Source organism: Helianthus annuus, chromosome 2 (genome assembly GCF_002127325.2).
Source record: "Helianthus annuus cultivar XRQ/B chromosome 2, HanXRQr2.0-SUNRISE, whole genome shotgun sequence".
Lineage (NCBI taxonomy): Eukaryota > Viridiplantae > Streptophyta > Magnoliopsida > Asterales > Asteraceae > Helianthus > Helianthus annuus.
In genome coordinates this window covers 44,334,707-44,406,795 of record NC_035434.2, presented here as the reverse complement: position 1 = coordinate 44,406,795, position 72,089 = coordinate 44,334,707, and the positions used below count along the sequence as shown (strand labels likewise).

The following is a 72,089-nucleotide window of genomic DNA, read 5'->3' as shown; positions in this document are numbered from 1 at the left end:
AGCAAATGCTTGTGGTGCTGGTGCTTGAGCAGGAGGAACAGTTGATTGGGCTTTTTGAGCTTCTAACAGCTGCTGCACCATATCTTTTATTTTGGCAACAGAAGATTCTAGATTTTCAACTCTGGCCGTCAATTCATTGTATTTTGAATCATCACCTGAATTAACAGGATCATCTGAATCCCCACCAGCAGTGGTTGTATCAATGTGTGACTTAGGAGCTGTAGCCCAAAAGTCATCCATTGATGCCCCTTTTTCTTGGTACTGGGGACTTCTTTCTTCAGCACTCGATAATCCTTTGATGTTACCAGTGGTTAAAGATAACTCACTGGTGGTTACCGATGTTGCCATGGAAGAAATTGCCTTCAAGGGAGTCTTAGTTATGTAACGACTGTCCAACTGAAGATCTGTTGATCCATCAGTTGTAGTTGCTGCTCCACTTGAACTACCACCGAGAGTTACTTGTAACTCAGGGGGTGTAACCTCCTCAGCTGTTGCTGGGTTAGCAGAGGCATGAGCATCAGACCCAGTCACTTGTGGAGGTATGCTCTCAGTAATAGGTGACAGAGAGGAACTGGTTTGTGTCTGTGCCATATCAACTGCATGCAACAGGGGTATTATTGATTGTGGTAATATGATTGGTGAGGGTATGGGTGTTGAAAGAGACATGTCCTTGGGATCAGGACTGTGGAAGATGGATCCGAGTGGATACAGAGCTTCATAATTTGGTGTCCCTGTGCTTACAACCTGATCCTTTTGTGAGGATGCAGGAGGAGTTTTAGGCTGGGGTTGAGATCTTTCTTCCATCTGCTGTGAGGAAGTAGCAGCAGTGGTTTCTTGTGACTTTTGAGTTGTCACTGGCATTGACTCTGGGATCTCATCTTCCAGAGTTGCCTTTGGTGTGGGTTTGGTGGGTTTTCTGGATGTTTTTCTTTTGGTCTTTTTGGTGGCAGGTGTTGGTTTCAAAGCAGTGGGTGTGCTACTTTGATCACCTGGAGCAGTGGGCTCAGCAGTGGTTGCTTGAGGATCAGTAGCAGTTTCTAAAACCTGCTCAGCCTCCTTTGTTTTTAATTTTATGGGTGCCATCATTCTCGAAAAGGTTTCTATTGTTAAACAGTTTATTTTGAATGAGACACCTTGTTTGGGCAATTCTGTATCTTTCTCAACAAATTTTTGTTCAAAATAGTAGCTTAGAAATCTTGGAAAGAGCAGAAATGCTTTATTATCAACGTTCTTTACCAAGTCATCAAATATTACTTGGGAGTAGTTATAGTTTTTATCATTTAAAATTGCATACCCCAAGCATTGGATTTTTGTTGGTATCTCATTAAAAGACGTTGTTTTATTAGAAACACACATGAGCAGTGTGTGGAATAAAAATCTGGGTGCAGAAGGGAAGTAACCCTTTTGTAGGGTATCACTATTTGGTTGTTCTGCATAGCCCCTGTTCATGAAATCCTTTACCAACTCGTCTTTTGTAAATGAGGTTTTTCCATTTAAATCATCGAGTTTAAAGGTTTCAGAGATGGATTTTGGTGAGATGTTTACCTTCTTACCCTGTATCGAGAAGTTGATGGCGGCGATGATGTCTCCTTGTTTTTCAAGGGTGGCATTTTTCCAGAACTTTCTCTGGGTATCAAGGTAAATAGGAGCGTCTGCTATTATCAAATTTTTGTACTTTGATGCAGAAAGGATGTCAAGGATGGAGTCGAAAGTGTGGTTATCGGTAGGTTTTGTGAGTATACGTACATAGTTGTGTGGAGCTTTGTAGCGAATCTCCGGTGTTTCAGCGGCCATTTGAGTGGCATCTGCTGTTGTGGAGGAAGATGATGGTTTTGATTTTGGTTTCGATTTTGGTTTCGTGATTTTGGATGAAGAAGATCGAAGAGGTTTTTGGAGTTATGAGAGGGAAACTGCTATGAGAAGAGAACTTTTGGAATTCAATTCGACAGTAAAACCCTGTTTGGATTTAATCAGGGTTTTATTTAGGGAAAAAATGATTGCTGATGTGGCAGCGGTTATTTTTGATCTGAAGGCTAAAAACAGACCACGTGTCAAACATCTGATGGAATGGTAAATAATGGAGGACAGTTGTTTTGATAACTACTGATGGATCAAGTATCAGTAGTTACAAAGGTAATAAAATGAAACAGTGGATGTAACAAAGATTTTAAACATCAGTGTTTTGGAGAACAGAGGTTGACACTTTAGCAGTGGACAGACTTTAGTGAGCAGATGTTAAGGCATAACAGCACTTTAGAAACAACAGTGGTAGAAGATAAATTGGTTCAAACAACTGATAGTGCACCAGTATCTCAACTTTTGACAAACAATGTTAGCATCTGCTTGTTCAGATGTAGAAAATGATTTGTTCTTGTAAAAGCACAATCTCTTGTCTATCATCTGTTGAGTACCAGAGATGCTATTCTTAACAAAATACATTTTAGATGTATAATATCAAGATTAAATTGTCAGCAGTTATCTTCAGAAATTTTGTTCAAGGTTTTGCTACCTGTCTATTTTCTAGACAGTGGTTTAGCATTCCAGATGATGAAGACATTTCTACATGAGCTGCTCATTTTGTGTCTAATTACATGAACTAGATCATGAGTATCTCAGTAGTCTAAATCAATTTGCAATCAATTTATGATCTGTGAAAATTAAACTTGATCTTAACATGACCTTGATATGTGTGTCATTTCCTTTTGACCAGATTTAAGAATAGTAATTTCACACAAAAATAAGGAAATTACATCCTGACCAGAGATGAACTTTTACTATCAAAAAATGAGTAAAAGTACACAATATATCATATAAAAATGAATTATATCTGGCTTTATTTAGAGAAAACACCTTAAGAAAAATTAAAGAAAGTTTTGAAAATAATCAAAAGGATCTGACGATTTTCCAGTAAATTCATGATCATATTATTCTCAAGTTATTTTGACCATTGTTTTGGGGTCATTTACTTGTCAATTGATTGAAAATTTCTTTTAAGCATAATCACTGGAGATGCCATTGTTACCAGAACAATTTCTGCATTGATGAATGCACACAGTTGCGTGATGATGACCACTGATGATCTAACTTTTAAATCTCAAAAGTGTTTTATGATTATACTCTTTTGCTTTTGATTTCAAAAGTTTTTGAGATAGCTACACTTTGAGATTTGTTCATTTTTCTTTTCCCTTTTTACCTTTTTTATTCATATGTTCAGAAATGCTCATTAGGAGATCATATTTTGAACATACTTTGTCCATAATCACTTTGAAGCAATGTTTTGAGAGATCTGACCATTATTTGATCATGCTTAGATCTCACATTTACCTATGATTAGGACAGTTTTGACACCTTATTTTCTCAATGTGTTTTGGACAAAGTTGATTTGGTCCTTTTGAAGGATACTCAACTTGCCTTTGAGCACATGAGAGATTTTGCCTAAAGTTTTATTTCCCCCTTTTCTATGTCAGCAGTATTCTAGTGTTTCGGATGAACACAAGTTTTGCTAAACAAAGGTACATACTTTAGTGTTTATTGAAAACATCACAAATATCGAAACAACAATTGAAATCAATTTTGAAAACATCGAACAATCCCACAATTTATCAGATATTTTACGGATCTGAAAACTATGAGTGACATATGCATGAAAACACTTGTTGTGTGAGATTTGTGTGTCATATGACATCTTGGTTGATTTACAGAGTTTCTAAATAACCACTTTGACCGTGATTTACTCTTACTCTGTTTTTTTTTTTTAACTGAATGCAACCAACCTTTAGTATCAATAACTTTTGAGCTGAACTGTTATGTCAAATTGATTGTTAGATCGAATTTGATTGTCCAAGCTCTGATACCAATTGTTGGGATCTAGGGGCCATCATGATTGTGTTTGTTTGCATAAAACGAATAAGAGCAGCGGAAATGAGTAGCAAACTTTGTAAACATAATCAAAGGAAAATATAGATTGATAAACAATTGCTATTTCATTGAGTCAAAAGATTTACAATATAAGGCAAATGATTACAGCAAGCTTACAATCTAAACTCCCCCTCAGCCTGATACACCAGAGTTGGTTGCACAAGATGAAAGGATGAATTGAGGAGAAGAACTCACTCAAAACGATCAAGTATAACAGTGCAGAATACTGTCATATTTATAGGCAAACCAAACTACTGATCTACCTCAGCTGACGTCACCATGATAGTGACATCTAACGACCTAACAAACTACAAATACTGTTCTATACAAACTACTGACATGTACCATCTGATAAGTAATAAAATGTAAAGCTAAGGAAACTACTGCTTCACGTTCCACTGTTGTAGCCTTAGCACAGATGTTGAGTCTTCAGTGCTTTCCTCAAAGGTGATCAGTCTTTGGGAGGGCAGTGCTTGAGTCTTCAGCAGTACTTAAGAAACAGCAGTAGATAGAGCAGCAGAGTTTGTCTTCAGCAGTTGTTAAGTAATCATCAGAGTTTGGTTTGTCAGTTGTTGTAGTTGAGCAGCACTTTAAGATCCATCAGCTGTTAGATAACCACTGTCAAGGGGAGAGCATAGGATAAACTGCTGCTTATTGATGGTCCACTGATGAGATCCGGTTTTGGCTTTTCATTATCTGTTCCTCTGTTAGGGTTCAATCCCAACAGAGTCTGAAAAGATTCCTCTTGCTTGGGACCCCAAGCAAAAGGTTTCTCTTTTTGCGTCAACGAAGTGAGAGGAACGATGATCTTAGAAATGTCCGAGACGAATCGACGGTAGTAACCCACCAATCCTAGAAAAGAACGAATCTCAGATGTGGACTTAGGCATACTCCAATTCTTCACAGCTTCGATTTTAGAAGGGCTGACATGAATACCTTGCTTACTAATGACATGACCAAGAAATTTCACTTCATCAATCCAAAATTCACACATAGAAAATTTAGCATACAAGCGTTCACCACGTAAAAGTTCAAGCATCAAGCGTACATGACGAGCATGATCATCTTTTGATTTCGAGTAAATGAGAATATCATCAATAAAGACTATCACAAAACGATCCAAATAGGGTTTACAAACACGATTCATGAGGTCCATGAACACAGTGGGTGTGTTGGTCAATCCAAAAGGCATGACCACGAACTCGTAGTGCCCATAACGAGTATGACAAGCAGTTTTGGGTACATCATCCTCGAGTACACGAAGCTGATGATAGCCAGAACGAAGGTCAATCTTCGAGAAACAGGACGCACCTTATAGTTGGTCGAATAAATCGTCAATACGAGGTAGAGGACAATGATTCTTAACTGTAAGCTTATTAAGTTCACGGTAGTCGATACACATACGAAACGAATCATCCCTCTTCTTGACAAATAGCACGGGAGCACCCCATGGAGAGGTACTTGGACGAATGAATCCCTTGTCGAGTAGTTCTTGAAGCTGACTAGATAACTCTTACATTTCGGAAAGTGCAAGTCGATAAGGAGCCCTGGTGACAGGAGTTGCACCAGGTATGAGATCGATACGAAAATCAATGGATCTAGGAGGAGGAAGACCAGGAAGATCTCCAGGAAAGACATCAGGGAAATCACACACTACTGGAACGTCGCTTATGTCATTCCTCTTGCCCTTTTGTTCCACCACGTGGGCCAAGAAAGCAAAGTTATATTTACGTAAGCATTTGTTCGCCTGAGTGCATGACATCAACTTCAGTCCTTTTAAAGGTCGGTCTCCATAGACATGCAAAATATCACCGAACAGAAGAGGTAGACGAACAAACTTCTCGTGACAAGCAATCTCGGCATGATTCTTACACAACCAATCCATTCCGATAATGACATCAAAACTACCCAATTGCATGGGTATTAGATCAATAGTAAACACGTGGTCGTTAAGAGTCAAGGAACAACCATAGAGAATAGAATCAACTAGAATAGACTTCCCATTGGAAATCTCCACCGAAAACGACTTAGGTAACATAGAGCGTGCACAATTTAACAAAGATTCAAATTCAACGGACACAAAGCTTCTGTCAGCACCAGTATCAAATAGAATCGAAGCATAAAGGTTATTCACAAGAAACGTACCATTTACGACATCATTGTCGTTATGAGTCTGATTAACGTTAAGATTGAACGCTCGTCCACGAGCGGCTGGCTGTTGGTCCTGGTTCAGCTGAGGACACTGATTACGGAGGTGAGTAGTATCTCCACACTTGTAGCATGCACGAACAGCATTGACTAGCCTAGGATTCTGTTGAGGAGCTGGGAGAGCTAGTAGGGCTGTTTGAGCTGGGGTGTAACATTTGTGCTCGAAATCATTACGAACAGTTCAATCAACAATAAAACAATGTTATTTGATCCCAATGTTTGTTTGATTGTGTTTTACATTTTTCATGTTTTGACTTTTGTTCGATTTTAAACTCTACATCGCTTTCTGGAGAATTATACGCAAAATGGTGCGTAAACGTACTTAGTTTAAAGCGACAAATACTCCGGGACATCAACATATACTCAACATACCTTAAATAACATTTACATAACTTAGAAATAAGTTTTGAAGGCTTTGGTATGGCAAAAACAAGTTAATTCGCTTACATGGACTAAACTTGACAAGCTGCGAAAGTATGCCAATTTGAACTGTAACAAACATTCCGGAACATGTCCATAAGTTAAACATACCATAAATATCCTTTACATAGCTTAGAAATAGGCTTTGAGGGGTTTGGTATGCTAAAACAAACTTTTGGATCATTTAGGGGCTAAAAGTGTCAAAAAGTGCACAAGTTTGCACTTTCACGCATAACTTACGTTCTGAATACATCCGGACATCCAAAAATTTATGTAAGCATCCTTATATTATGCCTTAGTGTTTGGCATGAGAAAAATCCATTCGTCACGTCATTTGGATCGTCTTTCGCGCTTATGCGCATTCCGTCATAAATAACCGAACATCGCGCTCGTACGGCCAAACGAACCAACATCCACATATTTTTGGGCATGTTTCATGTCCACAATGTTTAGGCATCATTTTAGGGCCCTAAAGTTGGCTTTACGGGACTTAGAAGTGTCGGAAATGGCTTAAATACGCAACAGGGACTAAAACTGTAATTACTGAAAGTTTGTGCGGATCAGACAGGGCCAGGCGGCCCGCCTGGGTTTTGTGTGCTTTCTAACGTGGGTCGCATCAGAAAACAGACCAGATTCAATGATTCTGATCCACTTGCATTGGCCTTTCGATCACCCAAAGGGCAACGACACGTGTCAAATTCCTATGGTGGGGGCAAAATAAGGCACCACAACTTTGCGACAAGTGTACGGCTTTGATCGTGGCACGATATTCAAGAAACGATCATAACGGTCTTGCTTTTACTATAAATACCCCCCCCCCCCATTGGTTAAAAACCCACAAAATCTGATCTAAAGCTCTAAGTTGAGGCCTTTGCTTCATACCTGAGCTCCTGGATCGAGATTAGCTTTCGGGGACCCTTTGTAAGTGTTTTTTCGTTCTTTTATTCGCTTTTCGAGTCCGAAAGTCAGCGTTTTGTTTGACTTTCTTCGTTAACCAGCCTATGGTCAACGCGAAGTTCGTTGGAACTTCATAACGTGAGCGTGATCACGATAGTTATAGTCCATGGCGACTATACCTACTGATTACCACGTTATCTAGGCTGAGTGACGAGTCGTAGTTTCGGCCAAAATGCGCATTCTTGCGTATTTTGTAACCAAACTACTCGTGAGCATCAAAGCCGTTTGTTTTGATGCCAAACCTGTTTTCTAAGCTTAGTTAAGCATGTTCTAACATGCTTAGCTCGTCACTTTTAGTATAGTGCTTATATAGGGTCGTTAGGTAAGCGATCTAAACCATCGCTTATACTTTCAAACCCGACCCATTTGGTCGATCGTTAGGATCCAACCAAACACATTAGGTGACCATAGCTATAACCTTCCGAGGTTATACCTTATGGCCACGATGTTAGGCGTTCCAAACGCGTTCTACGCGAACGACGCGTTAAGGTAGCATAAGCTACCTAAACGCGTCGTAATGGGTCGTAAGCACTTAGGTTTGGTTTCATTTTAGTATGTAGGCTTTGTTAAACCATATTACACGAGTCTCCATACTCGTTTGGTTTACGAACCCGCATACTATCCGATCCTTCCGACTTTGGTCCGGTATATTAATATAGCTACCTATTAGGTGCCGTTTGATATTCCGTGATCTCTAGCATTATTTGGTTATACAAGAACTGCAAAGCAACCTCAGGTGAGTACATAGAACCCCATCTTTTACTGTTTTCCAAACTGTTTCAGGGTGAAACACATGTGCCTACTTGTTACTTTCATGCTTTCCATGTTTTCACATCATATACCGGCTATGTTCGTTAGTACATTATAGTACATGATTTCATTACATTTCATGCTATGTATGCCCATTGTGTGCGTACTTAGTACATTGTTTTACATTACATTTCTGCTATGTATGTTGACTGAGCATGCTAGTACATTGATTTACATGACTTTTATGCTATGTATGCCCATTGTGTGCGTACTTAGTACATCATTTTACACTACATTTTATGCTATGTATGCCCATTGTGTGCGTACGTAGTATAATTATTCATCACATGCCTACATTTTGGTATGACATTTGGTTTGTTTAACATGGAACAATACATTCATTAACATTAGCTACGCCATTCATTAGTAGGTAGTGGTACCATAGGAATTGACAACTCCCGTTCCTGAAATCCTGGGTTTGATTGGATTGGAAGGAATGACCGAATTCGATATACATAACCTAGATAAACCTTTAATTTGTTTAAGGGTTCATCGCCACAGTCTCAAGGCTTGGATATATGCATTTTCTCAATACCGCATAAATGTTTGTATCAGTATGGCATGCATTGTTCCACAAAACATAACGTTGATTTAAACCATGTTTTACTTCAATACCTTGTTTTGTGCATTTTACATATGGTTTAGTTGATACATCTCACTTACCATACAAGATATAATTTGGGTACACATTACATGATCTACATTGAACATAAACATTTTGACATTGATATACATACTTGGTGGTTTACATTGAACATAGACATTTTGACATGGTTTACACAATAACACTTGACAATTGGTTTATACATGAACAATTTACATGGTGGTTGGTTTGGGTAAATGGTTTGAGTAACGTGGCGTATGTAATATGGTACAAACATGGTGGATATGCCGCTGGTACTTCCTATATATAAATGCTTGTATAATATTACATATCCTAGCGTTATCTAAATCATTTCAGTTTAGACATATTACGTTTTACACAAATAACATATTCTTCACAAGACATTATTTTTACAAACAACTTATCTTATACAAATTCATTTTACTAGGTTATACATTTAACCTTACACTTTATTTATACGTATCATCTGAACTTATCGTTCTTCAAACGATTTACAAAACAAAACAATTTACAAGGTTCATGACTGACTGTTATTAAACGTTTTCTTTAAACTCAAGTCATGAATCCCATTTTCACAAAACCTATGTATCTCACAGGCATATTTATGCTGACGTACCTACTTTCACATGTGTTTTCAGGAGCTATCGTGTAGGATGACAATGGTGACACTAGGGCGGACCTGTGCCTTAGAGACTAAAAATGAAGATAGACTAGTTTAATTATGTCACGAACTCTTTGTTTTCCTGTTTAAGACAATGTATTACGCTTGTTTAATAAATAAAATGTAGCTTTGATTTCCATGGTTATGAAACAATTAATTCTGTCCCAGCACTCCCCGGCGTTTCCGCCGCGGTTGCATGTTGTACGCGGCCGGGGTGTGACAGAAGAGTTGGTATCAGAGCCAATGGTTATAGGGAATTAGGTTATTAGTAGTGCTTTGACCTAGACTATAAATTTCTAGGACCCTAACACAAGTTATCTTGTGTTTAGCTTTTAAAACATGCACTTCACCTATCCTTAGGTGATAACCACAACGGGAACTTCGATTCCGAATCCGCTTTGAAAATTAATCATCTGTTCTAGGATGATTGATTACTAGGTTTTGAACCCTCTGTTATAAGGTTTTGAACCCCTTTGAATTTTCAAAAGTCTCGTCAAAGTTTTGGGTTTTAATAGTGTGAACACGTGCGAACTGGAAGAGTGAATGCCTGTACCCTGAATTTTCTGTCTAAGGCTAGAGTGTTCGTACAAATCCACATAATCGGACCAGTCACTCTTACCTGGGAACTCTTGGGGTGAGTGTTCACATATAGGCGAACATGTCTTCGCGATACATTATTTTTGACCCGTTTACTTTGATTAGACATTGTGTGTCGCTTGTTTGCTTAGCGATGCATAACCACCATCTTTGCTTTTTGTTGATTTTGTTTCATCTTGTTCTCTTCATCCAATCGTCTCACTCGTTTCCTTTCATGTTTTCCTCTTTTAGAATGCCTCCTCGACGCGAAAGCAAGATAGCGACTGCCGAGCTGGCAGAAATAATTGCACAGCAAATGGCTGCTCAATTCCCAAATCTCTTTGCTCAATGGAATCAAGCCAACAACAACAACAATGCTCCATGCAATTTCAAGAATTTTAACTCGGCTAAACCACTCAAGTTTAGTGGTTCTGAGGGAGCAACCGGGCTTCTTCAATGGTTCGAGAGCATTGAGAATACTTTTCGCCACGTTCAGTGTCCGGATAATCGCAAGGTCGAGTTTTCTTCGAGCGTGTTTCAAAAGAGGGCTCTTACATGGTGGAATGGGGTAATGAGAGACCGTGGTGCAGAATTTGCTCTAGCACAGACGTGGGCTGAACTAAGAGCTCTTATGATGAGGGAGTTTTGTCCTCGTCATGAACAACGAGCGTTGGAGAAAGAGTTTGATGATTTGAAACAAGATAGTGGCGAGCACAGGGCATATACTGATAGGTTTGAGGAGTTGAGTCTGCTTTGCCCGACTATGGTCGCCCCACTCGACAAGGCTATCGAAAGGTACATCGACGGCCTGCCTGACTCGGTATAAGACATTATTACTGGTAGCAACCCTACCACACTCCGTCAGGCAATCGAGTTATCAGCGACACTGACTGAGTCGCAGATTCGAAAGAATAAATTACACAGGAAGGGTGACAAGGGCAAGAAACAGTCATCTGACAAGGAAGATAGCAAGAAAGGTCAAAACAAGAATGGAAAGGATTCTGGTTCATCAAAAAGGGCAAAGAAGCGTAAGGCTTCCCAAAACTATGTTGTCACTGCCCAAGCTAACCAGGCAGCTCCCAACCAAACCGCACAGCCTCCAGCAAAGAAGCCCTATTCAGGAAGTGCACCTTTGTGCAATCGATGCAACAGTCACCATCAGCTGCAATATCAGTGTCGTTTCTGTACTAACTGTGGGAAGTCAGGTCATCTTGCCGATGTTTGTCGGTTTGCTCAAAATCGCGCAGTTCAGAACCCTGCTCAACAAGTTGCTCAGCCTCCTGCTCAGCAACAGGGTCAAGCTGCACGACCACAATACCAACCAGGTGCTTGTTATAACTGTGGGGATCTGACCCATTACAGAAACCGGTGCCCAAGACTAGCCAACCAGAACCAGAATGCAAACCAGAATCAGGCTCAGGCTCGAGGGCGAGTCTTCAACATGAATGCTCAAGAGGCACAAGCAGACAATGAAGTGGTGAACGGTACGTTCTTTATTAATAATCAGCCTGCATCTCTTCTTTTTGATTCGGGTGCCGACAAGAGTTTTGTGTCATTGTCTTTTGAGCCAATGCTTCGCGTGTCTAGAACGAAACTAGGTAAACCATTGACAGTAGAGGTTGCCAATGGTGAACCCATTGTTCTTAATTCTGTTCTACGCAACTGCCAGTTGAACCTTAACGACCATATTTTCCTATTGACCTCACGCCAATGCAACTTGGAAGCTTCGACGTTATAGTGAGTATGGATTGGTTATCTAAGCATCGCGCAGAGATAGTTTGTTCTGAGAAGATTGGTCGTGTGCCGCTGTCGACAGGCGAGATCCTACAGGTTCGTGGTGAGAAGCCTGCCGGTGGTCTCAAACTCATGTCTTGTTTTAAAGCACGGAAGTATCTACGGAAGAACTATGTGGCTTTCTTATCACATGTTACAGCAGATAAAGGCAAGGGTAAGTCTATTTCAGATATTCCTGTCGTTCGGGATTATTCTGAAGTTTTCCCTGAAGAGTTACCTGGTCTACCCCCAGCACGCCAAGTCGAGTTCCGTATTGATCTCGTACCTGGTGCAAATCCCATTGCCAGAGCTCCATACCGTCTTGCACCGTCTGAGATGCAAGAATTATCTAAGCAGCTTCAGGAACTTTCTGACAAAGTTTTTATCCGTCCTAGCTTTTCACCTTGGGGTGCTCCCGTTCTTTTTGTCAAGAAGAAGGATGGATCTTTTAGGATGTGTATCGATTATCGTGAGCTTAACAAGCTCACCATCAAGAATCGATATCCCCTACCTCGCATTGATGATCTCTTTGATCAATTGCAAGGCGCTTCTTATTTTTCAAAGATTGATCTGCGATCTGGATATCATCAACTCCGTGTGCATGAAGAAGATATTCCCAAGACAGCGTTCCGCACTCGCTATGGGCATTATGAGTTCACAGTCATGCCATTCGGTTTGACTAATGCTCCTGCTGTTTTCATGGACTCGATGAATAAGGTCTGCAAGCCTTATTTTGATAAGTTCATCATCGTTTTCATTGATGACATCTTGATATATTCTAAGACGCGAGCTGATCATGAGCAACATCTTCGTCTTACTTTGGAACTCCTAAAGAAAGAGCAACTTTTCGCCAAATTCTCCAAATGTGAATTCTGGCTTAAAGAAGTTCAATTCTTAGGACATATTGTCAACAAACAAGGTATTCATGTAGATCCCTCCAAGATCAGTGCGATTAAGGATTGGGATATGCCCACTACTCCTACTGAAGTTCGTTCTTTTCTTGGTCTAGCGGGTTATAACCGCCGCTTCATTGAGAACTTCTCAAAGATTGCAGTTCCTCTAACTGCTCTAAATCAGAAGAACAAGCCATTTGATTGGGGATTCAAGCAAGAGGAAGCGTTTCTGACTTTGAAACAAAAACTTTGCGACGCGCCTGTTCTAACTTTGCCTGAGGGCAATGATGATTTCGTCGTTTATTGCGACGCATCTAAATTAGGTCTTGGTTGTGTCCTGATGCAAGGAAACAAAGTCATAGCATACGCATCGAGACAGTTGAAGATACATGAGAAGAACTACACCACTCATGATCTTGAGTTGGGTGCAGTTGTCTTCGCTCTTAAGATTTGGAGACACTATTTGTACGGTACAAAATGTGTGGTTTTCACAGACCACAAAAGTCTTCAACATATCTTCAATCAGAAGGAACTCAACATGAGGCAACGACATTGGGTGGAGCTTCTAAACGACTATGACTGCGAAATTCGCTACCATCCTGGTAAGGCGAATGTCGTGGCCGATGCATTGAGTCGCAAGGAACGTACTAAGCTTCATTGTGTTCGTGTCCAATCTGTTATTCAAGCTCAATCGGATTGTCACACCCCGACCACGTAGAACATAAAAACGTGGCGGAAACGTCGGGGAGTGTTGTAACAGAATCAATTGTTTCAAATCCATGGCAATTGAAGTTTCGTTTATTGATCAAACATGAAAGTATACATCGTTTAAACAAGAACCAAAGAGTACATAACATGAATTAACTAAATCTTGTCTCGTTTTAAGTCACTAAGGCACAGGTCCGTCTAAGTATGTCTTGATAAGTCCTATGCATCGTCTCCTGAAAACACATGTGAAAATAGGTACGTCAGCATAAAAATGCCTGTGAGATACATTGGTTTTGTGAAAACGGAATTCATGACTTATGTTTGAGAAAATGTTTAGTCATGAACCTTGTAATTTGCTTTGTCTTGTAAATCATTTGAAAAATGATAAGATCAGATGATATCTATAAATAAGAGAACACTGTATGGTTAAACGGATAACCATGTAGAATGTGTTTGTAAAACAATGTCTCATGAAAAGTGTGTTATTTGTATAAAATGTCATATGTCTGAAATTGAAATGATTCAAATAACGCTACGATATGTAATACCATACAAACACTTATAGATAGGAAGTACCAGCGGCGTATCCACCATGCTTGTATCATATTACACACGCCTCGTTACTTAATCACTCACTCAAACCAAACCATCAAGATGAAATGTTTAACAACGGTAGAAATGTTTATGTATAGTCAAATGTCTATTGTCAAATGTAAATCATGTCAACGGATACAACTGGTTCACACGGTTCAATGGTTACAAACGGTTCATATAATCAAACGGGTTTAGACGGTTCACATAGTCAAATGGTCACAACGGTTCAAAATGTAGTATAATGTATTCATATGTTGGATGAGCATATGCAACAGAAATGCAATGTGAAACAATGTACTACATATGCACACAATGGGCGTACGTAGCATGAAATGTATTGTAGAGTACAACGGTTCAAAATGTAGTATAATGTGTTCATATGCCGGATGAGCATATGCAACAGAAACGCAATGTGAAACAATGTACTACGTATGCACACAATGGGTGTACGTAGCATGAAATGTATTGTAAAGTGATGTACTAAGTATGCACACAATGGGCGTACGTAGCATGAAATGTAGTGAAATCATGTACTAATATGTACTAACGAACATAGCAAGTATATGATGTGAAAACCGGAAAGCATGAAAGTAACAGATAGGCACATGTGTTTCACCCCAAAACAGTTTGGAAAACAGTAAAAGAGGGGTTCAATGTACTCACCTGAGATTGCTTTGAGTTCTTGTATAATAATCAAACAATGCTAGATCACGGAATATCAAACGGCACCTAATAGGTAGCTATGTTAATATACAGGACCTAAATTGGAAGGATCGAATAGTATGCGGGTTCGTAAACCAAACGAGTATGGAGACTCGTGTAATATGGTTTAACAAAGCCTACATACTAAAATGAAACTTAACCTAAGTGCTTACGGCCCATCACGACCCGTTTAGGTAGCTTATGCTACCCCAACGCGTCGTTCGCGTAGAACGCGTTTGGAACGCCTAACATCGTGACCACAAGGCATAACCTCGGAAGGTTATTGCTATGGTCACCTAATGTGTTTGGTCGGATCCTAATGATCGACCAAATGGGTCGGGTTCGAAAGTATAAGCGATGGTTTAGATCGCTTACCTTACGACCCTATATAAGCACTAAACTAAAAGTGACGAGCTAAGCATGTTAGAACATGCTTAACTAAGTTTAGAAAACAGGTTTGGCAACAAAGCAAACGGCTTTGATGCTCACGAGTAGTTTGGTTACAAAATATGCAAGAATGCACATTTTGGCCGAAACTACGACTCGTCACTGAGCCTAGATAACGTGGTAATCAGTAGGTATAGTCACTACGGACTATAACCATCGTGATCACGCTCACGTAATGAAGTTCCATGAACTTCGTGTTGACCATAGGCTGGTCAATGCAGAAAGTCAACAAAACATTGACTTTTGGACTCGAAAAGCGAATAAAAGAGCGAAAGAATACTTACGGAGGGTCCCCGAATGCTAATCTAGAGCAAAATGGCTCAGGTATGAAACAAAGGTTCCAACTTAGAGCTCTTGATCAGATTATGTGGGTTTTTGGCAACAAGGGGGGGGGGTATTTATAGGAATAGCATAACCGTTAGGATCGTTTATCGAATATCGTGCCACGATCTTGTGCGTACACTTGTCAAAATATTGTGGTAAGTCAAAACTTGGCCCTTGGCTCTTGATTGGGTGAAAGGGCATTGCCCCTTGAACGAACGAAAGGCCAACTGCAAGTGGATTCAATGAATCTGCTGTACTGGGGACTCCTTACGGACCGTATGGGTTTTGGCTTACGGTCCGTAAGCCCTTAGTTTGGCAGATTTACAGTTTTGGTCCCTGCAGCTCCAAAACTTGGTATTTGATGCATTTTTGACCCGTTTAAGCCCCGTTAACCCCATTTCAAAGCTCTAAAATGATGTTAAAGTATAGGGAACTTAAAATGTGCTCAAAAATATCCCGGATGTCGGTTCGTTTGGCCGTACGGTCTCGATGTTCGGTTAATTACGACGGAATGCGCATAAGCGCGAAAGACGATCCAAATTGCGCGACGAATGGATTTTTCTCATGCCATACACTAAGGCATAATATAAGGATGCTTTCATAAATTTTTGGATGTCCGGATGTATTCAGAACGTAAGTTATGCGCAAAAGTGCAAACTTGTGCACTTTTTGACACTTTTAGTCCCTGAATGACCCAAAAGTTTATTTTAGCACACCGAACACCTCAAAGCCTATTTCTAAGCTTTGTAAAGGATATTTATGGTATGTTTAACTTATGGACACGTTCCGAAATGTTCGTTATAGTCCAAATTGGCATACTTTCGCAGTTTGTCAAGTTTAGTCCCTGTAAGCGAATTAACTTGTTTTCGCCATACCAAAGCCTTCAAAACTTATTTCTAAGTTATGTAAAGGTTATTTAAGGTATGTTAAGTATATGTTGGTGTTCCGGAGTATTTGTCGCAATTAAACTGAGTACGTTTACGCACCAGTTCGCGTATAATTCTCCAGAAAGCGTTGTAGAGTTTGAAATTGAACAAGAATTGATATGTGAAAAAGATACACATATTTGTACAAGATCCCAAGTATGAAATAAAATATTTCATTGGCTTGGTATTTTTTTGATGGTCGCGGTGACACAGGTGTCACAGTCTCCCCTACTTTAGAAAATTTCGTCCTGAAATTTATTCGTAGGAGTCTATTTGTGACTTTGCCAAATACCCACCAACGATATGCAAGGCAATATCCTGTCATTTCCTTAACGGTCATTCTTCAGAAACGAAAATGAACAGACGGACTCATTTTCCTCAATGAGTATTCTTTAGAAATGGAAATGACGGATTAAGCAAACGGATGTTCATTTCCTCAACGGACAAATCTTCAGAAACGAAAAATGAACAGACGGAGTCATTTTTAACGGTTGCTTCATCAGAGTTGGAAATGAAGGATTTCACAACGGATATTCATTTCCCCAACGGATAAATCTTCAGAAACGAAAATGAACAAACGGAGTCATTTTCAACGGTTGCTTCATCAGAGTTGGAAATGAAGGATTTCACAACGGATGTTCATTTCCCCAACGGATAAATCTTCAGAAACGAAAATGAATTAACGGAGTCATTTTCAACGGTTGCTTCATCAGAGTTGGAAATGAAGGATTTCACAACGGATGTTCATTTCCCCAACGGATAAATCTTCATAAACGAAAATGAATTAACGGAGTCGCTTTCAACGGTTGCTTCATCAGAGTTGGAAATGATGGATTTCACAACGGATATTCATTTCCCCAACGGATAAATCTTCAGAAACGAAAATGAATTAACGGAGTCATTTTCAACGGTTGCTTCATCAGAGTTGGAAATGAAGGATTTCACAACGGATATTCATTTCCCCAACGGATAAATCTTCAGAAACGAAATGAATTAACGGAGTCATTTTCAACGGTTGCTTCATCAGAGTTGGAAATGAATAGGGTTAACTCTAGACACATGACAGAACTTGCTGTGATTTCTGTGCACTAAATTCCATAATTATGTATGCATCCATAATTACGTAATCCCTTGCACAGTCCGCACAGTTTGTTTTGTAATGTTTTGGGGAAGGATATCAAACTTGTGATGAGGGTGACTAGACTTCCATCGGGTCCTTTTTATCAGATCGACAGGGGATCTTCTTAGTTAGGCCACCAAGGAGTCCTTTCAACTATATCATCACATGATATCCCTAGCCAGATTTTTGGATAAATCTGTTTAACTAGACCACTCAAGGGTCAAATTATGAAGTAGTACGTTATAATCCGAGGGACTTAACTATAGCATAGAAGTCCATTGAGGATTTTAAGTAATACCTTTGGGTATCCTACTATGAATCTCTTGTACAAGGATATGTAAGATCCTACGAGGATTTGGATAACATAACAACACATAAGGGAACACATAAGCACAAAGTCACATAATTGTTTAACTTGATTATAATTTGTTATTAACTTGTTATTAATTGAATACGGATATGGAAACCAATCGACGGGTCTCAATGTTCACTGGAATCTATCTGAGAAGATAGAAAGATCTCCCAAAATTCGATTTTTGATTTCAAGGAATCACCACATTCGAATTAAGGCATACACAATTAAGGACTTACGGGAAAACCTTAGGTACCCTATTAAGGATTTATAGTGGTACTTTGGGTATTCGTCATGTGTTGTAACTTGCGCCTTGTATTTCGTTTTCCTTAGAAGAAACGGGTTCTTAGGAATTTTGTGGAAAACGCAAGAGGTCATAGAATGGGAGAATTTTGGGGGTAGTTTGTTCTTCAAGGAATACGGTTCTTTGATTGTCGGTATTGTAAGGGATATGTCGTTTATACATGCAACCATAGAAATACATTGCAATACAAATAAAAGATTTATTTATAAACAACGATAACAACTGTTTCTTGGATCCTGACCATAAAAGAAAATAATACATAAGGCGCGATTATTTCTAAACGATGTTGTCTTCTAGTCAGTCAGATGCTCATCCATGTGCTAGATTTGCATTAGCAAGCTTTGGGCAATTTCTTCAGAAATGACCCATCTCGCCACAGTTGAAACAAGAGCCTGGTAGAAAACGACCTTGAGTAGGATTGTTGCCAGCTTGGTTTGGCGCAGCTGCGGCTGGACAGACTCTTGTTGTGTGGCCTATAAGTCCACAAGTTTGGCATTTGCGGCACTGTACATTGGCGTGATGATGGAGGCTACATTGGTTGCACAAGGGTGCAGTTCCATTGTATGGTTTTCTAGTAGGGGGTTGAGCTGGTTGGTTGGGGACGACTTGACCATTGTGAGCGACCACGGCGAAGTTCTGAGAAGCCTTTCGCTTCTTTGACTTCTTAGGAGATTCAGTCTGTTCATCCATGGTCTTTGATTCCTCGATTGGGTTCGATTCCCCGACCGGTTTCTTGTCACCTTTTCGGAAAAGTTTACCTTTCCTGATCTTTGATTCAGTCAAGGTTGCAGATAGCTCAATGGCCTGTCTAACTGTAGTAGGGTTGCAACCAGTCACAATGTCTTGTATTGAGTCAGGGAGGCCATCAATGTACTTTTCGATTGCCTTATCCAAAGGTGTAACCGTATCCGGGCATAACAAACTTAACTCCTCATAACGGTCCGTGTAGGCTCGATGCTCACCGCTAACTTGCTTAAGATCGTCGAACTCCGTTTCCAAAGCCCTGATCTCGTGACGAGGACAGAATTCCTTCATCATCAGAGCTCGAAGCTCTTTCCATGTTTGAGCCAGTGCCACATCGGCACCCCTATCTCTCATCACACCATTCCACCATGTCAAGGCTCGTTTCTCAAAGACGCTAGATGCGAATTCTACCTTTCGCTCGTTTGTACATTGAACATGTCTGAAGGTGTTCTCTAAACTCTCGAACCATTGCAGAAGTGCAGTCGCTCCTTGAGACCCAGAAAACTTTGATGGCTTAGCTGAGTTGAACGTCTTGAAGTTGCAGGGGGCATTATGGTTGTTGTTGGCTTGGTTCCATTGAGCAAAGAGGTTTGGGAATTGAGCAGCCATCTGCTGCGCAATGATCTCTGCCAGTTCTGCAGTCGCTATCTGGTTTTCGCGCCGAGGAGGCATTCTGAGTGTGAGACAAGAAAGAAAACAAATGAAATGGCACTGGGTAAGAATAGGATGTTACAATTACCGGCCATAATCATGGTTGAGGGTCATTTGTTTGAACCCACGAAGCAAACAAACAACACCAAGGCTGAGTCAAAGCAAATAGATCCTCATAGTGCATCGCGAAGACATGCTCTCCTATAAGTGGACACTCACCCCAAGAGTTCCCAGGTAAGAGTGACTGGTCCGATTATGTGGATTTGTACGAACACTCTAACCTTAGACAGAAAACCCAGGGTACAGGCATTCACTCTTCCAGTTTGCACGTGTTCACACTATTTAGGACCCAAAACTTTGACGAGAGTTTTGAAAACTCAAAGGGGTTCAAAACCTTATAACAGAGGGTTCAAAACCTAGTAATCAATCATCCTAGAACAGATGATTAGTTTTCAAAGCGGTTTTAAAATTTATGTTCTTGTTGTGGTCGTCGCCTAAGGATAGGTGACGGTATTGTTTTATGACTAAACGCAAGTAAACTCGCGTTAGGTTCCTAGGAAGGTTATAGACTAGGTCAAAGCATTACTAATAACCTAATTCCCTATAACCATTGGCTCTGATACCATCTTTTTTGTCACACCCCGACCACGTAGAACATACAAACGTGGCGGAAATGTCGGTGAGTGTTGTAACAGAATCAATTGTTTCAAATCCATGGCAATTGAAGTTTCGTTTATTAATCAAACATGAAAGTATACATCGTTTAAACAAGAACCAAAGAGTACATAACATGAATTAACTAGTTCTTGTCTCGTTTTAAGTCACTAAGGCACAGGTCCGCCTAAGTATGTCTTGATAAGTCCTATGCATCGTCTCCTGAAAACACATGTGAAAATAGGTACGTCAGCATAAAAATGCCTGTGAGATACATTGGTTTTGTGAAAACGGAATTCATGACTTATGTTTGAGAAAATGTTTAGTCATGAACCTTGTAATTTGCTTTGTCTTATAAATCATTTGAAAAATGATAAGATCAGATGATATCTATAAATAAGAGAACACTGTATGGTTAAACGGATAACCATGTAGAATGTGTTTGTAAAACAATGTCTCATGAAAAGTGTGTTATTTGTATAAAATGTCATATGTCTGAAATTGAAATGATTCAAATAACGCTACGATATGTAATACCATACAAACACTTATATATAGGAAGTACCAGCGGCATATCCACCATGCTTGTATCATATTACACACGCCTCGTTACTTAATCACTCACTCAAACCAAACCATCAAGATGAAATGTTTAACAACGGTAGAAATGTTTATGTATAGTCAAATGTCTATTGTCAAATGTAAATCATGTCAACGGATACAACTGGTTCACACGGTTCAATGGTTACAAACGGTTCATATAATCAAACGGGTTTAGACGGTTCACATAGTCAAATGGTCACAACGGTTCAAAATGTAGTATAATGTATTCATATGTTGGATGAGCATATGCAACAGAAATGCAATGTGAAACAATGTACTACGTATGCACACAATGGGCGTACGTAGCATGAAATGTATTGTAGAGTACAACGGTTCAAAATGTAGTATAATGTGTTCATATGCCGGATGAGCATATGCAACAGAAACGCAATGTGAAACAATGTACTACGTATGCACACAATGGGTGTACGTAGCATGAAATGTATTGTAAAGTGATGTACTAAGTATGCACACAATGGGCGTACGTAGCATGAAATGTAGTGAAATCATGTACTAATATGTACTAACGAACATAGCAAGTATATGATGTGAAAACCGGAAAGCATGAAAGTAACAGATAGGCACATGTGTTTCACCCCAAAACAGTTTGGAAAACAGTAAAAGAGGGGTTCAATGTACTCACCTGAGATTGCTTTGAGTTCTTGTATAATAATCAAACAATGCTAGATCACGGAATATCAAACGGCACCTAATAGGTAGCTATGTTAATATACAGGACCTAAATCGGAAGGATCGAATAGTATGCGGGTTCGTAAACCAAACGAGTATGGAGACTCGTGTAATATGGTTTAACAAAGCCTACATACTAAAATGAAACTTAACCTAAGTGCTTACGGCCCATCACGACCCGTTTAGGTAGCTTATGCTACCCCAACGCGTCGTTCGCGTAGAACGCGTTTGGAACGCCTAACATCGTGACCACAAGGCATAACCTCGGAAGGTTATTGCTATGGTCACCTAATGTGTTTGGTCGGATCCTAATGATCGACCAAATGGGTCGGGTTCGAAAGTATAAGCGATGGTTTAGATCGCTTACCTTACGACCCTATATAAGCACTAAACTAAAAGTGACGAGCTAAGCATGTTAGAACATGCTTAACTAAGTTTAGAAAACAGGTTTGGCAACAAAGCAAACGGCTTTGATGCTCACGAGTAGTTTGGTTACAAAATATGCAAGAATGCACATTTTGGCCGAAACTACGACTCGTCACTGAGCCTAGATAACGTGGTAATCAGTAGGTATAGTCACTACGGACTATAACCATCGTGATCACGCTCACGTAATGAAGTTCCATGAACTTCGTGTTGACCATAGGCTGGTCAATGCAGAAAGTCAACAAAACATTGACTTTTGGACTCGAAAAGCGAATAAAAGAGCGAAAGAATACTTACGGAGGGTCCCCGAATGCTAATCTAGAGCAAAATGGCTCAGGTGTGAAACAAAGGTTCCAACTTAGAGCTCTTGATCAGATTATGTGGGTTTTTGGCAACAAGGGGGGGGGGTATTTATAGGAATAGCATAACCGTTAGGATCGTTTATCGAATATCGTGCCACGATCTTGTGCGTACACTTGTCAAAATATTGTGGTAAGTCAAAACTTGGCCCTTGGCTCTTGATTGGGTGAAAGGGCATTGCCCCTTGAACGAACGAAAGGCCAACTGCAAGTGGATTCAATGAATCTGCTGTACTGGGGACTCCTTACGGACCGTATGGGTTTTGGCTTACGGTCCGTAAGCCCTTAGTTTGGCAGATTTACAGTTTTGGTCCCTGCAGCTCCAAAACTTGGTATTTGATGCATTTTTGACACGTTTAAGCCCCGTTAACCCCATTTCAAAGCTCTAAAATGATGTTAAAGTATAGGGAACTTAAAATGTGCTCAAAAATATCCCGGATGTCGGTTCGTTTGGCCGTACGGTCTCGATGTTCGGTTAATTACGACGGAATGCGCATAAGCGCGAAAGACGATCCAAATTGCGCGACGAATGGATTTTTCTCATGCCATACACTAAGGCATAATATAAGGATGCTTACATAAATTTTTGGATGTCCGGATGTATTCAGAACGTAAGTTATGCGCAAAAGTGCAAACTTGTGCACTTTTTGACACTTTTAGTCCCTGAATGACCCAAAAGTTTATTTTAGCACACCGAACACCTCAAAGCCTATTTCTAAGCTTTGTAAAGGATATTTATGGTATGTTTAACTTATGGACGCGTTCCGGAATGTTCTTTATAGTCCAAATTGGCATACTTTCGCAGTTTGTCAAGTTTAGTCCCTGTAAGCGAATTAACTTGTTTTCGCCATACCAAAGCCTTCAAAACTTATTTCTAAGTTATGTAAAGGTTATTTAAGGTATGTTAAGTATATGTTGGTGTTCCGGAGTATTTGTCGCAATTAAACTGAGTACGTTTACGCACCAGTTCGCGTATAATTCTCCAGAAAGCGTTGTAGAGTTTGAAATTGAACATGAATTGATATGTGAAAAAGATACACATATTTGTACAAGATCCCAAGTATGAAATAAAATATTTCATTGGCTTGGTATTTTTTTGATGGTCGCGGTGACACATGTGTCACACGGATATCCAAGCCCGTATTTCTCAGGCACAACAATCTTGTGTCTCACAAGGTTTGATGGATAAGGAATTTCCTTATCACATAACTCCTGCTCTAGAACTAAAGGACAATGGATCGTATTACTTCATGGACCGTTTGTGGGTCCCAAGCCAAGATAATCTTCGTACCCTGCTTATGGATGAAGCCCATAAGTCTTGTTATTCTATTCGTCCTGGCTCAGATAAGATGTATAAGGATCTTCGTATTCAGTATTGGTGGCCTGGTATGAAGAAAGACATTGCCTTATACGTATCAAAATGCCTTACTTGTCTTAAGGTTAAGGCTGAACACCAGCGTCCTTCTGGATTATTGGAGCAACCAGAGATCCCAGTTTGGAAATGGGAAAACATTACTATGGATCTCATTACTAAACTCCCGCGCACAAAGAAAGGTCATGATGCCATCTGGGTAGTTGTTGATCGTCTTACTAAATCAGCGCATTTCTTGCCAATCCGTGAGGATTTTTCGGCTGACAAACTTGCTCAAATCTACGTGGATGAAATTGTAGCTCGACATGGTGTTCCTTTGAACATCATTTCTGACAGAGATGCTCGTTTCACTTCTCATTTTTGGAGAACCATGCAATCTGCTATGGGGTCCCAACTTAATCTGAGCACAGCTTATCATCCACAAACGGATGGCCAATCTGAAATAACAATCCAGACACTTGAGGATACGCTTAGAGCTTGTGTGATCGATTTTGGTGGTAGTTGGGATTCACATCTTCTATTGATTGAATTCTCCTACAACAACAGTTATCACTCTAGCATCAACATGGCTCCTTTCGAGGCTCTCTATGGTCGAAAATGTCGTTCACCAGTATGCTGTAATAAGATCGGCGAGGCTCAACTTACTGGACCTGCCCTCATTTTAGAGACAACTGATAAGGTAAAGAAAGTTCATGATAACCTTCAGACAGCTAGGAGCCATCAAAAGAGTTACGCGGACCTAAAACGCAAGCCCTTGGATTTTCAAGTCGGTGATCGTGTATTACTTAAGGTCTCACCTTGGAAAGGTGTGATCAGATTCGGAAAGAAAGGAAAACTTGCACCTAGATACGTTGGACCATTCAAGATCGTCGAAAGAATCGGTAAGGTAGCCTACAGACTTGAGTTACCTCCTGAAGTTGGAAATGTTCATCCAACCTTTCACGTGTCCACTCTCAAGAGGTGTTTAGCTGATGAGAACCTCCACATACCGCTTGACGAAGTTCGTGTTGATAAAACACTGAAATTTGTTGAGAAACCGGTGGAAATCATGGAACGTGAAGTCAAGTGGCTTAAACGCAAGCGCATTCCTTTGGTCAAGGTTCGCTGGGAATCTAAACGTGGACCCGAGTTTACTTGGGAACGTGAAGATCAAATGAAGGCGAAATATCCGCATTTTTTCCACGAGTTTCCTCTAAATAAATTTCGGGACGAAATTTCCACAAGTAGGGGAGACTGTAACATTTGTGCTCGAAATCATTATGAACAGTTCAATCATCAATAAAACAATGTTATTTGATCCCAATGTTTGTTTGATTGTGTTTTACATTTTTCATGTTTTGACTTTTGTTCGATTTTAAACTCTACATCGCTTTCTGGAGAATTATACGCAAATTGGTGCGTAAACGTACTCAGTTTAAAGCGACAAATACTCCGGGACATCAACATATACTCAACATACCATAAATAACCTTTACATAACTTAGAAATAAGTTTTGAAGGCTTTGGTATGGCAAAAACAAGTTAATTCGCTTACAGGGACTAAACTTGACAAACTGCGAAAGTATGCCAATTTGAACTGTAACAAACATTCCGGAACATGTCCATAAGTTAAACATACTATAAATATCCTTTACATAGCTTAGAAATAGGCTTTGAGGGGTTTGGTATGCTAAAACAAACTTTTGGATCATTCAGGGGCTAAAAGTGTCAAAAAGTGCACAAGTTTGCACTTTCACGCATAACTTACGTTCTGAATACATCCGGACATCCAAAAATTTATGTAAGCATCCTTATACTATGCCTTAGTGTTTGGCATGAGAAAAATCCATTCGTCACGTCATTTGGATCGTCTTTCGCGCTTATGCGCATTCCGTCGTAATTAACCGAACATCACGATCGTACGCCCAAACGAACCAACATCCGACATATTTTTGGGCATGTTTCATGTCCACAATGTTTAGGAATCATTTTAGGGCCCTAAAGTTGGCTTTACGGGCCTTAGAAGTGTCGGAAATGGCTTAAATACGCAACAGGGACTAAAACTGTAATTACTGAAAGTTTGTGCGGATCAGACAGGGCCAGGCAGCCCGCCTGGGTTTTGTGTGCTTTCTAACGCGGGCCGCATCAGACAGACAGACCAGATTCAATGATTCTGATCCACTTGCATTGGCCTTTCGATCACCCAAAGGGCAACGACACGTGTCAAATTCCTCTGGTGGGGGTAAAATAAGGCACCACAACTTTGCGACAAGTGTACGGCTTGGATCGTGGCACGATATTCAAGAAACGATCCTAATGGTCTTGCTTTTTCTATAAATACCCCCCCCCCTTTTGGTTAAAAACCCACAAAATCTGATCTAAAGCTCTAAGTTGAGGCCTTTGCTTCATACTTGAGCTCCTGGATCGAGATTAGCTTTCGGGGACCCTTCGTAAGTGTTCTTTCGTTCTTTTATTCGATTTTTGAGTCCGAAAGTCAGCGTTTTGTTTGACTTTCTTCGTTGACCAGCCTATGGTCAACGCGAAGTTCGTTGGAACTTCATAACGTGAGCGTGATCACGATGGTTATAGTCCATGGCGACTATACATACTGATTACCACGTTATCTAGGCTCAGTGACGAGTCGTAGTTTCGGCCAAAATGCGTATTCTTGCGTATTTTGTAACCAAACTACTCGTGAGCATCAAAGCCGTTTGTTTTGATGCCAAACCTGTTTTCTAAACTTAGTTAAGCATGTTCTAACATGCTTAGCTCGTCACTTTTAGTATAGTGATTATATAGGGTCGTAAGGTAAGCGATCTAAACCATCGCTTATACTTTCGAACCCGACCCATTTGGTCGATCATTAGGATCCAACCAAACACATTAGGTGACCATAGCTATAACCTTCCGAGGTTATACCTTATGGCCACGATGTTAGGCGTTCCAAACGCGTTCTACGCGAACGACGCGTTAAGGTAGCATAAGCTACCTAAACGGGTCGTAATGGGTCGTAAGCACTTAGGTTAGGTTTCATTTTAGTATGTAGGCTTTGTTAAACCATATTACACGAGTCTCCATACTCGTTTGGTTTACGAACCCGCATACTATCTGATCCTTCCGACTTTGGTCCGGTATATTTATATAGCTACCTATTAGGTGCCGTTTGATATTCCGTGATCTCTAGCGTTATTTGGTTGTTATACAAGAACTGGAAAGCAACCTCAGGTGAGTACATAGAACCCCATCTTTTACTGTTTTCCAAACTGTTTCGGGGTGAAACACATGTGCCTACTTGTTACTTTCATGCTTTCCATGTTTTCACATCATATACCGGCTATGTTCGTTAGTACATTATAGTACATGATTTCATTACATTTCATGCTATGTATGCCCATTGTGTGCGTACTTAGTACATTATTTTACATTACATTTCTGCTATGTATGTTGACTGAGCATGTTAGTACATTGATTTACATGACTTTTATGCTATGTATGCCCATTGTGTGCGTACTTAGTACATCATTTTACACTACATTTTATGCTATGTATGCCCATTGTGTGCGTACGTAGTACAATTATTCATCACATGCCTACATTTCGGTATGACATTTGGTTTGTTTAACATGGAACAATACATTCATTAACATTAGCTACGCCATTCGTTAGTAGGTAGTGGTACCATAGGAATTGACAACTCCCGTTCCTGAAATCCTGGGTTTGATTGGATTGGAAGGAATGACCGAATTCGATATACATAACCTAGATAAACCTTTAATTTGTTTAAGGGTTCATCGCCACAGTCTCAAGGCTTGGATGTATGCATTTTCTCAATACCGCATAAATGTTTGTATCAGTATGGCATGCATTGTTCCACAAAACATAACGTTGATTTAAACCATGTTTTACTTCAATACCTTGTTTTGTGCATTTTACATATGGTTTAGTTGATACATCTCACTTACCATACAAGATATATTTTGGGTACACATTACATGATCTACATTGAACATAAACATTTTGACATTGATATACATACTTGGTGGTTTACATTGAACATAGACATTTCGACATGGTTTACACAATAACACTTGACAATTGGTTTATACATGAAAAATTTACATGGTGGTTGGTTTGGGTAAATGGTTTGAGTAACGTGGCGTATGTAATATGGTACAAACATGGTGGATACGCCGCTGGTACTTCCTATATATAAATGCTTGTATAATTTACATATCCTAGCGTTATCTAAATCATTTCAGTTTAGACATATTACGTTTTACACAAATAACATATTCTTCACAAGACATTATTTTTACAAACAACTTATCTTATACAAATTCATTTTACTAGGTTATACATTTAACCTTAAACTTTATTTATACGTATCATCTGAACTTATCGTTCTTCAAACGATTTACAAAACAAAACAATTTACAAGGTTCATGACTGACTGTTATTAAACGTTTTCTTTAAACTCAAGTCATGAATCCCATTTTCACAAAACCTATGTATCTCACAGGCATTTTTATGCTGACGTACCTACTTTCACATGTGTTTTCAGGAGCTATCGTGCAGGATGACAATGGTGACACTAGGGCGGACCTGTGCCTTAGAGACTAAAAATGAAGATAGACTAGTTTAATTATGTCACGAACTCTTTGTTTTCCTGTTTAAGACAATGTATTACGCTTGTTTAATAAATAAAATGTAGCTTTGATTTCCATGGTTATGAAACAATTAATTCTGTCCCAGCACTCCCCGGCGTTTCCGCCGTGGTTGCATGTTGTACGCGGCCGGGGTGTGACATGGGGCTTGCTGAGCTGGTTGAGCAGGGTTAGCTTCACGGCAATAGGGAGTCATGTGACCATAGCGATTGCAGTTGGTACACAAATAACATGCAGAATTAGTAGGATGATGAAAGTCGCAGTTGGCACACTTGGGGTGAGGCCCAGTGTACTGCCTCTTGATTTCCGGAGCAGCAGGGTTTTGAACAGCAGCGGCACGAGCAGGTTTAGACGCAGGGTTTGCAGCAGGCACAATAGCATTGCATCTTGAACCCTGAGACTTCCTCTTCTTATTCTTGCTGCCACTTGGCTACGGGGTAACTTGATGAGCAAATTTAGAAGGAGCATAAGTAGCAAACTGCTTATCACGAACGCGGTTGTTGTTGAGACTAGCTGCAAGTCAATAGACTTCCTCAATAGTGTCGAGCTGAGCTGCTTCAATAGAATCACGCATAGCGGGAGGTAGACCATTGATACACTTGGTTATCATATGTTAGGAGTAGAAACCAAGTGAGGAACGATCAAACTGAGCTGCTTGAAACGGGTAGTATAAGCCAGATTATCATCACCAATCTGCTTCAAGTGCCAGAACTCTTCTTCAAGCTTCAATTGTTCATGGGGAGGGCAGAACTCAAGCATCATTAGCACATGCACCTCAGCCCATGGAAGAGCATAGGCTTCTTCAATTGAATGGATGTTTCTCTCATTAGACCACCACTCCAACGCTCTGCCTTGAAACATTCCCGTTGCACTCCTAGTCTTTAAATGATCTAGGCACTCGCTGTTAATGAAGGTAACCTTGATGCTGTCAAACCACTCGAGCATAGCAGTCACCCCATCACTGCCCGTGAAAGGCTTAGGGTTGCAAGAGATGAAATGTTTCTAGTTGAACTTTGTAGGCTTTATCTTCTCGGCCTTCGAGTCCACAGAGGATAGAGGAGTGTTTGATCCTTGGATCTCAGAGACGATCTTTGGCACGACTCGAGCAATCTAGTCGGCCATGAAGGACATCATCTTTTTCTGAGACTTTTCCCTGGATCTCTTGAGAGTGTCGGATAGCTTACGAGAAGACATCTAAAGATTCAATCAAGAGGATCATATTAGTCTAGATTCACAAAGTCTCACAGTATGGATTCACACACGATAGATTAACACTCAAGATTCAACTAGTTTCACGTAGATTCCAATAGATTCAACACCGCAAACCCACGGCCTTTGCATGGAACGTTGTACGAAGTTTGGCAGCATGTCAGAAGCGCTTATATATAGGAAGTACCAGCGGCTTATCCACCACGCTTCGGACACATCGCTTCTGCCTCGTACTCGGTGTCATGCTACGTGTCGCAATTGCCAAACACGTCAACACACTCATCATCATCATCATGATACACACGTAGATTAACCCGATAGATTCACATAGATTCCAATAGATTCCAATATATTCCAATAGATTCACATAGGTTAGAGTTAACAACCACATCACAAAACAACGAAATCCCGCATGGCACGTGCTACGAAAGTTCGGCAACATGACGGAAGCACTTATATATAGGAAGTACCAGCGGCATATCCACCATGCTTCAACCATGCCACGTCCGTCTCGTCATCGGTGTCATGCTTCGTTAACCATAACATTAGACTCCACCACATCCCACATAGATTTCACATAGATTAACCATGTAGATTCGATATCATAGATTAACCCAGTAGATTCAACAACTTCAACCCGAGTCCACAAAACTACGAACTTCACTTAGCGCGTGGTATGAAGGTTCGGTAACATGCCAGAAACACTTATATATAGGAAGTACCAGCGGCGTATCCACCATGTTTCGGACATGCCACTTCCGCCTCGTCTTCGGCGCTAGGCTACTTTAGTATCTTGTTCCTCAAAACAACACATATATAGATTACACATAGATTATAATAGAATGCACATAGATTACACATAGATTTCACATAGGTTACACAAGTAGTTTCCCGTAGCTTAGATTTCAACAATCTTATCACCGGTCTGCAAAACACTAAGTTTCGCATGGCACGTGGTATGAAAGTTGGTAACACACCTGAAACGCTTATATATAGGAAGTACCAGTGGCGTATCCACCATGTTTCAGACACGTCACTTCTGTCTCGTATTTCTATGCCATGTTCCGTTTAGTGTTTCACAACCACAACAACGCATAGATTCATCAAATAGTTTCACTTAGTATCATAGTTGATCAAGATTCCCACATAGATTCACATTATCACAAAGCTTCATAGATTTAGTTTGATTCTGATATTAAAATTAGTGTTTTAGATTGCGGACATGCGTGCGATTTGTGTAAAAAGCCTCAAAATAAACGAAGAATCGAGTTTAAAATCACATAAATCGAGATAACACAAAAGACAGGCACATAAAACATATGATTTTTCCGGGTAGAGGAACGGTGACTAACCAAAGTGATTCGAACCCCTTTCAAATTGAGGCAATGTGTCTTGACTTACTTAGACAAATACGTCATCGATGTTAGGCCTATGATATCCGTCCTTTTGGTTATTCATGTACCTAATTGATTGGAAGTTTCGAGACTTTGGCGAGACATAAAAATCAAAGAGTGGGACTAGTTATCAAGGTCTGAGTTTCACCTCTATCTTGACAACATTGTACCTTAATAGTGTCGGTACTTATCAACAGATAAGACCTACTAAATTATAATAAGGAAATTTCCCATTAAAGTTCGGATGTCACTCCTGACTTGAGAACAAATTTCATGCAAAATACAAACACTGATTAGCAGTGTTTCAAAGTATCAAGTGTATATTGTGTTAGCCTTAGGAAAGGCATGTGAGTTTAGCAGGAAAAATGTGTTGCTAGGAAGCAAATACGGTAGATTGCATAAGTCTTAAACAACAGATAAGAATCAAGATTCCTAGAACTATAGACTAGGGCAAGTATTCCTACTTATCCTAATTCCCTATAGTTATGGCTCTAATACCAATCTGTCACACCCCAACCGATAGTGGAAACATCGGGGTGCGAGCACTAAGCGTTCAGATTGCTCACGAGATTCCATAACACTAATAATTTCATTATAGATTAGATAAGTTTCATGCGAAGTTTGTCTAAAACATCAACATAACCATAAGTATCAAATACAACCACAAAACCATTATTTCAAATTCTAGATTTAGACTAGGCGAGTTTCTAAGCATCAACCCTAGCTTGTTTTCCATAGTTCCAGCATCTATCAGCCTGCAACATGTATTAAAATAGAGTCAGCACAAAAATGTACCGGTGAGTATATAAGTTTGAATATATAGCATAATAGATTCAAAAGACTCATATCCACAATGTAAATGATAACAAAATAGTTTCATCCGTGCTAGTATTCGCAGTCCAAGTGATAGCCCAAGTGTCCCGATGCTTTAGTGTTTTCCCAAGAATCAAGGAAAACTAGAATCCTCCTAACAATACCCCTGAGAATAATGGGGAGGTGCATCTCCTATAGCGCTACTATTGTTAAGGCGGAACTACACACTCTGGATTAAACGTTCACATAGCACAAAGAAACAAGAATCAAGAATCACAAGTTTCACATACACATGGGATAGAGTTTAGATTCCAAAAGTTTCAAGTATCATAAGTTTAATAGAATACATGTTGCATCCCAAAGTTTAAAACAAAAAGGGATCTAGTATTCTCACAGTGAGTGCTTAACAGATTAACTGTTAATGGATCAAAGGGAGCTTTTTAGGTTTAGCCTGATTAGATTACAACAGATAAGTGTCGGACAGAATAACGAGATTGCGCAAAGTGTCGTATCAGTCACTGGATCGGATGGCAGTTCGATCAGATGGCTATCCGATCGGATTGCCATTCGGTTGATGTGACTGTTGTGAGTGAGGGACGGATCGCAATCCGATCGGATGGTCATCCATTCGGATGGCCACTCGATCGAATGGTCATTCGATCCAAGTGTCAAGATTCTAGGTCTTCAAGTTTCTGAGAAAGTTCTAAGTGTTGAGAGATTCCAAGACACCTTGTCATCTCGATCAGATGACAGTTCGATCGGATGGTGATCGGATTGCCATTCGACGATCAAAAATTCAAAGTTTCAAAGTATTTAAGGTTAAGAGGTAATGTCACCTGATCGGATGGCAATTCGATCGGATGGTTATCCGATTGGATTGCCATTTGATCAAGTTGTCCTTGTTCCATTCACAACCTTGTAAAGTTTTCTAAGTTTCTGGTTTGACGGTGACGACACGGTACGTCTTGAGACAACGGTAAACACATCAATGTTCAACCGGTCTGATCGGATGGGAATCACCCTAGTCCGATCAGTCGCCTGTTCGTGATGGTGTTTATGTCGGAATTCGTACTCTGGTCATCTCCTCCGGCAACAATCCATTTCCAAGCCGACTCAAGACTAATCATCAAGTCTTCAGTCCGTTCCGATCCGGATTCCACCGTTTAAAAAATCAAAGATGAAGGCGCTAAACATAAGTTTTTAGCTGAAAAGTCTAGATTTAGTTAAGATTCAGTGTAAAATGCGTGAAATTCCTTAGATTTGAGCTAGATCTTGAACGGAATGACATCACTCAACAGTTTGTACAAACTGCCATGATGACGTCACCCTCAAGAGCACAAATCTCAGAGATTTCAGGGTGAAAAGTGAGATTTCAAGGGAGAATCTCGTAGAGAATAGTGTATAGATCAAAGATGTACAAGAATCTAGTGTAAAACGTACCAAAATCATCGAGAAATGGAAGGAAATAGGAGTGCGTGCGTTTGGTTCGAAGGAGGCTGACACATCAGTGAGAAATGATGTGACAGCTCCTATTTATAGTGTGTGAGAGAAGTGTGAGGCGGTGTACAGCGGATCGGATGGCAGGTCAGTCGAATGGCCATCCGATCGGTTGGTCATCCAATCGGATGGTCATCCGATCAGATTGCCATTCGGTCAATCCCATCCTTTCCGTTTCACAGTCTTTGATTCATTTTGCGAGCTAGATTAAGCATTGCGTTGCGTATTATTGGACAATAGAATCACATAACTTGATTATCACATTAGTTTCAAAGTTTCATAGTCTCCGCCAATGACAAGATTTCAGTCTCTCGTTCAACCAAGTCTCAAGTTTCACGAGTCTCAAGAGTCAAGCACCAAAGTATCAAGAGTCGAGAATCTAGATTCCAAGTATCAAGAATCATAGTTTCCAAGTATTAAGTATCAAGAATTATAGAATCATAGCATTAAGTCTCAAGAATTGTAGTATTAAGAATCAAGAATCTAGATTCAAGCATCACCAGCATCAAAAGTGTCAGGTATTACATAGTTTAGGGGCTAAAATTGAAAAAGCTAAAAGTCTAGGGACGCAGGCGTTACACTAAGATTACAAGAATGATGCCATTTTGAGGGTTTCCCTCGTATCTTTCGCCTTAGTGCGGAATATACGGGCCAAAACCTAGTTTATTAAAACTATCTTTTGTTTAAAATTCTTTTGTGAAACTTGAAGTACTTGGTTAATATTTGTAAACAAAAATACTTTGGCTTATATATTTGGCATCACTGGTTATTTTAGATCATGTAGATGTTTACACATTGAATGTGATGGAAACCGTTCGTGGTCACATCTCGCGCTTCCGCTACAAGCAGCTTGTGACATGATGACAGGGGGGAAGTGGAACTGGGGTAGAAGGTAAATTCAGAGGTCCCGTGTTGTAGCTAATGATGTTAATTTTGTTAAACATAAGTCTAACTCCAGGGCCTTTATTTATAAATAACTAGGTTAGAACCATGTGTATTACACGGGTTGAATAAATGTAATTTTATATTTTAAATAATAAAAAGTTATATCTTTATGAACCTCGTATATTGTACTGGTTAAATAAATGTAATTTTATATATCAAATAATAAGAAAAGTTATATCTTTAAAAACCATGTGTATTACACAGATTAAATAAATGTAATTTTGTATACTAAATACTAAAAATGCCGTATCTTTAAAAAAATCCGTGTATAATCGGGTTGAATAAATCTACCAAATAATAAAAAAAAAACTTACATTCTTAAAAACCCCGTATATTACACGTGTTGAATAGATCTAAAACAGAGTTATATCTTTAAAAACCATGTGTATTACACAAATTAAATAAATGTAATTTTGTATATTAAATACTAAAAACGTCGTATGTTTAAAAAACTTGTGTATAGTCGGGTTGAAAAATCTAACAAATAATAAAAAAAATATGTCCTTAAAAAACAATGTGTATTGCACGTGTTGAATAAATATAATTTTACATAGCAAATTATAAAAAGTTAAATATTTAAAAACTTCGTGTAATACACGGGTTATATAAATGTAAATTTAAATAGTAAATAATTAAAAAAAATTTTAAAAACCCCACGTTTTACACGAGTTGAATAAATATAATTTTGTATACCAAATAATAAAGAAGTTATATTTTTAATAAATTAGGATAACATTTAATATTAATTTGTTATTTATATATTTAATATAAGATAAGTAGAAATGAGAAGTATTTGTTTTAAATATATATTAAATTAACAAATTAGATTTGAGGATAATATTTTATTAAAGTATGATAAGATTTAATATAAATTTATAATTTATTTAGTTAATATAAGATAAGTATAGATTTAAGGATACCTTCAATGAATGAAAAGTGTCTAAAAGTTGGTTTCTTTTATTATAGTAGATACATGTAACACAAACAACATCCCTATCTAACAGGCTTTGAACATTTATATTTATATTTATATTTAGTCTAATTTGCAACATATCTTGGCAATATGATGTCGTACTACTAGCTTAACTTGTGTTCTCAGCAACAAAGTGTTGTACTATAGGCTTTGTTTGTTTAATGTGATATTGGTTGTTTCTTTTCTTTGAAGGTTTGTACATTCATGTTCACTTCTTCACCTTAAGTCTGCACTCTCCACCCTCAAACAAGCCCTGATTTCCGAAAGAAAGATTTCATTCTTGAGACGCACCTTTGCAAACTTTTAGCCACGTAGTCTGATCCATCTGTTTTGTATAAGCAAGAGAGATAGAGAGGCTAAGAGAGAGAAAGTGTATTCGGGGTAGATAGAGAGAGAGAGAGGCATGGGGCGGAGGTACGCGGCGGTGTTTAGGGTTCCGCCAACGACCGGCCTTCTTCAAAATTTTGAGACAGGTTGAACAGATTCTGAGATAGAGAGAGTGAGTGGCGTCGGGATATAAAGAGAAGGATCATGATGAGAGAGAGAGATCGGGATCTTTTCCTCCCACCGATTCACCATAAAATCCGGCCACCTACTGGGCTTATTACGGTATGTCTCCATTAGTTTTTTCTAGCTGTCTCTTTTTTTCCCAATTGTCGTTTATATGGTTCCCTCTTTTTTACCTAGGTTCTCAGGCGCATGGATCAATCATCTGTTATCCAAGTTAACCTTCAACTGTCTTGGGCTTCTTCTGGTAAACAAGATGTTGAAGATTACAACGGTTGGGTCTTTGGGGAAGAAAGTGTTGGCTCCAAAAGGCAGACAAAAGGTAGAAAGTTCAAGATTTTTAAGTTTGTTTATTTGTTGTTAATTAGTTGATTTTGGATTTTGGGATGATATTGGATCTAAAGGTTGTTTTTTCTTTTTTTTTTTTTTTTTGGTTAATTAGGGTTGCCAACATTTGTTTTGTTTGATATTGGGAGTTCAGTTGTGGCTTTACTTATGTGTTTGCTCATTTAGCATTGTCAAAAAAGGGTAAATTATTTTTATTTATGGTATTTTGTTAATTCTCTAACTGTTGGAACTGGAGGGTTGTGTTGTGTAGTTATGAAAATGGGATTTGTATAGAATTTTGTTTCAGGTTTTGTTTTTCAGTTTCATGTTTTGATTGATAAGAAATCGTTGGGTTCGGAATGGATTAAAAGTGGACGAATGTTTTGATGAGCTAATGATGGAAAATGTTGATGAGAAAGTTGATGTGATTGCAAAAGAAGGTATTAATTGTGTTTGTTATTCTGAATGTGTTATTGTTGTGGATTTTATGTTTGCGTATTTTTTTAATTGGTGATTGTTTTACAGTGAACGGTCGTGCTAATTGGAAATTTAATTTAGTTGCATATCACACATGATGGTTTTCGTTGACATGAAGAAATGGTCTCGACCATGTAGATCTGGGGTATTGTATTGCGGCTGTGATAGATCTAGGATGACAAGATGACGCGTCGAGGTGTCTAGGGTTCTGATCAGCCTCGACTATTGGTCAGATGAGCATTTGACGTCCCACTGATGAAGGTGATATTTTAATGTTTTAAACTTGTACAATGATTTATCTACATAAATTAGATTAGATATAAAATAGTTTTTTTTAATAAATATTTTGTGCCCTGGCTTCGGTAGACGTGGATCACATATTACTGGGTTGTTCCATACCATCAGCGATATGGAGTATGCTGGTATTCCGTCTGCTTCAATCAGTAGTGTTGGACAGATTTTTGTTATGTTTCTGTTAATGAGATTATCCTTGACAAAAGCAAAGTTTTTGATGATGATATGATTATCTTGACACTAAATCGTTGATTTTACACTTTGTTGTCGACAAAACTATATCAATTTTTTAGTAATAAGCAGGTTGGAAAAAAATGATTTGACTGAAACTCGGTTTTAAACTGAATTCATATTCGGTTATTCAGTTCGGTTAGGCAATATTCCAATTTGGTCCATTTTGGTGTTCGGTTACGAGAAGAAAAAAATAAAAACCGAATTAACTGAACTGAATTATTCGAATTAACCGTAAACCAATCCGTAGGACACCCCTATTATCGGTGCCACAGAAAAAGAATGTTTCAGAATTGTGATGAGGAATGTATTTCAAAAGTAGAGTTTACAGGAGATATACACTGTCATATTTACATAATCTATCCTGATGTGATCAAATAGGTAGCTGTTTCATTGGCGCCACAGAAGCGGTCGCTATGAACACGCCACGTGTTGCCGGTGCCGCCACCAGAAGGAAGACCATGGAACTCAATCATTGCTGGTGCCGCCACCGGCGGGTTTTGATGTGGTTCCAACCAGTAATCGATTGGCCAAAGAAAATAGACGGAAACCAGATTAGAATTATAGAAAGATAATCAGACTAATTTCATAATTTCATTCATACCCCAAAATGAAAACGTACAGAAATATAAATAGATAAGTTGCATGCTACAATTCCTAAAAAGATGGGCCCACTACTAACAAACTCTTAACTAATTTTGGTCAGTAACAATTACTACTTTTTCAACGGAAATGTGATGATAATGGTTGCTTCACACGTAGGAATGGTTCACCCCATGCACAAAGCAAGAACATGGACCACGTGCTTTGACCACTTCAAGATGATTCAAAAACCAACTAAATTGATCGGCAAGTGGACACGTAACAATCCACCCCACTCGAACTCGCCTTGTCCTCAAGGCGAAACTTCGGATAGACCACGGTGGCCGCCATTCGAGTCGGACAATCACATATAAAGCGGTCTCACCATGACTCCATAATGGTCGCCACTCACGCTTTGCGATGGAAGTCGGTTGTACCAGGGAGATCAAATTGTGGCCCGCAAATGATGTTGGTGTTGCAGCAATTTTTGATGCACCCGGTTCCGGTAACGACAAGGTTTTTGGTGCAACAGATTGTGGTAACGTGGCTCGTTTTGGTGCTGATATAGAAGGTGAAGAGGCCCTGTATGGTGGTGGTGTTTGCAGTTTTAGGGCGGTTTTTGGTGCCGGTGTGGCTGAAGAAACTTGTCTTGGTGGTTGTGCGACAGCAGAAGTGGGTGATGGTGAAGTGTTTAGAGCTGGTTTTGGGGCTGCAAGTTGGTCGAAGGTGGTGAATTTTGTGGCTGGTATTATGGCTGTTGTCGTCGGCAATGGTTCGGGAGCGGGTGATGGTGGTACAGGAGCGGAAATTGGTGGTGGTTTAGAAAAAATGGGTGAGGATGCCCATCTTCTAGACTCGTTTTTGAGAAGACCAATCATCTCAAAAAGCATCGACTCGATTCGATCCATCGACGCATTCCATTCACGAGCGTCCATGATTCACGGGTGGATCACGGTGGCTCTGATACCACTGATGTGGTTCCAACCAGTAATCGATTGGCCAAAGAAAATAGACGGAAACCAGATTAGAATTATAGAAAGATAATCAGACTAATTTCATAATTTCATTCATACCCCAAAATGAAAACGTACAGAAATATAAATAGATAAGTTGCATGCTACAATTCCTAAAAAGATGGGCCCACTACTAACAAACTCTTAACTAATTTTGGTCAGTAACAATTACTACTTTTTCAACGGAAATGTGATGATAATGGTTGCTTCACACGTAGGAATGGTTCACCCCATGCACAAAGCAAGAACATGGACCACGTGCTTTGACCACTTCAAGATGATTCAAAAACCAACCTGGCTCTGATACCACTGATGTGGTTCCAACCAGTAATCGATTGGCCAAAGAAAATAGACGGAAACCAGATTAGAATTATAGAAAGATAATCAGACTAATTTCATAATTTCATTCATACCCCAAAATGAAAACGTACAGAAATATAAATAGATAAGTTGCATGCTACAATTCCTAAAAAGATGGGCCCACTACTAACAAACTCTTAACTAATTTTGGTCAGTAACAATTACTACTTTTTCAACGGAAATGTGATGATAATGGTTGCTTCACACGTAGGAATGGTTCACCCCATGCACAAAGCAAGAACATGGACCACGTGCTTTGACCACTTCAAGATGATTCAAAAACCAACTAAATTGATCGGCAAGTGGACACGTAACAGGTTTCTTCAGATGCGCCAGGGATTATGGCCGGCGGATCGCTCGGCTCTTTTCGGTGGCGTTTTGTTGGCCCTGATTCAAGGGTCGAGAATTACTTCAATACAGTTATTAGTGCGCAACAACCGCAGCCGGTGGTTATTGAAGAGGCGCCGCAGGTGGAGTTGGAGCGTTCTTCGGCGTCATCTCCGTCGTGGTTTGGTGGCAGGGGAGAGGAGGAGAAGCCGAAGTTGAAAGTTCAAGTGTGGGAGAGTTTTGATTCGCCAATGCCGCCTACTTTTTGAGTTTCAGTGACTTTGTTTTGATGTTATTTTGCACAACTGGTTGAAGATCTTTATGTTCTTGGGTATGTTTAGAGTTGCCACAAGTTCGCAGACTTCCACAATTACTTTTCTCATCTTTAGAGAAGTGTTGGATATCTACAATTGTGCAATCCTACATGTCATCAACATAAATATGTATGGGTGAACAAATTAAAACAACCTTAAGGTCCAAACAGGTGATGATGACTACCAAAAGATTTTCTGCAGTTGAATACATCCACTAGACCTGTTTTTAATCAAAACATTCACAGTTGTTTTAAATTCAACAGACGAACAAGAACTGTTTTTTATACAGGTCAACTCAAAATTAACCCGTTTAAAACAAAACTGACCTGACCCGACCGGACCCGAAACCCGTTCCGACCCGGATCCGTTTTCCAAGCCCCCGCAACATCGCGGCGGGGTACTTTTCTAGTTTAAATTAATTATCAAAAATATAATTATCTCAAATAATTTAGTAAATATTTGAATTCAAATTAGGTTTAACAAACTAGATCATATCTTATCTGATTTTTAAATATATTTATTATGATAATAATAACAATAAAAATAAAAAAAACGACAAATAAGAAAATACAAAAAATGTATTGATTGTTATGTGACAATTTAGGGGTAGAAGTTGTAAAACTAAAAAGATGATACGTTTAGCGGAACCAGTTTTTATCTTTCTTTTTTTTTAACTTATCTTTTTTTTTCTTATTCTAGCATCAGGGGTTAGTTTAGGGGTTAGTTACGATATAAACCATATTTATTCTATAAACAATGAGAACAGATCCAATCATATAAAAATTAAATTAGCACATGAAAATTAATCAAGATAATTGATTTTAGCACATATGTGAATGATATTAACACTTTTCTTTATGAATAATTATATTAGTATACATTAAAAACAAAAGAAAGATCAAAATAAAGAATTAATTGTTTGTTAGTATAATTATATGAAATTCAATATAATTGATATTATTTAGGTTATTATTTTATCATTTCTCTATAATTTGTTGTATGATACATCATACTTTTTAAATGTGTTTTACAGTTTGTATACGAAATATGATTTGTAGTTGATGCTATACTACTCTAGTATCAAGCATGTATATTTGGTTTCATTTCACAAACGTGTGATATATACCATGTTAGACACTTGTTTGATATTTTGGTTTGGTTTTTTCAACTTTAAATCTCTTCATAGGTAAGAGACATGCAACATAATGTGTACGTTTGAGGTTATTATTTTGCTTTGTAAACACAAAAAATAATGAATTTTTTTTCTTTTTTGTAAAACAATAAATGTTCAAAATTGTTGAGATCGTCATCAACAAATAAAGATATGCAATCATTCATGACATCATGTCTCATGTGGTCCTTCCTATTGCCCCAAAAGTCTATACGAGTCACGCTATGAAACTTCCAAACATTAAATACGTACTCTATATATGAACCCTCACATAACATAAGCACCTCATCAACACAACACCACACCTCAAAATCTAGTAACCCGACATGTCAATTAAGGAAGACCTAAGGTCGCCTTTGCAACCACCAACATATGGGAATCTAATCACGATCCTGAGCATTGATGGAGGTGGTGTACGAGGAATCATCCCAGGTGTGATCCTTGAATTTCTAGAAGCTGAATTACAGGTACGTACAGTTTACAAGTAGCGTAACATAAATACAAATTCTTTCGTTCTTTTTCTTTCTTAAACTATAGTAAGAAAAACCAATTTTAAAGACTTGTTTAAAACTCGCAGGAATTAGATGGTAAGGATGCAAGACTTGCAGACTATTTTGATGTAATTGCCGGGACAAGCACCGGTGGTATTGTGACGGCTATGTTAACCACACCTAATGAAGAGGGCCGCCCAGTTTTTGCTGCTAAGAATGTTAAAGATTTTTATCGTCAGCATTGTCCTAAAATCTTCTCACATGATAGGTATTCATCATTAGTCAATTTAATTGTGACAACTTTTGTTCTAAATATTGGTTGATAACCTTTTTCATGCACGGTGATAATTAGCATACCCTTGTTTGAGTTTCCGGCATTTATCTTTCAATATTTTTTTAAAATAGTTATGAGTGAAGATAACGTTAAATGCTGAGAACGGTTAATCATGTATCATGTGGTGGCGTTGATAGCTGACAAACAAAAGGGTACATGCACATGCACTAATCGGTCTTTGTCCCGATTGCTGAGTGTTATTTGCCTTATGTCCAAGGCTTGATGCAAAACTAGTATCGAGCCGGGGTCTCATTGGAAGCAACCTCTCTATTCCTACGGGGTAGAGATAAGGCTGTCTACATCTTAGTCTCCTCAGACCCAACCTTTGTTTTGCTATGGGTGGAACTTACTGAGTATGATGATGATGATGACGATGAGTTATGAGTGAAGAAGAGAGAAAAATATAAAAAAAAGAGTATTTTTTTTACTTTTTAGTGTAAAATGTGGATGGAAATAACAAAACTGATGTGAATACTTTAAAAAATATAATATTAAATTAACATAAAAACATTTTTAAAATACCACTAGTCATAAAGACATTACTATTCAGTTGATTTTGTATTATATATTTTTCAAATCATTAAACTTGTATAATAGATGATATCTTGTATAAATGGAAAAGTATTTTCCTTTCACCCTAAATTGAGTAAGAACATTCACAATAACTCTATCATATATCCTATATCTACACCCTGTTTTTATAATTTAAAAAAATATTACAATAGCTTTCTATATATAAAAATCTTGTCTTTATCTTCTATCAAATTATTATGAATGTATAAAAAATAAGGAATATAAAAAATAAGTGTTTATTCTTAAGACATAGATACTGAGATACAAATGATGGATGAGATGTGAAACCTTTTCTAGGATAAGAGATAAATTTTGAAAAGTGTGATTTTTAGTTAAACAATAGGATAAAATATGGTGTAGCTTCATAACCCATCCATCAACCCCTCTCATATCTTTAGAATTTAAAAAAAAAAAAAATCTACTAAAAACTCACTACATCCCATCAACCATTGCTCTATCTCATCCTTATATTTAAAAAAAATGTTACACTAGCTTTCATATATACAAAGCTATTACTCATTTCCCATCAAAATATTTTGAGTGTATATGATAAAACACTTTTTTTTCACTAAGCAAAGGGCTCAATTATATTATATTATTCCATATATAACTTTGCAACAATTTTGTGCATCATCACTTGCACATTGTGCATTGGGTGACTTTCAAAAAAAAAAGTTTATTTTTTACTTTTAACCCTAAGGTTTTTATCTTTTACAATTTTAACCCTACATAATTTGTTTTTTTAACTTTAACCCAAAACTTTTCATTATTTGCAATTTAACTTCAAAAACTTTTCATTATTTGCAATTTAACTTCACAACTTTTGTCACTTATACTTTTCATCTTTCAAATTTTCGTTTTACGTATAGTTCTAAATTTTTCGAGTTAATACGACGCAGTGTGCATGTGTGGTTCAACGTTTTTACCTCTATTTTTCCATGTTTGACAAGTTCGTCACAACATGCATATCCTAGGTCGAGTCGGTATTGGTGGTCGATGACGGTTGTGTGACATTAGTACTATTTGACACCGTTTTACGCCCCGCCGCAACGCGGGTGTGCTTTGGGGGGTTTTCAAAGAAAAAATGGTTATGCATATGGTTGTCGTAACGTTGGCTTTGTGGGTTTTCCAAAAAAAAAAAAGTTTTTTTTACTTTTCACGCAAAAGTATTTCATAAATTACTTTTAACTCAAAACTATTTGTTTTTTTTTTTTTACTTTCCCAAAACTTTTTATTTTTTGCAATCTATTCTCATAACTTTTTTTTTACTTTCAACTTTGATCCTTTATAGTTTTCATTTTTCACAAATTTTTCGCTTTATGCTTGGTTCTAAATTTTGTGACTTAACACATCGCAACGTGCGTCTTTAGTTTAACGTTTTTATGTTTCGTTCTAAATTTTGCGAGTTAACACGACGCAACGTGCGTGTGTGGGTGAACGTTTTTACATCGTCTATTTTTTCCCCGTTTGACAGGTTTAACATAACGTGCGGGTCCTAGATTGACTTAGTTATAACTAAAAAATCCCCGCCGCATTGCGGCGGGTCGCAATCCTAGTTTTATATAAATGGGAACAAAAGTAAAATTATGATAACTAGAATTACGACCCGCCGCAATTGCGGCGGGGATTCTTTAGTTATAACTAAGTCGATTTAGGACCTACACGTTATGTTGAACCTGTGAAACGGGAAAAACAACAGACGATGTAAAAACGTTCACTCACACACGCACGTTGCGTGGTGTTAACTCACAAAGTTTAGAACGCGTAAAAACGGTACACCACGCACGCACATTGCGATGTGTTAACCCACAACATTTAGAACGAAGCATAAAGCGAAAAATTGCGAAAAATGAAAACTATAAAAGACTAAATTTGAAAGTAAAAAAAAATTGTGAGGATAGATAGTAAAAGATAAAAAGTTTTGGGTTAAAAGTAAAGAAAACAAATAGTTTTGGGTTAAAAGTAATTTAGAAAATACCTTTAGGTGAAAAGTGAAAATATCAATTTTTTTTTTGAAAAACACCCAAAGCATTGGGTACAAGACATAGATGCACAAAAAGGTTGCTAATTTATGGTTTTTTTAATAACTTCTTAAAGTATAGTAAACTACGGTTTTATTAAGAGCATAATTCTATTACATGTTAAAGTTGTAAGGAAAAGTCAAAAGGAAAATGAAAAAAAAAAAAAAAAAGCATTTACAACAACTCTATATCTCTCACTCCTCATCCCTTGTATTTTTTAGAGAAATCAAATAAATCCCTTAAAATTGTTTCTCGTTATTTATCTCTATAGTTTTTTTAAAAAAATTTTTGGGTTGATGTAAATGAAAAGAAAAAGAAAAATAACAAAATAAGAATAAAGAAGTATTATTTAATTTAATAAAAATAAATATAGAAAATAGAATATAAGAGTACTAGGTTAGAACCCCGTGTAATACACGGGTTAAATAAATGTAATTTTATATATCAAATAATAAAAAAATATTTTTAAAACCTCATTTATTACACGGGTTGAATAAATGTATTTTTATATAACAAATAATAAAAAATATATCTTTAAAAATCTCATTTATTACATGGGTTGAAAAAATGTAATTTTACATATTAAATAATAAAACGTTATATCTTTAAGAACCATGCGTATTGTACGGGTTGAGTAAATTTAATTTTATATATTAAATAATGAAAAAAGTTACATTTTTAAGAATCTTATGTATTGTACGGGTTGAGCACATGTAATTTTATATACCAATCAATAAAAAGTTTTATCTTATTATATCTTTATAAACCCTGTGTATAATAAATATTTCAAAAGATTATATTATCTCCTATACGAATTATTTAAATTTAATTTTATAATTATCTTTTAATTAATATTAATTATCTATAATTAAGTAGGAGATAGAGATGAGAAAACTAAAAAATAGATGGCTCCAATGAATGACATGTGTCCTAAAATTGGTTTCTTTTATTATATAGTATACGGAGTTGTAGGTAAACTCATGCGGTAAACCACTTTACCGAATAGGTAAACCCTGCCATCAACCAGTTTACCGAACAAGATCATGCAATGCGGTGAACCTTCACCGATTCGGTGAGAGTGTGGGGGGGGGGGGGATGGGCGTGTGGTGGGGTCCATTCCTGCTCAACCAATCACATATTTTTTTCTTTTTTTAAAAAAAAGTTTACCTAAATCTCATTAGGTAAATCACCGCCAACATTTTTGATTATTAGGTAACTTATTTAGGTGAATTGACATGGCAATGTGTGATTGAATGAATTAGGAGTTTACCTGTTTAGAATAGGTAACCACTCCCTTCACCCTAAAATGTTTTTAAAAGCTGATAAAACAAAATTTAGAAAAGTTATATTACATAGTTATTACATGGTTGGAGGTAGAAATGGGATGTGAATCCTCTAACCAAGTTCTATTACCTCAAAATGACACACATCCAAAATTTCAAAAGCTTAAGTGTCAGCTTTTAATATAGCTCCTTTTAAGTTAACTATAAGGGGATATATTAGTGTTGCCTTGAGTGAAATTTCAAAGTTTAGGTTGTATGGTGGAGGATAAAGTTTTTAGAAGTTTTATCACGTTATATTAGTGTCATGTAAGCGTCATGTAGGTTTTAGAACAATAATGACGCCCTCTTAAAAAATGATGCTGTGAAATAAACCTCTTAACTATTAACAAAAAAAAAAAGAAGGAAAAAAAGAAAATTTTATTGGTTGTAGCAAATGGAGCTCACTAGATCAATCCCTTAACGCTCCTTATTAAATTGGCGAACTATAAAATGGTGTCTTTTTTAACGAGGGAGGAGTGATGCGGAAGTGCACCCAACTAAAGATGATTGAGAGCATAGCCCCACACCTAGTGATCTTATAGTTACTTTCCATTGATTCTCTAAGACTAAACGGTATGGGGCTGGCTGAGGCCCGGCTTGGCCCGGCGCCGGTCCCCCACACCGCCCCCCACAGGCCCGGCTCGTCCTTTCCGTCACCCAGCAGCCGAACTCGACGGGGCTCTTCTCCTCTCTCCTAACACACACACACATCTATACATACATATATATATATACATATAAAAGGGTTCATCCCCCATCCCCCTAGGTCCATCCCCTCCAAGCCGAGCCTACGTGGCGCTGACGTGGCGGCCATCCCCTTGGGGATGGGGCTCTCCATACCCACTAGTCTAAGGGGTTGTTTGTTTACCTCTTAACGAGGCTTTTAATGGTTCAGAGCGGCTTTTACTGGGTTAACACTTAATGGTCCAGACTGTTTGTTTCGTGAGTAGATGTCTGAATGGTTCAGACATTTGCTTCTGAATGATTAAGTATTATACAGAGTCTGAATGGTTATGACCTCTAATCTGAATTGGTCAGACATTTGTCTTTGAGGAGTTAAACATTATACTAGCTCTTAATGATTTATACATCTTACTGGTTTAGCACTTAATAGTTCAGACCTCTTACTGGTTCAGCATTTAACCATTCAAAAGTTGCCAAACATCCCCTAATATTTTGACTTTTTTATGTGATACATGCTTTAATTGCTTTTAAACATTAGTATGTTAGTTACAATTAGTATATTATCATCCATTATTAATGCATATTATATGAAAATCTACAGTTCTTCAAATGTTCATAAGGAAGAACATCATCGTCGTCATTATCATCATCGTCTAATCGAAAAAGGTTCGTTTCTTGGAACTTTATATATATATAAACTGAAAATTTTTCATATTTTGTTTTGAATCCTAGTGTCAGAAACAATAAATCTTATATGTAAGATTTTCATTTACTTTTAAGTTTTTATGATTGAAAAAATGTGTGATTCATGTTATTAGGCAAATGACGAGGGTATTTTTGTAATAATAACCTCAACAGTCATAAGGAGTTTCAAAAACTCAGGAATCCCCGACACCTCAAAATGACTTATTCCGCTTGTATTAAAAAGTCCTTTACAAAAGTCATTTACAAAAGTCCTTTTAAGTTATCCAAACATCATTTCTCCTTATTAACTTTTTCAAACATCATTTCTCCTTATTAACTTTTAAGAAAAAGTGAATAAGTTAATAAGGAGATTCTAAATGGAATCCCAAACATGGCCTTAGTGTTCTACATAGAACATTCCTATATATATATATATACACACACATATGTATATATGTATTATGTTCATTTGTGAACCTCCCTCTATTTGTGAACTAAATAAACCAATCTAGACCACTCATCTTCTTGAGCTTTTCTTTTTATTATTTAAAAAGGTATTATAGGAGGCAAAAATATTGTTTTTTTAATTGTTTTTTGACTTTTAAATAAATTACCCTCTAATTTTTAAATGACCAAAACCTTTTCATACGTTTATATACACATGTCTATAATTATTTTTAGCTAAGAAATTGGTTTTTATACACATGTGTATAATTGTTGTTCCCTGATCAATTTTGGTTTTATACACATGTGCATAGTGACTGTTTGTTGTTCGCTAAACGATTTGGGTTTTATGCACATGTGTATAATTATTATTAGCTAAGAAATTGGTATTTATACACATGTGTGTAGTGACTGTTTGTTTTTTATACGCAACAACTAGACACACTGTCATTGTACATATATTTTTCACACACATGTGTATGATTGGAGACAAAAATCATTTAATTCTTATTGGAGAGAGAAAATATTTAAACTTTACGATTATACCCTCTCTTTATTTTTTAATCTATAAAAACAAAAAAACAAAAAAGAAAGAATGGTCCAGATTAGTTCATTTTGTTTACAAAACCATTAGGTTCACTCTTCAACCCTATATATATATATATATATATAGAGAGAGAGAGAGAGAGAGAGTGCGTAAAATACAATATGTTGGAAATATTATAAATAATATTAAAGAGGAACATACAAGTTGGTATGTTTCCTCCATCCCACATTGGTGGAGTGATTGAAGTTTGAGTGGTTTATAAGGGATTATCCCTTATGGGCCTCCAAAGTGTTAAATGGGTTGAGAAGTGGGTGAAGCCCACACGCGCGCCGAGCCGAGCCGAGCCGCGAGCTCGCGAATGGTCGCGTTTGAGTCGCGAATGGGCGCGTTTGAGGCGCACTTTGCACTTCGATCGTCGCGAGGAGCTTTTATTTTTAGCTAAGGTCTGGTCAGGTGGGTCAGATCTGGGGTTCAAATGAGATAAGGAGATAGAGATTAATTCGAAACAGTGGGGGTTATCCCATACTGATTCGAATTCGTATTGGATAGCTGTTCTGTAACCGAATTCGTATGGATATGCATCCAGAAAAACGAATTCGTATGGGATTAGGTATATCTCTCCACGTTTTTCTCATTCTTTGGTGAATCCTAAACCTATAAATTGAAGGCTCCTGCTACCCATTTATACACACACAATTTCGCAGCTCTCTCTCTCCCTACTGTGTGTTCGTGTTTTCGTTCCAGCTTCTGCGTTTTCTGGTTTCCATTGCTGTTGGAATACCAGATCAGTTCTGCATTAAATCCTGGGAGTTTACGCTGCAGCTCACAGCAATACGAGCGCGTAAAATCCTTTAAGGACAGGAGTTTTTCCGTGCAGTTCAAGGCTTTCGTTCAAGGATCTTCGTTCTCACTCGCCAGGTTGGTTTTAATTTACTTGTTCTTTAAATTCGTCCGACAACGGGACAGTCTCCTTCTACCTTTCTTTAATCAGTTTGCTCAAGTTGGAACAAACTGGTTTGGCTGATAACTCGGTAATTAATAAATTAATTGTTGATTAAATTATTTTTCAACAATCTTAAAGGATTTTATTTTGTGTTTTAATCAACAGAATTAATGGACTCTGAACTACCAACAGCCAATCTGAGATTCATGAATCAAGAGTTTGTCAAGTTGGACAGATTCGATGGTCAGAACTATACCCGCTGGGCGGACAAGGTTAAGTTCATGCTAGTTGTGCTGAAACTTTACTATATCCTTGATCCTGACTTGCCTGCAATCCCTGATGACCCTCCTGGTGAAGCAGGAGAGCTCCCAAATGAAGATTTGGCAAGGCAAAGACTTATCCGTAAGGAAGCTGAAGATCTTTGCCTGGGTCACATCAAAAATTCCCTTTCGGATCGTCTCTATGACTTGTACGCGCCAATAAAAAGTGCTAGAGAATTGTGGAAAGCTTTGGAAGATAAGTACAAGGCTCATGAAGAAGGTACTAACAAATACCTTATTGCCAAGTACCTAGACTTCCAAATGGTCGATGACAAGTCAATCTTGGAGCAGGTGCATGAACTCCAAGTTCTTGTTAACAAATTGACTGCACTTTCTATTCCGCTGCCAGAAATATTTCAAGTAGGGGTTATTATTGCAAAATTGCCTCCTGGTTGGAAGGATTTCTCAAAGAGAATGATGCACAAGTCTGAGGACTACTCTTTGGATGAACTGTTGAAGCACCTTCGAATTGAGGAGGAAACGCGCAACAGGGACAAAAGAGGTAAAGTCGGATCGAGTGTGAATCATGTTGCTGGTGGATCTGGTCAAAAGGGAAAAGGGGCATCATCAAGGAATAAGAAGTTTACAGCACCAAAGAAGAAAGAATTCAAGAAGTCACAACACACTAACAACCATCAACCAAAGAGGTCTGGTAAATGTCATGTTTGTGGAGAAACAGGGCATTATGCACGAGAGTGCTCTCAGAGGAAATCTGGATCCACGGTTGGTTCTACGAGTGCTATTGATGTTGAGAAAGTCACCAATCTAGTGGCCAATGTGGGTCTTGGTGAAGTCAACATGCTTTCTCAATATACACGCATTGTGGCATGTAGAGGATGGTTTTTGGATTCTGGAGCCACTGTTCATGTTTGTGGGAATCGTGGCTCGTTTCTTACTTATGCTCCTGTTCCTCAAGGAACAGTGGTGGTATGTGCTGATGGACATCGTGTAGAGGTTCGAGGTAAAGGCACGGTGCGTCTAAACTTCAGAGATGGTCAAGTGGTTACTCTTCAGGACGTGTTGCATGTTCCTGGTATCACCAAGGGTCTTGTTTCTGCTGATAAGTTTGATCGGAATGGTTACAAGCTGGTTATCAAGAATCTCCGTGTGAAGTTTTCTCTAAATGACATCTATGTGGGTCAAGCAAAGAACACGGGTGGAATGTATCGTCTTGACTTAGCTGAAGATGGGATTGGTGAAGAAGAAGATTCGGATCAAGGGGGCGTTTCAGTGATTGACGGGTTTGGGAATGAAAGTGATAGTGATAGTGGTGGTAGTGTTAGTTCTAGTATTGGTGAATGTAATGCAATTGGTTTTGATTTGAATGAAATTATGTCTTCTGATTATATCGCTTGTTCAATTTCTTTATGGCATAAACGTTTAGCTCATACAAATATTAAAAACATTGAAAAAATGCAAACTAAAGGTTTATTAAAATTAAATGATAAAGACTTTGAAAAATGCGAAACTTGTGTTAAATCAAAATTCACAAAGAAACCTTTTCCAAGTGTTCCTAAACGCAATACATCACTACTAGAACTAATTCATTCAGATATTTGTGAACTGAATGGAGTTCTTACTCGTGGGGGTAAGAGATACTTTATCACTTTCTGTGATGACTCGAGCCGATACTTATATGTTTATTTGTTGCATTCAAAAGACGAAGCTTTTGAGGCATTCAAAATATATAAGGCTGAGGTTGAAAAACAAAAGGAGAAACGCATTAAAATTCTTCGCTCGGACAGAGGCGGAGAATACTTTAACCGAAAGTTTGATGCATTCTGCGAAGAAGAAGGCATCATACATGAGAGAACTGCACCATATACTCCCCAACAAAATGGTTTGGCTGAGAGAAAGAACCGAACCTTGGTAGAGATGGCTAACTGTATGTTAAACCAATCAGGTCTACCTCGTAATATGTGGGGGGAAGCTGTGTTAACCGCATGTTATGTTCATAATAGGATCACTAGTCGTGTGATACCTACGAGTCCATATGAGTTATGGAAAGGAAGAAAACCAAACCTAGAGCATTTGAGGGTTTGGGGTTGTCTTGCTTACTATCGCGTACCTGATCCAAAGACACTCAAACTGGGAGAACGAGCTTTCAAGAGTGTATTCATTGGATATGCTTCGCATAGTAAATCTTACCGATTGTTGGATGACGAATCAGGTATAGTTGTAGAATCCAGAGATGTGGAATTCTTTGAGAACAAGTTTTCTAGAGATGATGAAAACTCAAATGGCACCACAACTTCTAGTACTTCTGAGAAAAGGGTTCAACCCTCACCAATAGTTGAAGAACCAAGGAAAAGTACTAGAGTTAGAAAAGAGAAAAGTTATGGAGATGATTTCTTTTCTTACCTGGTTGAAGGAACTCAAAAGAAAGTGACGAGAGAGGTCATTTTTGCTGTAAATTTGGATGATGATCCTAAAACGTTCAACGAGGCAATGTCATCAAGAGATGCTCCTTTGTGGAAGGAGGCAGTCAATGATGAAATGGATTCCATTATGGGAAATGGAACTTGGGAGTTAGCTGATCTACCCAAGGGAAAGAAACCTATTGGATCCAAATGGATCTTCAAAAGAAAGTATCATCCAGATGGATCCATCTCTGCCTATAAAGCGAGATTAGTGGCTAAAGGGTATAGGCAGAGAGAAGGGGTCGACTATTTTGATACCTATGCACCTGTGGCTAGAATAGGTTCTATTAGAACTCTAATAGCGGTGTCTGCTTTGAAAGGGCTGTACATCCATCAAATGGATGTAAAGACAGCATTTCTAAATGGGTATCTAAATGAGGAGATTTATTTGGAGCAACCAGAAGGGTTTGTGATGCCTGGACAAGAGAACAAAGTGTGTAGACTTATTAAATCTCTGTATGGTTTGAAGCAAGCTCCTAAACAGTGGCATGAGAGATTTGACACCACTGTGACTGCTTTCGGGTTTCGACACAACAGTGCTGACAGATGTATTTATACTAAATGCGAACCCGGTTATACAGTCGTGATTTGTCTCTATGTTGATGATATGTTGATCATTAGCACTCACCTTGAAGGTATTTCTGAAACAAAGAAATATTTGTCCTTGAACTTTAAGATGAAAGATCTAGGAGAAGTTGATACTATTCTTGGGATCAAGGTGAAGAGAACTGGAAGTCAGATTTCTCTTAGTCAATCTCATTACATAGAGAAAATTCTGACTAAGTTTCAACACTTAAATATTAAAGAGTTTAATACTCCATTTGATCCAAGTGTGAAACTTAATGTGAACTCTGGAAGAGCAGTGGCTCAACTGGAGTATGCGAGTGCTATTGGAAGTATGATGTATGCAACGCATTGCACTCGTCCTGATATTGCTTTTGCTGTAAGCAAACTGAGTCAGTACACTGTTAACCCAGGGACAGAACACTGGAAGGCAGTGGGTAGAGTACTTGGATACCTGAAAAGGACCAGTAACTTAGAACTGACATACACGTCTTCTTCCAGAATACTTGAAGGTTATTCTGATGCAAGCTGGATTGATCGCACCAATGATTCAAAATCTACAAGTGGGTGGATTTTCACTCTAGCAGGAGGAGCAGTTTCTTGGGCGAGCAAGAAACAGACGTGTATTGCCCACTCAACTATGGAAGCTGAGCTCATAGCGCTAGCTGCGGCTGGTAAGGAAGCAGAGTGGATTAGAGATCTACTTACTGACATCCGTCTGTGGGATGTTCCAATGCCGTCTATTCCCATGTATTGTGATAGTGAGGCCACACTATCTAAAGTATACAACGCAGTGTATAATGGGGGATCAAGACACATAGGTCTTCGGCACAATTATGTGAGACAACTGCTTGAAAGTGGTACCATCAAGGTTGTCTATGTCAAGACAAGTAAGAACTTGGCAGATCCATTTACTAAACCTCTGACGAGAGATTTGGTTGTGAATACCGCGAGAGACATGGGTCTAAAACCACAATAGAATCGTTAGTGATGGAAACCCAACTTGAACTTAGTGCTCCTATTTCTCAAGTTTAATGGGTAACAACGAAGTCACTTAACGATAGAAGGTACTATCAAATTTGATAGATCCATGTGAGGTATGATAGTACGTCGTTGCCGAGAACAAGGGTGAGCTTATGCTCTTAACAAAGTTTTGGAGGCATCCAAGCAACGTGGATGATGTAAAACTTTGCCTATATGATCTAGGGGTGGTGCCGCCTCGAGTGAAGATTAGTGGTTTATCTTCTAAAGGGTCATGAAAAGGATTTATAGCGCACGGCCATATTCGCGCTCAGTGAGAACGCAAAGTCAGCTGGTGGTGTGTGGGGGTAAACCGAAGGGGGCTATCAGGTTAATGGTTTAATTCCATAGGACACTATCTAATCTGTCTCTTCTTGTTTATCAACATAAACTTGGTTTAATCTTCGTGACACCTAGTGACATCATTAGTCTAAGTGAAAGGAAACATTCCAACTTGGTGGGGGATTGTTGGAAATATTATAAATAATATTAAAGAGGAACATACAAGTTGGTATGTTTCCTCCATCCCACATTGGTGGAGTGATTGAAGTTTGAGTGGTTTATAAGGGATTACCCCTTATGGGCCTCCAAAGTGTTAAATGGGTTGAGAAGTGGGTGAAGCCCACACGCGCGCCGAGCCGAGCCGAGCCGCGAGCTCGCGAATGGTCGCGTTTGAGTCGCGAATGGGCGCGTTTGAGGCGCACTTTGCACTTCGCACGTACGCATCGTCGCGAGGAGCTTTTATTTTTAGCTAAGGTCTGGTCAGGTGGGTCAGATCTGGGGTTCAAATGAGATAAGGAGATAGAGATTAATTCGAAACAGTGGGGATTATCCCATACTGATTCGAATTCGTATTGGATAGCTGTTCTGTAACCGAATTCGTATGGATATGCATCCAGAAAAACGAATTCGTATGGGATTAGGTATATCTCTCCACGTTTTTCTCATTCTTTGGTGAATCCTAAACCTATAAATTGAAGGCTCCTGCTACCCATTTATACACACACAATTTCGCAGCTCTCTCTCTCCCTACTGTGTGTTCGTGTTTTCGTTCCAGCTTCTGCGTTTTCTGGTTTCCATTGCTGTTGGAATACCAGATCAGTTCTGCATTAAATCCTGGGAGTTTACGCTGCAGCTCACAGCAATACGAGCGCGTAAAATCCTTTAAGGACAGGAGTTTTTCCGTGCAGTTCAAGGCTTTCGTTCAAGGATCTTCGTTCTCACTCGCCAGGTTGGTTTTAATTTACTTGTTCTTTAAATTCGTCCGACAACGGGACAGTCTCCTTCTACCTTTCTTTAATCAGTTTGCTCAAGTTGGAACAAACTGGTTTGGCTGATAACTCGGTAATTAATAAATTAATTGTTGATTAAATTATTTTTCAACACAATATTCATTAACGTACGAACATACACGATGAAATTACACACGTTGTAAAACTCAAAACCTAATTACGCATGTTGAAAAATCATAACCATGCGTGATTAAGTTTTTTCTACATGCGTGATTATGGTTTTAAGTTTTATAATGTGTATAATTTCATCGTGAACGACCGTACGTTAACATTCCCATATATATATATAATATGATAGTTTATAAGGTTGTATACTTGTATATCCATGTAATTATTGTTATTTTTAATTAATTAATTACTTTATTTTAGTTTTTCAAATTCGCGCCTATAAAAAACATATTCCTCTTAGGTTAATTTTTTTTTCTTAAAAAGGGTTATTTGATATTGATTTCCAATTGTTTGCTTGAAACCGAGTTCTATGATATGTAAAACCGGATATATGATATATACAGGGGTGCAAACGAGTCGAGCTGAGTTCGACTAGCCTTGAGCTTGTTTAATTTATGAAAGCTCGAGGTCGAGGTCGAGCTCAACTCGATTCAAGCTTTGTTTCTAAAGCCCGAGCTCGGCTCGGATATAGTTTTTCAAGAAATCGACTAGCTTATCATTTATTAATTAATTTATATTAATCATAACTATTATTTCATATATAATTTTGTTATATTCTCAAAATTCTATAAACAGCAATTATTATTATTATTATTATTATTATTATTATTATTATTATTATTATTATTATTATTATTATTATTATTATTATTATTATTATAGGGTGAGACTCAAATAGAAAGTTTATTTTGGCTAGGAAGGATAGGAAGCAATAGAATTATGACATGTAGCATAATTTAAAATAAAGAGGAAGGGTATTTTAGTCAATCGGATCCAATCTTTTTCCTTCTTCTCCCCCAGTAACTTCAAAACCCACCATTTTCAAAACCTACCATTTTCAAAACCCACCATCTTCAACATTTTCTTCACTTTCTATCTCAATAATCACTACATTATAGTGCGATTTTCATCACCAATCAATAATTCAAACACCCAATCAACGTGTTCTTTAACTTTTTTTGAAGAAACCCAGTTTAACTTCATACAATATCTCATTTTTTCCCGTGATTTTGAAGCGAATCACTTGATCCGTTCGATTCGATCGCTGATAATTGTTTCTATCATTCAAATTTCGTCAATCGTTGAAGAAATCGGCTTCGATTCATGTAAGAAATTCTTGAATTGCATTTTTACGATCTAGGTTTTTGAATTTAGTCATTACGTTTTACGATGTTGACGGGGGTCTGGGGGCAGCACCCCTGGGAGCAGGGTCCAAGGGGCAAAGCCCCCTGGCTGGGTCAGCTTGGAAAAACTTTTTTTTTATTAAATTGCTTTAATAAAACTGCATCAGAAAATTTAATTTTTTGTAAATTTCGTAGACAATTTTTGATTTCCTATTTCTTGGTTCAGACAATTCACGGACAAAACATACCTTGGATCAATGTATTTTAGAGAAAACACTTTCTTTTGTGTTTTTAAGCCATTGCGTTTTAGAAATAAGACATTTTTATGTGTTTTCTGGCCATTGCGTTTTAGAAAAACACATTTTTAAGTGTTTTTAGTCATTGCGTTTTAGGTAAAACATATTTTTATGAGTTTTTAGTCCATTGCGTTTTAGAGAGAACACTTTCTTTTGTGTTTTTAGGCCATTGCATTTTAGAATATAAAACATTTTTATGTGTTTTCTGGGCAATTGCGTTTTAGAAAAACATATATTTGAAGTGTTTTTAGTCCATTTTGTTTTAGGTAAAACACATTTTTTATGTGTTTTCAGTCCATTATATTTTAGAAAAAAGACATTTTTATGTGTTTTCTGGCCATGACGTTTTAGAAATAAGACATTTCTTTGTGTTTTTGGTGCATTGCGTATTAGGTAAAACACATTTTTGAAGTGTTTTTTTTAATCCATTGCGTTTTAGAAAGTAAACTTTCTTTTGTTTTTTTAGACTATGGTGTTTTAGAAATAAGACATTTTTATGTGTTTTCTATCCATTGTGTTTTACAAATAAGACATTTCTTTGTGTTTTTGGTTCATTGCGTTTTAGAAAAAAGTCATTTTTTTACGTTTTTTTTATTGCATTTTACGCAACTGAGTTTTTTTTCATTGCGTTTTACGCAACTGGGTTTTCGAAAAATCTTTTCGAAAATATAGCAATAGTATACTCGTTTTAAAGATAAAAAAAAATGCTCTTTTGTGCAATTTTTATAAAAAAAAATAAAGACGTATGAAAAAGTTATTAACGTTTAAAAATGAGTGGGAATTGGAGGAGAGAGAAACTATTGTCCTGGATTGATTAGAATCCCCTTACACAAACCCACACGACTCTTTTCTTCTCTTCAATTTCAATCATTTAATCTTAGCCCTTGATTAAATTAATTGATGGTCAAAATTACTTTCTAGCCTTTCTAGACAAAAAAAAAACTTGCTATTATATCCTACCCCTATAGATATATGCTTAGTATATTAATTAGAAATTATATAAAGAGTGGGCTCTTTTAGGCTCGCAAGTCTGCTCGAGCTCGATAAGCAAAACTCGGGCTTGGGCTCGTTTATTAAACGAGTTTGGTTTTTAGGCTCGGGCTCGAGGCCGTTTAAGCTTGACTCGTTTTGAGCTTTTTCCGAGCCGAGCTTGAGTAACACAACTCGTTTGCAACCCTATTGATATCATATAATGGTTGGTTGTGGGGTTCAATTAGTAATTTTAATCGAATTATATTAATGTGTGTGTAGTGGTGACTCCTGCGGTTACTGCGGTTACGGTGACTAAAAACGCTATTAATTATATAGCGGGCCCAAAACACACCGGAAAACACCTACACCGGATTATTAAAGATAAAGTAAAAGAAAGAAGACTTCATGAAGCATTAACAAATGTTGTGATTACGGCATTTGACGTTAAATCTATGCAACCTGTGATCTTCTCGAGCTATGAGGTATTCGTTGCACATAATACCGTCCGACCAGTTTTCATCATAAGACATATTGATGGTTATATTTGTTTGACCAGGTGAAGAAAAATCCCGATCTTGATGCCAAGGTTTCTGATATATGCATTGGAACTTCAGCGGCCCCGGTTTATCTCCCTGCCCACAAATTCCAAACTAAAGATTCTGAAGGAAATTTACTTAGGGAATTCAATCTTATCGATGGTGGAGTGATAGCTAATAACCCGGTTGGCAAAATACTTTAATAATAGCTTATGTGATCATTAATACAAAATTCATGTAATGAACAAACAAATCCATGTTATAAAGTATAAAAGTTAGCCTTAATACCTATATTTTTGCAGGTTTTGGTTGCGATAAGTGAAGTTACTAAGGAAATAACGTCAGGAAGTACCGATTTTTTCCCAATAAAACCAATGGAATATGGTCGGCTTCTTGTTTTGTCATTAGGCACAGGGACTTCGAAATGTCAAGAACATGATGCTACAGTGTGTTCTCAATGGGGCGTTATACAGTGGCTAACTGCTGGTGGCTCGCATCCGTTGCTGGATATTTTTACTCAGGCTAGTGGAGACATAGTTGACTACCATCTCTCTACCGTCTTTCAAGCCCTTCACTCAGAAGAAAATTATCTTCGAATTCAGGTATTTTGTGAATATTTTTCAAAGAAAAAAATGATTTTAATAATCTAAATTGTATTTATTAAAGTATGTTACATCACACAGGATGACACTTTAAGAGGTAAGTTAGCTACGTTGGATTGTGCAACCGAAGATAACTTAGAGAATCTTGAGAAGGTGGGACGGAAGTTGTTGAAGAAACAAGTGAGCAGGGTTAATCTAAGCACTGGCATATACGAGCCCTATCATCATACTACCAACGAGAAGGCTTTAAAAAAGTACTTTTACCTTCAAATTATTTCATTATTATGTTTTTTCTTCTTTTTAGTACTTGTGCATTTTCTTATTGCCATCTTGCATTTTATAAAAAAATGGTAGGTTTGCAGCAATACTCCATGAGGAGAAGAATGTTCGAAATTTGAGATCGCCACATACTAATAAAGGAGGTGATAATCAAGTAGTGTCGATGGAAGACGAAACTGCACGTTTGCGAAGAATGTCAATACTCTCGCATCATACTCTTCCAAATTTACACAACCTCAACACGAACTAAAATTCCTTTCAAATATAACATAAAAAAATAAATCCCTTGTTATTATTATATTTTCTTTCTAAATATATCCTTTAAGACTTTAAGAGGCATATGCCTCAATCAAGTATATTTAAGGTAAATCAATTATGTTCTAGATTTTTTTTCAAACGCCAACTCACACACCCACTAGATCTAATCTTAAATCTACATCAAAGTCCACTACGAAACTAGAACCCTACTTAACAGAGACTCCTTACTGCTACACTAGAAGCTCTTTAGTTCTTATATATTCCAATTGAAAGGTATATCAGTCACTTGTATGCTTATCTTTACTCGACCAATCATGATGCTTCTAATTTTTGCTCATAACAACATAAAGCTAGGTATAATATGCATAACAATACATGTAAAATAAGTGTACATAAATGATATGGTTGGCTATGTTCATTAATTAGCCTTTTAAGTCCAACTGGACCCATATAGAGCACTAGACGTTAGAGATACTAATATGAACGAGTCATGGTCGGAATCATGGGCCCAAAAGGGGCTGCATCCCAATCACCAAACATAAGATTTTTTATATATAAATCTTATTTCCTTTAACTAAAACATAAGTTAAACCCTCTATTGCGGTAGAGAATAGAACCTTATGATCGCTTCAACTTAAAGTTTTGCCTTCACCATTAACATGTTACATAAAAAGTTAAAACATAGTTGAAAGAGTGAATTTTTTTGGGTATTGTCGGTTACTTGATTGTTTACTTTTCTTAAAATCCAAATAGGTTACCCACATAACAATTTAGCGAACCAATTACCCACATAACAACTTAGGGTATATGGTTCCGGTTTGGATGCAACTAAATTTAGAACATTAGCTTTTCAAGGTAAAAAGAATGTAGGCATGTTGCTCACCTTGTATAAAGGGATAAATGGCATAACATGTTTTAAAGCTATTTGGTAACGATTATGTAAGGCACATCCATAAATTGATATACATTCTTAATTAATACAAACAAGTCCACTATCTTCCATAACAGAGTTATTTTACTATATAAATAATTTACTTTACTTTAGCTTTTGTTTCCATTGATATTTTATTGCATACGTTATTTGATGTGGTTTAAAATCCTAGAACGATTGCGTTGTTAACATATTCAATCAATACTCATTTATAAATGAGAATTATTAGTAACTATTTTTATTTATTAGGGAATATATGTACTAACTAGTGACAATACTATAACATTATAATTGTTTTACAAACAATATTTACATGTAATTTATTTAACAAAAGTTTGTACACCTTAACTTTGCACAACACTACTTTTATGAGAGCCAAACAGTATTCTATTAGACCAATAGGTCATAATTTACTAGATACATAATTTACCTTATTAGGCTAGAAGTTGACTATAAAGTTCAAATTTCCTAAAAAGTGTAAAAAGTTATAAAACATCAAAATGTTAACAATGAAACACACAAAAACCCACAAATAACAAAATAAAGATTACCAAAACATCATATATGTGGATTGTGTTTTGTGGTTATTATCGAATGACAAACACTATTGTGTTTTATGTTGACTAGCATGTTGTGTTTATTATTCATAATTCTACGATTGTGTGTTTGAAGTTTTTCTGGACCATAATGGTTTGAATATGGTGTTTTAGTAGTTTTCACTCTGTTATTTGTGAGTTTTAGATGTGTTTTACGGGTGAAATTATAATGTTTTATGACTTTTTACACTTTTTAGGAAATTTGGATTTTGTAGCCGAACCTCACCCTACCTTATTATATATACATACAAAAAGTAACTTAAGAAACAATGATTCGAATAAAAATACAATGTTTGGATGAAGGTTTTTAAATATATCACACCCCTTTAAAAAGTCACCACCCTTCAAACTATTTTTTGATATATAACACCCTTTACAAAGTCAGAACTTTTAAATATATCATACACCTTCAAAAAGTCACTTCCCTTTAAACTACTTTAAATATATCACATCCATTATAAAAGGTCACAACCCTTCGTATAAATTCACAATCCTTTAAACTAATTTTGTATATATAATTAGCAACCAAGCTTTACTACTTGAATACTATCATGTCCGGGAGACTTGAGAAGTGCAAATCTCACTCTTATGTTAAAGTGGTGGTGGAAATATAAAACGAAACCGGAGGAGTTATGAACAAAAGTGATAAAGTCAATACATGATAGTAATAGATGTTATAAAACTATCCCGATTAATGATAAATATGCAGGTATTTGGAAAGATATTGTTGCTGCAGGTAAAGAACTTGGAGGCATAGGAATTTCGATATTAGAAGAGATCGTAGCAGAGGTGGGAACAGGGAATACAGTGAAGTTTTTGCTGGATAATTGATGTGGCGGCAAGATACTTAAAGAGAGCTATCCAGCGCTTTTCAAGATTGCTACAAATAGACAAGTGAAAGTGGCAGATTGTGTTATCAGGCTTAAGAATGAAAACTAGTGGAACTTAGGATGGGCACGACCGCCAAATACCGAAGAGGAATTGGCTCAATGGACCAGAATGCTATAACAACTAAACAACATTAAACTTAAACCTAGAGAGGATCGATGGAAGTGGAAGTCAGACGACAAAGGTGAATTCTCGGTTGCGGCTATCAAGAACCAGATAATCAAACAAGACGGAGCCGGAGATGAGGAAGAATGGAAGTACTGGAACAAGTGGGTACCAACGAAAGTTAACTATTTTACGTAGAGAGCGACAATCGAGAGAATCCCGGTTAAAAAGGAACTAATTAGGCGAAGGATTCCGATAAACAATCATTTATGCTCAAGATGCGAGGCACAAGAGGAAACGGTAGACCACGTAATATGCGGTTGTACATCATAAAAATCAGTTTGGAAAAACATTTTCATTTGGCTAAAACTACCAACGTCCACTGAATTCCGAGGGTGTAGAGAAGTTCTAGAGCACGTTAAAGGCTTAACAGGATCGAACGAGTGGAAGAAAATCATTAGAGCAGTGTTCCAAACAACCATGTGGAATATTTGGAAGGCTCGAAATGAAAAGGAGTTTGAAGACAATCTGCGAACCAGTAATGATAAAGTAGAAATGATAATGGCGAACAGCTTCATTTGGTTAAAAAACAGATCAAAATTCCATGATACTGTATCGGAGCGATGGGCGCACTTCAATATTCAAGATATAGTGAGATAGTGGAATAATTGGTGGATGTAGTACGTTTTTGTTTTCGGTTGTTTTGTTTTTGTTTTGTACTTTGGGTTTTTATAGCATATGCTGGCCCAGTTCGATTAATCATAGAATCTTACCGTTCAAAAAAAAACTTGAATACATTACCTAACACAAAATACAATCCGGTTGGGTTTCTAGCCACACATGCTCGAGGCACAGATGATGCCAGTTTGACTTTCATAAAGACCGATTACATCTTCATCTTTTACCTTTCTTTTTTGGTTCTAAATCCTGTTATTATTTTTTAGAGCCATTTTCCATTTTTCAATTTGTTCCTTGTGCAACTTTTGACACATTTTCCATTTTTCATAGCCATTTTCCATTTTTCAATTTGTTTTCAACGGAATCAACCAATTAATTTTTTTACCAGCTTTATTTTGTTACCCGTTATTATGCAATTTATTTAATAGCCTTTTAAGTTAGAATGTCACTTTTATTGTAAAGAAAAGGAGCCAGCAAAACACCGGAATATTACATAGGGTTATTGGATTTTATCACCCTCAACTATCGGCCTTTGGCCGTTGCCACCCGCAACTAACACTTTGACACCCGGCACCCCCAACTTGACTTTTTGTTTGCACTGGCACCACTCAGTTAAATCTGTTCTAACTTGGTTAGTCTTTTGTCCGACGTGGCACCATTTCACTAATGTGTACATGATGATGTGGCTGATGATGTGTTTTGTCTCACTTCCCTTCTCTCGTTTATAACACAGACACCCCAAAAAACCCTAATCTCCTCCATTTCTTCTATCCATCCCACAAAATCACAGTAATCACTTCGATTCATCCCACAAAACCCTAATCGTCTCATGTCCAAACGAAGCATAAGTTCTAATTGAGATGAGTTCCTCTTCCAATTCTTCGTGGAGTGTGAACCGAAGAACCCCTAAATTGTTCAAGGTTGATTTGGATGGAAACTTGTATTGTCATCATGAAATTGTTGTTGTTCTTCGCATTGCTGGTCCTAAAAGTGTTCGACATGGTGATCAATTTTATGGTTGCCCTCAATGGCCTGTAAGTTGTTTAATTATGGCTTGAACTTAAATAATTGTTGAAATAGAAGTGGGAATATTGTTTTGTAGTTATCTGATTGAAAGTTCTTTATGTGGAAACAAGATTTCGACAAATTTTTCAAAACTCATTCAAACTGTAGTTCAAGTTGTAGGATCGTGTTATGACCCGAACGAGTCGTTCAGAGGTTTTCTCCTTGGTTTCAGGTGCGGAATAACAAGAAACTAAGGTAGAAACAGCAAGCAAATCACTTTTAACTACTTGTTTATTGAATTCAAACGTTTACAGCTCAAATCTCGCACCGGCAGAACCTCGGTACGATTTCTACACTTCGTTACAATTGAGATCGCCTATAGGGTATTTATAGAGATCTGGACCCGCTTATTGGACAGGCCCAATAAGCGATCCACCCATGATGACACAAAAGCGGTCCAACCATGTGTCATATTAGCGGCCCAGATTGAATGTCACATGAGCGGTCCAGCTTGTTTGTCGTTCGAGCGGACCAGCATGTCCGTTCGAGCGGCCCAAGCTCTAAATGACCTAAAAGACGATCCAACAACCTAATTTGACTCTAAGAGCGATCCAACCATCTATCACCTATACAATCTCACTATTTCTCGTATTTCAAGCCCAGATCTAACGTTCTAAGACAATGACTCGATACAAGACGTAATCAGCAGATGTAGTGCACCAACAGACTCCCCCTCAGATGTTGATGGAGTCGACTATCGAGTCACAAAAATACTATCTTCAGTTCTTCAGTCTTGATCAGTCTTCGGGCTTCTCTTTCTTTGTCATTCTATCAATCTTCAGGAACTCAGCCTGGAATAATATCTTCTTCTGGAATTCCTTCCTGGAATCATATGCCTGGATCATTCTCTGGCTCTAACTTTCATCAGACTCCCCCTATCATCATGCTAGGATCTCTGTCTGGAAATCGTTATTACCATTGAAATCAACTCCTGGCTTTCTCTGTTTAAGCTCTCCTCTGGTTCTGATGTGTCTCCTGGCTATTCGTAGCAACAGGATCAGAAACCTGCAAAAACTCAACCATACTATTACAAACTAATACAATTTGCAATTCAACTTAATGAATCAGCAAATCATATAAGAAAAATTATGAAGATCAAACTGTAGGTTACCATTCAACTTATTCATCAAGTTAATGAACCAAATTTGCATTTCAAATCTTCACAATTTAACACTCTCTCTCAAATCACAAGTTCAACATGTTTAGCACTTGAAATGACAAAAATCAGTTCTTCACACTCTGTTGTCGAAAATCTTTTTGTAGTTTTCAAATATCAAACAAAAATACAATATTTTTGGATTTTTGAATTTAATGAAATACAAAAATGAACACTATTTTTGAGAGATTGTGCAAGAGGATCATATCGGTTTTTTGAGACATATCACCAACACCGTTGATCTTGATTAATCAGCAAATGTTAAAAACAAATTTACTTCTGATTGTCAGTATTGTTGTCCACTTAAACCTCTACACAAATTTTCAATTGATTCAAGATACGTATTTAATGTATTAGCACTTAAACTTATTTGAGTGTCCCACCTCTTGAATATACTCCCGTATCCAGATCCCAATATTCTGATCTACAGGTAAGTATAACTACAAATGATATCTGTATATAAATTAGGGGAAAAATGCGAGAACTGAGGGATCTCAGGTCAGAACTTCCGTTCAGCAGAGAGATATCAGCTTCGACTTAGCAGTGGGTCCCCTTTAGAGGATCTTTTCAGCTACAACAACTGATCATCAATTTTATTGTCTAATCAGCTGAGGGCTTTATGCTATGTTTCAAGCATATGAAGAAAGTATTAGCCAGGGACTAGGTCAGAACTACCGTTCAGCAGAAGTCCCGGAATAATACCCCAGACATCAATTGAGTACAAGAACCTAGTATTCCAGAATAAGAAACCTTTCAAACGAGATTTCAGGGGTTACCTATATATCCAAGTAGTGTTCCCCACAAAATAAGTAAGTTTTGATTTTATGTTTATATCTCGAATACAATTTACTAACTGTGTGAAGCCTACTGACACATCATTAGTAAGACTTGTTTAAAAACAATGTTGTCTTTACAAATCTCTAGCATGCTATGATAGTCCACCGATGTACTATCATCTCCTCTTTTTGCAACAAAACTCATTTTCATTTTTCATTTTTTTTAAATTTTTCAAAATTTTAATACTCCCCCTAAAATCAAAATATGTTTCAATTTTGATTTTCTGAAGAAAAATTGAAAACAAACTATACAAGAAACTTGACAACACAATGTGAATTACCTCAATTCACCATTCTCGTGCAAAAACAATCAGAACTCCCCCTCACAACAAACTATTTTCCCATAATGATTTCAAAACACTTAAGTTTGTTTCAATCAAAATGGTTTTTCCGGAAAAATTAGTTTGTGTTCCAACCATTTGTAGATTCGGGGTTATCTCATCATCTTGTTTTCTTCAAACATTTTAAAGATTTATCATTTCCAGTTTGATCATAAACCATCAGTAGAAAATCAAGTACAAATTAATGTCCCTGATTTACCACGTACGAGGCGAAAAATCACCAAAGTGAAATTTCTCAAGAAATGTGCCGATTCATGATCCACGATACCATCTTGGGATCTCCGGCAAGTCAGGTTTTTCTATTTAAACAATTTCACCCAAGCCTGACTGACCTTGGGTGATTTTGAATTCTTGCTCAACAATGGTGGAAAATTTGCATCATCCATTGCTAAACTAGAATTCTCAACTTTTACCTCAACCAATGGCTCCTCTGGTTTTACCATACCAGAATCATTGCCTGCAGGTGGCTTGTCCGACTTTGATCTGTCAGATTCATCGCCGACCTTTTCCTTTTTCTTCTTTTCCTCTTTAGTCCTCAGATTTGTATCTGATGAATCTGTCTTGCTAGACTTTGCAATCGAGGAAATTGATTCATCAGAACTTTTACTCTTTCTATTTGGTGAATCCGAGGACAATATCTTCTCGAGATATTCTCTCGCTTTCTTCCTCTTCTTCCTCAGTCGGTCTTTCTGCCCCTGTGAAAGTTTAACTTTCGTCTCTAGAACTTTCGGTTGTTGAACTTTTGGTTCTCGAACTTTTAGTTCTTCGGGCTTGACCTTGACTGGAATTCTTTCCACTTTCTGAGACATAACCCTTGATCTTCCCATTGATCTCCTCGGGCAATCTCGGGCAATGTGACCTTTGATATTGCAGTTATAGCACCTCCTGGTCTCATATCTCCAATATCGGCAGTTAACAGCAATGTGTCCGTGATATCCACAACTATAACACATTCTGTTATCGTACCTATCACCATTTTTAGTCCAAATGCTCAGATCAAAGCATTGTTTGGCTTGGTGATATTCCTTCCTCACCTTTGCTGTATTTGACTTTGAAGCACTATGATCTGTCCTGCACCCAGCAATTTTTGAATTTTTAAGTTTTAAATCTTTTGATTTTTTATTGTGATTGGATGATTGAACTGATGAGATTTTTTCTCCATTTTTAATCTTTTGTTTCTGTTTTACAATCTTCTTCACAGGTTTCTGCTTAGAGCATTCTCCCTTTTCAGTCGAGTGTAAAACAGTTTTCTGAAATTTTTCTTTTAACTTCAAAAATTTCTCCTTTTTCTTAATTTCAGCATCAGATTTTGTCTCAGATTCATCTGCTGAATAAAATTCCTCATTTTCATCATCAGTTTTCTCATCACAATCTTCAATCTTTTCACTTATCGGCATAGAATTGAGTGGTTTTGGACAGGGAAAACTCAAACTGTCAGATTTAGTCACAAAACCTTTCAATTTCTTCTCAAGTTCATCAATTTTGTTCCTCGAATTCTCAGCTTCACTTTCAAGCTGAGATATTCTCCCAAAATGAGACTTGATAGTTTTCTCATTCTCAATCTTCAAATTTTCAAGAACAGATTTTTCATTCATCAAAACTTTTATCTGTTCCTGAAATTTTGATTCATTCGCTTTTAGGTTTTTGTTTTCCAATTTTATCCAGAAATCTTCATTTTCAGATGATTTCTGTTTGTTTTCAAAAACCTTTTCATTTTCTTTCAAACCTTTGTTCTCTAATGTCAAACTGTTCACACTATCCAACAGTTTAACATTTTCAGCTTTCAGCTTCTCACAAATACTCTGAACTATAAGAATCTGTTTTTCAGCAGTATGCTTCTCGTGTTTCAACTTTTTGACTTCAGATGTCAAACTTTCTGCATCCTTCACAAGTTTGTCATTGACTGTCTTGAAGTTATGACACTTTGAACATACTGAAGCAGACCTTGACGATTCATTCTTCCCAGATTCTTTGACTTTTACTGCTTTTTCTTTCTTTTTCTTATCTTTGATCTCCATCTGTTCTTCAATCCTTTTAATGAGTGGAGTAATTGTCAGTTGAGAAAATTCTCTAGAACTTTTCAAGTTCAAGACATAATCTTCCCATTCTTCTTTCGGTAACGCACTGATAAATTTTTCAATCCACTCTTTTGGTTCTTTTGTAATATTTAAATCAGACATTGAACGAACAAGATGTTTGTATCTCTCAATGACACTTCTTGTACTCTCTCCTGGAAAACCTGAAAATGAATCAAAATCATTCTTTAATATTATTATTCTATCAAGTGTTTCTTGAGTCCTGTTAACGAGATTGAAATCCATGATTCAATAACACGTTTTTCAAACACTGTGACGAATAAGCGAACCAAGTTTGTCTAGATGAGCGATCCAAATAAGCGATCCACCAAATGTCCGAATAAGCGATTCAGTATCGGTCCAGATAAGCGGTTCGAGAAGTTGTCCGGATAAGCGGGCCTGATCCAGTCGGATAAGCGGTTCAGACGTCCGAATAAGCGAGCCTGAATCGGTCGAATGAGCGGTTCAACCGTCCGGATGAGCGATCCAAATACGTCAAATAAGCGGTCCGACCAGAAGAGCGATCCTTGATTTGGTCCGGATAAGCGATTTCAAGAGTAGTCCGGATAAGCGGTCCAGAACTGTTTGGTTGAGCGGTTCAGGCTATGTTCGAACGAGCGGTCCTCATTCAAATCCAATTTTGACCCACTAAAACTTTGAGTTTTGATCCGAAACTTTCCAGGGTTTGTCACGGTACTATTTTGCACAATCCCTTAGATTTTGAACGAATTTCGACCGTGAAATCTTTCCGAATCAGAAAAAGAAGGTGTAGAAGTAAGAAAAAGTGACAAAAACCAGCTGATTTCTGCAGAGAACCTCCTCCTGAGCTCTGATACCAATTGTAGGATCGTGTTATGACCCGAACGAGTCGTTCAGAGGTTTTCTCCTTGGTTTCAGGTGCGGAATAACAAGAAACTAAGGTAGAAACAGCAAGCAAATCACTTTTAACTACTTGTTTATTGAATTCAAACGTTTACAGCTCAAATCTCGCACCGGCAGAACCTCGGTACAATTTCTACACTTCGTTACAATTGAGATCGCCTATAGGGTATTTATAGAGATCTGGACCCGCTTATTGGACAGGCCCAATAAGCGATCCACCCATGATGACACAAAAGCGGTCCAACCATGTGTCATATTAGCGGCCCAGATTGAATGTCACATGAGCGGTCCAGCTTGTTTGTCGTTCGAGCGGACCAGCATGTCCGTTCGAGCGGCCCAAGCTCTAAATGACCTAAAAGACGATCCAACAACCTAATTTGACTCTAAGAGCGATCCAACCATCTATCACCTATACAATCTCACTATTTCTCGTATTTCGAGCCCAGATCTAACGTTCTAAGACAATGACTCGATACAAGACGTAATCAGCAGATGTAGTGCACCAACACAAGTCCAGTAAGTAAGTTATGAAGAATTGAAGAATGAGAACTTGCAATTGCAGAACAAGTTGCTACTCGAAGAGAACACGATGCTGAAAAGACAAATTCGTGGGAAAAAGTCCATGTGGAAGCAACCATTTGTGTTTACTATGTGTTTTGTCATTGCCATATGGATGTACATTTTGAACAAGTGATTGAATTAGGTTGTACAATATTGAACTTATTAATGAAAACCAGTTGACAGTTGTTTAGTATGTTTATTTGCCAACTAACAGTTGTTTAGTATGTTTATTTGCCAATTAACAGTTATTTTTGCATTATACAGTCTTGACTTTTGCATCATTTGGTCTGTTTTGACCCATTTGGATGATTTGGTAATGACCAAACATAATTCATAAGTCAATGACCAATAGTGGTCTGTTTTGACCCATTTGGATGATTTGGTAATGACCAAACATAATTCATAAGTCAATGACCAATAGTGGTCTGTTTTGACCCATTTGGATGATTTGGTAATGACCAAACATAAGTCAATGACCAATAGTGGTATGTTTTGACCCATTTGGATCATTTGTTAATGACCAAACATAAGTCATAAGTCAATGAGTAATAGTGGTCTGTTTTGACCCATTTGGATCATTTGTTAATGACCAAACATAATTTAATGACCAAAACCTTGTGCAACACCTTGTGATCATTTGTTATGACAGCACACTGGTGTATAATGAGCCATTTGCATCTGGTCTGTTTTGACCCTTGTGTAGCAAACTTGCATCTATAATGAGCAATTTGCATAAACAACTTACCCCTGCAGCAACAACTAACTTACATAAACAACTAATATATATATATATATATATATATATATATATATATATATATATATATATATATATATATATATGTATGTATGTATATATACCACAGCTGTAAAATGACCAAAATACCCCTGCAGTATTTAAAAGTTATATAACCCACTGCTATATATATACCACAGCTGTAAAATGACCAAATTACCCTTGTAAGATTAAAAAGTTATATAACCCACTGCTGTATATATACCATAGCTGTAAAATGACCAAATTACCCCTACAAGATTTAAAAGTTATATAACCCACCGTTGTATACACACCACAGTTGTACAATGACCAAATTACCTCTGAAGTATTTAAAGGTTCAACTGTAAGCAATAAAAACACACTAGTTAGCATAATTTGACATCTACAACAAATGAAATAAAACACTAAATGTCCACCTGTATTCATGTTCCCCTTTTCAGTACGTTTTCTCTTGTTATGACCTCTTGCTCCACAAATACCACATGTCATTATAACCCCATGCTTAGTTAGTTTTCCTGGCCTTTTTGGATCCTCATGAGGGTCTCTCTTTCGGTTCTTCTTAGGCCTACCAGGAGAAACTTTTATTGGAGGTGGATCCATTGGTTAATCAACCTTTGGCCAATACTTTTCACTAGGCAATTGAGGGATTGTGAAGTCGTAAATCTTCATGTATGTATCTTTGTGGTAACACTGGTCCACATAATTTTTTGAATTATTATGTAAAAACCCAGCCACAGCACACACATGCTTACATGGATATCCCCTAAGTTCCCACTTTCTACATGTGTAGGTTCTCTTATCCAAGTCAACAGATACATCATCAAAGTCTCTTACTTGGAAAACCTGATAAGACGAGGGGTACACTTCACACCTATAAGCTGCACCTTTTAAAAACTCTAGTTTTTCCTGTATATTAGGGCAGATGACAACATCTTTGGCAGCCATTTCTGTTTTTTTTTTCTGTCACTAACCTAATCATGATCTGAATTATGATATCCTTCAACATGTGAATAATATGCTTTGACCTTGCATTGATGATGTAACCATTGAATGTTTCTGCCATGTTGTTCACTATTACATCACATTTAGTGTGAGTTTTCAAGTAGCATCTGTTGAAATAAGTTTTATCCAGTTTCAATAATGCCTCTACCGCATCAGGGTTGATTGATCTCGTCTCATCAAGGGCTTGAATGTACTCAGGTTCACAATAAGCCCTTGTAGCTTTCCAATACAGTTCCTTCAACTCCTCATCCTTAAATATCTTGTGCCAGTTAGCATAGAAGTGCCTTGCACAGTTTCTATGCTCTGCTCTTGGCCATATTAGTGCAACAACATTCAATTAACCCTGCATGATCATAAGTATTAATACTATGCAGAATATAACACAGGTATTTCTACTAAACATCATGAAAAAATAGTACCTTCTACTGATCTGATATGAATGTCCATGCTTCCCCACCATCATTTATTCCTAAACACAGGTATTTCTTAACTCTTTTTACCATATAACACTCTTTTCCTTTATGTAGTGAGCACAATATGAAAAAAGGACACCCTTCTATACATTTGTCACACCCCGACCACGTAAAACAACAAAACGTGGCGGAAACGTCGGGGAGTGTTGTAACAGAATCATTGTTTCACAACCATGGATTTAAACAATTTCGTTTTATTGAATTAAATGTATTACAATGTCTTAACAACAAAGAAAATATAACACAGTTAACTAGTCTTGCATCTTTTAATGTCACTAAGGCACTCGTCAAATCCTATGTGAGCATGCATCAATATCATCATCAAATATCATCAACTAATGTACCTGAAACACATGTGAAAATACGTCAGCATAAAAATGCCGGCGAGTACATAGGTTTTATTGATTTAGGATTCATGACTTATAAGTTTAGAAAAAGTTGTTTAACAAAAGTCAGTCATGATCCTTGTAAAATGTTTTGTTTTATAAATCGTTTGAAAATCGATGATAGATATGTATAGTAAAAAAAGAATGATGTAAGTTTAAATGAATAACCAAGTAAAATTAATTTGTATAAAACTAACTGTTTTTGTAAAACAATGTCTTGTGAAAAATATGTTATTTGTGTAAAAATGTATAAATCCAAATTGAATGATTTTAAATAACGCTACGACATGTAATATAATACAAGCACTTATATATATGAAGTACCAGCGGCGTATCCACCATGCTTGTATCACATTACACACGTCTCGTTACTTAAATCACTTACCCAAACAAACCACCAATGTAAATTGCGCATGTCTAAACCAAATTTTCAAATGTCTTTGCGAAAACCATGTCAAAATGTTTATGTTAAAAATATAGTTCATGAAATGTGTATATCGATATCAAAATTGTCACACCCCCAAAATCCACCTGCGGATAGCACCCGC

The 72,089-nt window shown here is 37.6% G+C and overlaps 1 protein-coding gene and 1 long non-coding RNA gene across 5 annotated transcripts; both read left to right on the top strand.

Annotated features, from left to right (window-relative positions):
* The first annotated feature begins 35,399 nt into the window (after positions 1–35,399).
* On the top strand, positions 35,400–37,973 carry LOC110913975. Of its 3 annotated transcripts, none has more exons than XR_004887017.1 (5): positions 35,400–35,900; positions 35,979–36,120; positions 36,241–36,565; positions 36,651–36,863; positions 37,890–37,973. It is a non-coding gene; the product is annotated as an uncharacterized LOC110913975 (long non-coding RNA). The 3 variants fall into 3 exon arrangements; XR_002578428.2 differs by lacking the exon at positions 37,890–37,973 and adding an exon at positions 37,509–37,848; XR_002578429.2 differs by lacking the exon at positions 37,890–37,973 and adding an exon at positions 36,969–37,153.
* Positions 37,974–41,172: 3,199 nt separating this feature from the next.
* On the top strand, positions 41,173–58,903 carry LOC110913988 (patatin-like protein 2). 2 transcript variants are annotated; one of them, XM_022158806.2, is made up of 8 exons: positions 41,173–41,361; positions 41,472–41,653; positions 46,921–46,985; positions 57,450–57,595; positions 57,670–57,834; positions 57,952–58,251; positions 58,333–58,505; positions 58,606–58,903. In XM_022158806.2, the coding sequence occupies exons 1-8, from the start codon at positions 41,221–41,223 to the stop codon at positions 58,778–58,780; spliced, it is 1,347 nt and encodes a 448-aa protein (XP_022014498.1). In that variant the 5' UTR covers positions 41,173–41,220; the 3' UTR covers positions 58,781–58,903. The 2 variants fall into 2 exon arrangements, with proteins under 2 accessions (XP_022014498.1, XP_022014493.1); XM_022158801.2 differs by having other exon boundaries at positions 57,393–57,595.
* The last annotated feature ends 13,186 nt before the right edge of the window (positions 58,904–72,089 follow it).

Excerpts from the sequence above, each read along its gene's own strand:
- LOC110913988 (XM_022158801.2), top strand. The coding sequence starts at position 41,221 with ATGTCAATTAAGGAAGACCTAAGGTCGCCTTTGCAACCACCAACATAT. Across the intron at positions 46,986-57,392 it reads TCATCGTCTAATCGAAAAAG|TGGTGACTCCTGCGGTTACT; the intron begins GTTCGTTTCTTG and ends ATGTGTGTGTAG. Across the intron at positions 58,506-58,605 it reads AACGAGAAGGCTTTAAAAAA|GTTTGCAGCAATACTCCATG; the intron begins GTACTTTTACCT and ends AAAAAATGGTAG.